Source organism: Etheostoma cragini, chromosome 4 (assembly GCF_013103735.1).
Source record: "Etheostoma cragini isolate CJK2018 chromosome 4, CSU_Ecrag_1.0, whole genome shotgun sequence".
Taxonomy (NCBI): domain Eukaryota; kingdom Metazoa; phylum Chordata; class Actinopteri; order Perciformes; family Percidae; genus Etheostoma; species Etheostoma cragini.
Window position 1 is genome coordinate 7,531,612 of NC_048410.1, and position 71,160 is coordinate 7,602,771.

Here is a 71,160-nt window from a genome sequence, read left to right on the forward strand (position 1 = left end):
TGTGTGTGTGTGTGTGTGTGTGTGTGTGTGTGTGTGTGTGTGTGTGTGTGTGTGTGTGTGTGTGTATGTGTGGAGCAATACAATGAGAGAGTATTATCCATTGAGATAATAAAGCAAGACGGGGACAGATTAGGTGGGAGATTGTGAGAAAAAGAAAATTAGATGGAAAATCCATTTTCCTTGTGTATGAAAATGTTAATATAATATATATATATATCTTGCAATATTTTCTAATTGTCAACTAATATGAAAAGATTAAAACAAACAATAGCCATGTTTCCATAAAATGTAAGCTTCAAAATGTCCTTGAGCAAGACACTGTTCCTTAAGTTGCTTTCAACAGGCAGGCCAGGGCCTTGCATGGCAGCTCGGCCACCATCAGTGTGTGTGAATGGGTAAATAAGAGGCAAATTATAAAGTGCTTTGTCCGGTAAGGAAGAAAGGCGCTTTACAAATGTATTTAAACCTTTGCCTTTAGATAAAGGCAAATACAGTTAACCATTAACAATGGTAACTATAAAAGGATGCATTAACAGAGTAGCTCACGTATAATTTACAATGGTACCCTAAACAAAATCTCAGAGGAAGTGAACAGAAAATGAGTACATACAGGTTGTACATACTGTCTGTCAAAGGTGAGTAACTCATCCAGCCATCTTCTATTCACATTTTCCCTCCCTTCCCTTTTCCTTCTTTGACTCCCTGATATTAGTGTCAGATGAGGGGAGAAAGGAAGATGATGGGCTTCACTTCCTGCAAACACCCTCATCAGTGTGTTGCATCAATTGCATTAGTATCTCCTCCTCACCGATCAATGACTCTCTGTGCCGTCCTGAGTTGTGCTCAACATGCAGGATTTTACCTAACATCATCACTCTCTCTGGCTTTTTATCTCTCAAACTGATGTTTTTATGACGATTCTTATACTGATACATAGCCTGTATTAAATGTGTAATTGTTTTGAAGCTGTAACAAAATTCTGAAAGTCTCCTTTTTCCTTAGATATCCTTATTATTTAGGGAAGAAAAAAAGGACAGAAAACAAGAAATACTGCAATAATTTGACCCGCAATTGTTCTCACATGTTCTATCCATGTCTGTGACAGGGAGGCAGGTGTTAGATTAAATAGAGAAGATGAGCTCAGTGGAAAGACCCATTAGACACCAGCAGCAGGGTCTCAATTGAACAAACAGAAACACTATCGTCTTGGTTTCCCATAGCCGACTGAATGCAATTCTGTCAAAGGAAAAAAGGAATATGCAAACACATGCAAACACATGCAAACGCATGCACACACATACTGGTATGGGGATGTGATCCGTAAATTAGCCTTGCTCAGTTTCTAATGAACCATTTTCACTTTCACTTTTTTCTTTATGCTCCAAAAATGACAGGATATCCCCCTCACCTTCTGGTGCTGGCATGTGTGCTAAAATTCTCAGAGCGACTTCACTCCCCCCTTCCCCTAACTCCTGCAAATTTATTAATATGATTTACATAAAGTTAAAGTTCTCCCGGCAGTCAAGAAGGCCGCTCTAAAATAAGCTGTGGTGGTGACAGAGCCAATGTGTTATGTGTGTTCCAGGCCCGGCGGGCTCCAGGGGCTGCTGGGTAGGGACTGCCGTGGAGGGTCCCTGGAGGTTGCTGGCCTGGAAATGACACAGAGTGAGGGAAGAGCCCCCATACACCAGAATCAGTCATCTCATCTGCAGGGGGAGAGGAGGAAGGACAAAGACGCATCGTCCCACCGCCGGGCACACACGCTCACACTCACACATGCCCTTTCTCACACAAATACACACACAGACAAACACACCAGCATGAAATATTTTTTGTGATTTTTAAATATGGCTTTAAAAAGGATTATGCTAGTTATGATACATCGAGGGAACTTAATCTCTTCAGAGGTGCCCAACACAGCTACAAAAAAAGTCAATTTATAAAGCTTATAAAGCTTTAAGGGCCTATTCCCCTAAATCACAAAAACATGCACAAGCATGTTTCGTGTCTGGTTGTATCTAGCCATGCAGATAGTTTGGGGTTTGCTTTTATTGTCTAATCAATAAAAAAACTGTTTTGGATTTAAGATATTTTTTGCATTTCATTTTGACAAAAGGCAATTTATCACTTGCAAACTCACAACAAAATATGTAGCAAACATAGTAAAAAAAACTAAAACTTCTCCAACACTACTCAAAACAATCACACTGCAATACTGTTAATTATGTATCCAGGTTTTAAGATTTCAGGACTGATTTCTGCTTCCATCCCAAAACAATTAAGGTAAAATTACTTTTGTGGTCCTCACAGCATTGAAAAAATATTTTTTAAGATCTGGCTTGTTCAAGTTAAAGGGAGTAAAAGAGCTGAGAATCATGGTTAAGTTCCTGTCACACTCTGACAGAAAAATTGCAACAAAATCAATCGTAAACATGACCCAATAACCACCACATCTGCCCATGATGGCTGGAAATAGTAGGGTGCGGTGTAGCTTACCTACCACAAGGTCAATATCTGCCCCCACCTGATGACAGCCAACTGATTTCCAACTACTCTGACAGCTTTTTGATGGGATGATTTTTGAGAAACCGCCATCAAAGCTCTGGACGTTTGGGCCAATAGCACACAGGAAATACAATCCAGTGTAAAATGGGACAGTTGAGGTTTAAAAAAAAAAGATAAAGACCAAAGAAATCCCCCTAGAGGGACACACAGCACTCCAGGCTGTCTAAAGGGAGCTGAAACATGGGAAAATCAAGAGCTGTGGAAAGCATTTTGTGACAACCTACCATAAGGCCTTTCTTCTGAGGAAGAATATTTAATGCTAGAAATAACTCGGCATGGCCTGTGTTACTCCTTGCCATTACCCGCCACAGCTGAGAAAGTACCCCAATGCGTCTCCTCCGAGCTGGATGACGATGAAAAGGCAAAATGTCAACACCTAGTTTTCCCTTCAAATATTTAAGAAAACTGTGGCTAAAGGAGAAGTCCTCGGAGAGAGAGAAACACAGAGAGGGTGAATTAGCTGAAACATTCATGTAACATTTTCCCTGATGCTTCATCTTAATTACCGTCGTGCAAGCCATGCAAATCCGATTGGCCGTTTTGTGCCAGGAAATTCATAACCACAGTGCAACATTAATTACTCCGGTAGGATTTGTGCTATATTTGATATGCACGAGGCATTGCAGCCATTAGCAGCCTTGTGTTTCTCAGCCCTGCATGTCAGCGGTAATCAAATCTAAACGTTGACAACAACACAGTCACCAATCAATAAAGGATGGGAGGGATCCTTTCATGGTGGAGTTTTAATCTCTTTTCTCTCATGTTTTGTGTCTTAATCTGTGTCAACATCCTGTTAGCATCTCTCACACACAATTCTATTAATTTCTCTCCAACATTGCTCATTGAATTTCCTAATTTCCAATGCTCATAAAGCCATAAGATTAAGTAGAGTCAAATGCAATTACATCTCACTGTTCAGTTAGAGCAAGTATCTGCTTTATTTGAGGGAGGAATGGGGATATATGATATGTATGCTATACTGGGACTATCACATAAGCTTCCCAGTACTCCTAAAGCATGATCCAGAGAGTCATTTGTAATGAAAGAGTGAGAATGAGAAAACAGAATGAGACAGAGAGAAAACAGACAGAGAATGAAGCAGGGATGGCAGAAAGAGAGAGGTGACTGGCCTTTAACGTCATCAATGGAGCAACACTGACCTCTACTGGCAAACACACCTTTCTTGTCAGTGTTTGTACACGCTTTAACTCCTCACCAGTGGCTTTAAAATTGCGTTCTTAAATCATCCAGCCATATGAGTGAGAGGGAACATAGATCAAACAGGAGTAGAAATAATACCAAAAAAAAACACAAAGCACTTTGCCAATTACTGGCTCAGGTTCTACATTGCTCTTATAAAAATGTAATCAATCACACGCTCCCATGAGGTTCACCCACAATGAAGTCCACAGTTTAACACCCCACCACGGCAACGACAGGTAAAGGTCGACGGGTGGAGAGGTAATGGTGCACTCCTGTTAATAACTTGGCTACAGTGCACACCTTTTAGTGAACTGAGAGATACAGAAAGAAGTGCAGGGTTTTACTCTCATCCACATCCATAAAACTATTCTCTCCCATCAGGACCCCCTTGCACGACTCTATTCTCCTCTAAAAGCTTCAGTTGATTTTCAGATCAGCACTGAGGATGCCACCTCAAGCTGATAGCAGCTGGAGCGTGTTGGGGAGGAGAGAAGGATTGCCCCGGGGGTCCTAAAAGGTCCAGACATGCTAATTAATATCTCTGTCTATACAGCGTGCCACGGACAACAAAGAGCAAGAGCAAGAGTTAACAGAAAAGTGATGACACACACATTGATCTAAAGACATGTAGATATGAGGCCACATTTTACATTCAAATTGACAGGTTATTCATCCAAGCACTCATATGAATGCTTAAACATGACATACAAGTTCCAAACAAACCTGTTTGTGCATTCCCCGCCCCCCCCCCCCCCCCCCCCCACACACACACACACACACTTACTCACACTTATTCCCAGTCTCTGTATGATTTGACTATCCACATATACTGTTTATTCAGCAATAAAAAAAGATCAAGCTCATGAGCAAACAGCTATCAGAGACCATATGACCATTACAAAACCATACACCCTCTGTGTGCGTGCGTGCGTGCGTGCGTGCGTGCGTGCGTGTTTCTGTCTCACATCCTCTGCCTCCGCTAATGATGTACTGGCACACACGTTAGCTGCGTAGCCATTCACAGGGTTGGCATGAGTTAATGGCCCTGGCACCCCAAGCCAGCGATAAAGTGATACATCCAACTGGCTTAGTGGCACACATACAGTCAGAACTGAACAGATGCCACTCATTTCTGCTAGCGAAAATGACCCAGCAATCAGCTGGCTAAACACCTAAAAAAACCTCAGCAACTAGTAATAAAAGTTATGAATATTCTACTGGGTGACAGCAGAGCGTGGAACCTCGCAACAGTGGCGCATTTCTCTCTCCTACTTTCTGTTTGTCCTTTTCTTGCTCTTGCCAGCTTTGGGGCTGATCTTTAGTTAGCTGATATTTTGCTAACCCTTAGACTCTATTTTTGACCTACTCCTCTTCCCTTTGTCTCGTTTTCACTCTCTCATTCTGCCAATAGCTTTGTCTCATCCACTTTTTCTATCACACAATAAACTCATTTTTTTCTGCCCTGCCATCCTCTTGCTGGGCAGCACTGGTGTGCGTGTGTGGGTTTGCCTGTGTACATGGCTGCCTAGTCTGTGCATGTGTGTGTTTGTGTGGCTGCTTGCCGATGCAGTCTGTGACATATTGCGGTAATAAAAAGCTCCTCTGCAGGGACGGCTGTGGCCCACTAATTAAACACCTCCTCCTATGCGACCTTATTGCAGGCGCCAGTAGCCATAGAATCCGACAACATCTTTTGGGCCATGCGTCAAACTGCATCTCCCATCTCTGAATCATAGGAAAAAGGGAAAAGGGGGAGGAACTGAAGAGATGCAAGGTCATTTCCTTAGACAATTATATTGTGCACAAAATTATTTCCTCACTCGGAATTAAGGTAGGCCTATAAGATGCAAGACTTGTTTTCACAGTTCTAAAAAAATAAAGTTGTGCTCATGATTTGTCCACAATGTCCAAAAAAGGATATGGTCCGTTTATGTTCTCCAAGGTAACTGATGATGATGTACCTTCAAAGGGTCAAAGTCAATCCATAAGGTACTAATATGTACTGTTTGTAGGTTTATAAGGTCCATATTAATCAATTAACCCATCAATCAACTTTATTTGTCACACGAAATCGTACAAGGTACAATTACTGTGAAGTGTAATCCCATCAGCTCCTTTAACATGCATGATTCTTAATGAAGCAGTATGTGGTCGTCAGATCCGCACACATAAAAAGAGTACCCCGGTTAAATGGCACTGACCCAGCTAACTCTTGACGAAAGGACACCACAGCTCACAACACCCCGCTGGAAATCGAAGAAGGCACAGAGGCACGCAGGCCATCCAGCCCATCGCCCAAATCCTGCACACTGGCTAGCAGGAATGCCAGCTCATATTGAGCTCCATTCTCCAGCTTTTTGTATGTGATGAAAACTTTACTATGATGTTTACTTTGAAAACTTGAGCCAACTGGCTAACTTGGCCAGGCTAGCAGAGACTGCATGATATTAGGAGGTTAGCAGTGTTGGCAGGAGACACTCTCCCAGGACACTGAATGTCCTGATTTTCACAAGGCGAATATGTGAATATGTATTTTCAATTTACTACTTTCTATCAAGTTTATATAGACTATGCGTTGTGCACAGAGCAGTCATTGTCTCTTGTGTGTAGAATGCGTTATCATTGGCTCCGCATGGGACGTGACGTAGCAAGCACAAGCACCAGTATCTAAGCAATCAGGTAAGCTAAGATAAATTATGTAAGATAAGTTTCCTCTTATGGGAATACTTGAGATGTTCAAAATATTCAGTAGCCTAATATGCACAATCTTACTGCAGAAAATGCCAATTTTGTCTTGTGGGTCTAAAATCTGATGGACATTTTTACTTGTGAGCAAAGCGGTCGGTCAGTCGTCGATATTGTAAATATGTCCAGGTTTTTTATCAGACAAAGGTGGCAACCCTAGTAGCAAAACATGTTATTGTTTGCTAGCTAAAACGTGACTCAGTTAGGCTGTAGCTACACCTAAACAAAACATGTAATTGTTTGCTAGCTATTGTTCAGTTAGTTAGCCTGTAGCTTTTCTTTAACAAGCAGGGCTTAAAATGAACTTTTTTTTGCTCCATAGCAACTCTAGCTAACGTTAGTTGATTTTTAAAGTTACCAGCTTGTCAACATTTTAAGCCACAATTCTGCGGAAAATTACATTTTATTTTATGCTACAATTTACGTGAACAACCAGAACAAGTTAAATTAAACAAGTGAAATTAAGTGTAATTAATTAAATCAAGACTACATTAAATATATCTAACACTATATACTACTATACTACAATCATCATGTGCGTGTGTGTGTGTGAGTGTGTGTGTGTGTGTGTGTGTTTGGGTCAGGCCTGCTAAATGAAGGTGTCCTCTGATTTGGTCCGTTGAGGGGTGAGGGTCAGCGCGACAGACGACTCAGCACCTGTCACCAGCCGATTCCCACTCATCAGTCACCACCTCCATATGCTGCCCATTAAAATCAGACATGTGGGCACTTGGTTGGCAAAGTCCACACACCTAGTGACCCTTTCCACATCTGTTGACAAATCCTTAAACACATGCAGCACGGAGAAGGGGGAAAGGACAGTCAACAGGGGAAAGAGAGTGTGAATGATGATGTGAATGGTCCGTATACTCAAATTACACAGTTAAAAAGGTTAAAGCTGCTGTAAATCATATTTCTTTTTATTAACGAATCCAAACTGGTCTCAAAAATATATACTTTTATTTTTTCAGTATTTCCACAGCTGGGCATCTTAGTTTTTAGCAAACATTACTCAAACAGGAGTACATTTTCTAGGGACTATTTTCCACTGTGGATTAATATGCGCTAGTATTTCTTTCAGCAGAATGTAGTATGAGGGATCAAGTCAACTGTTTTTTGTTTTTGTTTTTTTGTTTTTTGAACACAATGGAGGTGTATGGCATATAGGCTGTATATCACATTTTTGCTACACAGACAAATTAAAAACTCAAGTTTTTTTAAAACTATCCTTATCTGAGATTTCTGCTATCACCCAAAAACATTGTATGCAAATAGAATATTTACATTAGAATATACAGTGGTGCTCACAGCTTTGAAATATTATATTTCAGAAGTGTCAGAGCAGGTGGTGTTTTTTTCCAGACACTGTGTTAAACTCCACATAATCCACAGACCTCACTGTGAGCACTGGGAATACGTACATTAACAAAACACAAAACAACAAGGGCAATTTTTTTCGATTATGTTTTCATCATCTTTGGCTTTGTCCCTTTTTTGGGACTATGTTCAGTATAATTACTATTTATGTTGGTGCATATAATATTTAATACCATTCATTTTAGTTTTTCATGCATCATTCATAAATATTCATAATGTATGATGTATTCTTGTTTGATTTTAAGTGTTGTTTTTTTTAAATTATTTGTGTATGTATCTGTTCTTGTACTTCTGCTGCCACTTGAATTTCCCTGTGTGTGTGTGTGATCACTTACTTTCTACAAAAGATGTAACATATAACACCTGGTGATGGCCTGTTCTTTGGACAATCCATTGTAATAGTGACATTGTCTCCAGAAAAACAGGTTCCTGGGAACATTTATACTGCTCGAGGTATTTGTTATTTTCATTTTGTGTAGACCTAAGCTTTAACTGCTTTGTTTAAAGCAACACCATTAGATCTCAGTTGTAGGGTTTAAAAGGTGCACGCAAGCAGTTTAACCTAAAGTAGCCCTATACAGAAGAATGGCCTGTAGCTGGAGTAGGGCCATGCATACAAGTGAAGGCAGAGAAAGAAAAAGAGAGACATGAAATGGGGGAGCATGAGTTCAAAGATGAAGAGACATTTGCTCTCTATACCAATGACACTGGTGCAAATTTGTGTGTGAGTGTGTATATACTGTACATATGTATTTTTGGTGCAAATCAGTGTGTGTGTGATTGCAAGCCTAATATGCCTGGTTGTGTATGTGTGAAAATGCGAGAGTGTGTGCGAGTGCACTTGAGTGACTGTGCAATGGAAATGCAGAGGGCATTCTCTTCAAACGGATGGCATTCAAAGAGCAGGGAGTTTCAAAAGGAGACAGCACTGAGGGCAGTCAGGTTTGAACTGTGTTTGTGCAAGCAGTCTGCCTTTAAAAAGGAAAAAATTAATTCCTGAAATGCAATCACTGAGTTTTTTTTTGGAGGAGGAGAGAATATTAGGAGAAATAAATTGAAAGCGGTGGAGCCAGAGAGAAAGTGAGTTTACTTACTATACAGAGAGCAGAGAGAGGAAAAAGAGAGAGGAGGGAGTTGTGGGCTGGAAGGCAAGAGGAAGAAAGTCAGAGGGAGAACGAAACAGAGAAAGAGGGGGAACGTTGGCCTGGGGCGCTGCTACGTGCTGCGCCTCCTTTCTCCTCTTTCTTCAGGAGGCTCAGAGAGGAGGAACGAAAAAGCGAGTAGACGATAAAGAACAAAAAAACACTTTCCATCCGTACCAATGGGAGCGCTGAATCTGACTGTGCCCCATATAGCTGCACCAATCTGACCTCTGCGCTGCTGGAGTAATGGCTAGTAAATTAGCATGTCAGTGGCCCAGTGCCCCGTCACGCCGGCTCCCTCACACACATAATAAACACACTCCATCACCTGTTCGGCCCAACCACACCGCCCAAAGAGAGCATATTAATTATAGATGTACGTTAAATTACTTTCATTACCTCCCCTGCTCAGTGGACATGGGAGAGACAGGGATGATAGATGAAAAGGGATTTGCTATACTTCCCCTAGTAGTAAATGCCCCCTCTTTTACTTTCTCAAACGCTTTTATTCTTTATTTTGCACCAATTCCTCCATATTTGTCACTGTTTGTCTCTCTGTCTGTGACACAAACTAGATAGTTTGGAGAAAGTCAGGTTGTAGATTAAGTTGTAGTGGCAGCATGCTAAGCAGTTCCCCAAAACAAGCCCTTTATGGCTGTGGTTGGTAAAGAAATATTCCACTGAAAACCTGTGAGTAAGGCTACAACTGCAGAGATTGTATAGCATGCCGTAATAAATGCCACAAAATGTTATAGTATAGTATGTCCTAAAAAAGTCATAGAACTCACATAATCACACAAAGTCATTTTATAGTATGCCATAACAATTGTAAAAAAAAGTTATGCAAAGTCAACTTAAAGTATGTCATAAAAATAGTATGGTATAAAAAGTCATAAGAAGCCATACTTTAGTATGTCATAAAAAATGTCATAGTAGGGTATGCCATATAAAATGGAATGAAAAGTAATTGTATGGTATGCCATACAAGTCATAAAAAGCCATACTATAGTATGTCATAAAGAATGTCATAATCATAGTTTAATTTATGCCCTAAAAAATGTGGAAAAAGTCATAGTATAGTATTGCCTTCAAAATGTTATATGCCATACAGAGTCATAAGAAGTGACTGTTTAGTGCGTCATAAAAAATGTCATAGACAGGGTATAGTATACCATAAAAAGTCATACAAAGTCATAGTATGGTATGCCCTGAAAATGTAAAAAGTCATTGTAAAGTATGCCATTAAATGTCATACAAAGTCATAATAAAGTATTTCATAGCAATGTTGTAGTAACTCATAGTCATGTCATAATTACGTAAAAAGTAATTGATTAGTATGTCATGACAAGTCATAAGAAGTTGTACTCTAGTTTGTCATAAAAAGTCATAGTGCAGTATGCTACAAAAATGTAGAAAAGTCATAGAGGGTTTTCACGACATGTCATCAGACTTGAAGTCGCCATATTGGAGGTACTTCGCATCACAACAAAGCAGAGGCACTCAAGTAGCTTATCAAGGAAAATGGTTATTTTGCCGTGTTTTAGGTTGTTCCAATAGGTCAAACCGAGAAAAAACATTTGGAATATTATCGAGTTCCAAAAGTTATTCAAAACCAGGGAGAGAAATGTCAGACGACATCAGGGGAAAAGAGGCACTTGTGGTTGGCAAAGCTCAAACTCACTCAGGTAGTGTAGATAGCAAACTGGGGCTCTTTGAAATGAAAAAAAACGATTGAGAGTCTCTTGGCTACACCTTGAGTATCACAATGATGTCATACAGTTAAGGTTAGGTTGAAGGTCATTGCATTACTTACTTTGGCCTTCACAACACAACGGCGGTTAATGACTTGGTACTGTGTCTCCCTCACTCATCCACACACCATCTGGTTATAGGCCTCCAAATCTTTGTAGAATTTAAGGTCTGCAGCTTTGTATGGGTTCGGCAAGAAAAGCAGGTAGGTGACTAGCTGTTTCGGGTTATGCAACTGAAGGAAGAATCCCCGGGTTGTCAGGGATCTAAGAAGAGGGAGCCAACTCGTATGGATCTGCACTGCCCATAAACTATAATTTCTAGAAATATTGCGCTTTTTCTTCCTTATATGCCAAAGTGCACAATACTCCACTGTACTCCGTCAAGTTGTCTAAGTGCCTCCAATATGGCCCCGCATCCGGGTTACTGCCCAGAACGTGACGTCGGTGAAAACCCTCTATAGTATAGTGTGTCATTCAAAATGTCATAAAAAGTCATAGTATAGTATAACAATTCCTGCAGAGTCAAAGTTATGAAAGTGTCGTAAAAGGTTCTAGTATAGTATGTCATAAAACATGATAAAAACTCATACTGTCATAGCATAGTATGCTATAAAAATGTTGTAAAAGGTCGTAGTATAATAGTCATAATGTAGTATGTTATACAAAGGCATAAGGAGTATATTATGTCATGGTCACAGTATAGTATGCCATAAAAAGTTATCAAAGTCCCATCTTGTTATCTCTGCTAGTGGGGCTTAGCACTGTCCAGGACGATTGAGATTTATTTAAAGATAGTTTTTTCCCTATCCCAGAATAGACAGATGGTGCAGCCAGACCATACGTCAGTACTGACACATCGCTGTGGTGAAAATCAAGGACATCTTGTTCCCGTACACAGTTCAGTTGTAATACTACTGTGGTCAATCAGTGGGCTGAATGTGAATTAATGAATGAATGATGTGTTAAAGTTAAAGACTGAATCAACTAGATAACAACGATAGACTTTATTTGTGTCGCACTTTACATTTCAGCAATCTCAAAGTGCTCCAGGGCATATAATAATGCAATTAATTAAAATAAGCTTATAATTAAAAAATAAAAAGATCAAGGTCAATAAGTAGTTAAGAGGAAAACCTATAAAATACATTTGGTAAAAAGCTTTATTGAAAAGATATGTTTTGAAGTTTTGTTTAAAATCTACTGTAGACTGTGGGGCCCTCAGATGTTCAGGGAGGGTGTTCCACAGCCTCGGAGCAGCAGACAAAAAGGCCCTATCACCCATGCTGCAAAGCTTGGTTCTGGGGTCTTGGAGGGTGTTTGTGGTTGCAGACCGAAGGGTCAGGTGGGTGAGGAGTTCCTGTAGATATAGGGGGGCATGTCCGTGGAGGCACTGGTGGGTGCGGAGGGAGACCTTATATTCTATTCTGAGTGGGACAGGGAACCGGTGAAGAGATTCCAGGATGGGGGTGATATGATCCTGCTTGTGTACCCTCATCAGGATCCTAGCAGAGCTGTTCTGGATGTATTGTTGTCTCTTGATGATCTTGCCAGAGATCCAGATGAGGATATTTCGATGTTTCAATGTTTTCTTTATATTTAAGGAAAGTTTTAGTCTGCCTTGTAAATTAAACTAGTGGAAAACAAATATCATCTTCTTTATTGGAACATGTTGTGACATTTCAGATGGCTCTTGAAAAAAACATACTATTTAAGCCTTTTCTGATGAATGTTTGCTCAGATGTTAGTACGAATATTCTCGCATTGCCAGACCCTTTTCCACAACGCAGTTGGGTTTGACATGGACATGTTATAATTAAGATTTGGGAAACCTGGAAATATCACATCTCTATTTCCAGTGTTATCTAGCAAAAACCACCAGTGTATTCCCTGAGCAAATAAAGCATCACATCTGTAGGCGACTTCAAACCTAAAGGCCACTGTGTGTGTGTGAGTGTTTGTGTGTGTGTGTGTGTGTGTGTGTGTGTGTGTGTGTGTGCGTGTGCGTGTGTGTCCTTGCTTCACTGTGTTCTGTAAGTTTGAGCTCACTCCAAGGGAAGCATTACATTGGTAGCCTGTGCTTGCTCAATGCCGAGCCATCTAATCTCTGCAGCTCTTAAACATCCCATTCAATTTCTTCTGTTAATAGATGCCAGTGCTCTTTGAGCCCTCTGGGAACACATTTTCCTCACAGTTTGTCTCTGATACGCTTGTGTAAGACCACTCCAGATTCATCAGGTCAGCCACCTATTGTAAACAACTGAGATCTGATTCGCACAGATCCAAAGGTCAGGAGAAGGGCTGATAATCAACATCCAGACACCAGTCTCTTGTCCACACTGGCTCCATTTATTCTAGTTAGATGCTGATGAACATGTGTTCTATAGCAAATGTTTAGTGAAGAGTGATACCCAATTACAATCATGTACTCCCAAGTTTACCACTCGTTTAACAAGAACTGACAGTGTTGTAGTCAAGACCACCTAAACCAAGATCAAGTCATCACCAAGTCCAGAATGTATAGAGACCAAGACAAGACCAAGACTTTGAGGGGTTAAGACCTAGACCAAGACAGGGCAAGGCCGAGTCAAGACCAAGACCAGACCAAACAACTTAAACATACAATATACATGACTAGCCAATATGTATAGCTAATATTCGTGTGAAGAGATTTCTGGAGAGTTTTGGAAAAGAGGCAGATTGGTAAATAATAATTATATTAATCATAATGTAATATGATTAATATAACTATTATCACTTATACTTAGCATATCTTTCTTTATGCTTCCTTACTGAGTGCAGATACATATTTTAGGTGGTCCCAGCTGTGTCGGTTATTGTTATATTGCAGAATTTACACACTGCTGTGTTTTTTTCTTTTAGATGTTGTTTTATAAATAAACTCTTTATTTTATCTTTAATAGTCAGTTAGTTAGTGTAATTCTATTTCCGTGTCATGCCAAACATTTGGCCCATCCCACATGGGATTATAAGACACCACAAACAAATCAATCGGAGAAACAAATGAATACATGTATATATACACACATATACACATACATACAGTATATAATAAATAAAATGTAATAAACAAAACTGTATTACAGACGATTTGGCTTACATCTCCCAGACAGCCAGAGCTTCTTCTCCTGTCACCCGGGAGTGTGTGTTAAGGGGTGCGGGGAACGGGGGTTAACAGTAACACATTTCAAAGTTATCGGTTGCATTTGAAGCAGGAAGTTTTACATCCAATCAGAGTAATGATCTTAACACATAATTCCGACAATACACAGGCAATTTAGGGACATCCCTAAATCCCTATCATTTGCAGGCATGGGTGCCACTTTGTCATAAGCTACTTTGCAATTAAATAAAATGTTCCAGCAACATCGACACCCATCCTTTAGCAAAGTATTGAAACTGGTTATGGAAGGGCTCTGAACGCCAGAGGGAAGGAAAATGTTCCTACTGAGGATTATTCATCTCAGGAGAGATGTTATAAACCACATAACATTGCAGTAACTATGAAATTACTACATATAAATAAAACAATAAAACAACAGGAAACTACCTAAAAGCATGTTTTTCATAATCCTTTTTTTTTTATTGCTCTGCGGTATTTTTCAACTAGCATTGCCTTGTCACCTGACCACCTACACCCTTTGGAGACCCAAAAGTCTTTTTAACCATTGAGCATAGATTACAACAGGCATGACGTTCAGAGAGAACACACATAGAGGGCAGGCTGTTGGAGGGTCAGCAGGCCAGAAGGGAACAGGAAGTGAGAGGAAATATAACAATGATAAACAGATTTCAGGTCACAGCGCCCATAAACTCGTCTCGGGGGTACCTTTCCACCTTGTCATGTCCAAAGACCTTGCCGAATACTCAGAGAAGGGACAGAAGATAGCACCAGTGTGTGTGTGCGTGTGTGTATGTGTTTGCACATGCATGTCTAATTTATTGGCCAACTGATTTGCTGGTGTGTGTGGGGCTGCATGCAGCTCAGAGCAGTAGCCTGGAACATCCGGGCCTTGCTTCATTAGGTGCTCACGCCCTTAAGGTGCTGACATTTCCAAACTTGTTCCCCAGTCCTGTAATTGTTGTGAAAAATTTGCCATGGCCACAGACATTGAGAAGCTGTGTGGTATATCTTGATTTGACGGCATTCCTCTTGTGCCCGAGTGTCATTTACCTCCCTGCTTGGATGTGGAATGCAAAAACTGTACCCTAAGTGATGAAGGAAAGGAGTCTGGACTATTTATTCACCTAATTTAAAGAACAAAGTTATCTTACACAACACATTTTTGGAATATACAGTATATAAAATAAAACGCAATGAAATAAATGGGATTTTATTTAGGTTAACAATATAGTGTTATCCAAACTATCTAAAAGGTACATTATGCATATATAAGATGCCAGAAGACAAAATACAGTTCTAATAATCAAGTTAATAAACTAAAAATGTCATTTAATTCTCTGGAACACAGAATCCAAAAAGCTGCCATTAAGTATATCTCACCTTTTTGTCACTCACTCCAACAAACACATTCACCCACATGCGCAAATACACTGAGCATCGAATCAAATAACAGTGTATGCAAATCCATTCTCGCCCAGTGAACAAATGTCACTGGTTAATGTCAACACAAAGGTATTACATTTCATCTGTGGAACACACATTGTCGTTTATAAACCAATTGTCGGTTTTATGATGTACAATATGAGTGCAACACATCTCACAATGAGGTTAGGCACATCACAAGAACAATTAAACATTCATAGACCGATTAGTTCATAGACCGTTAGACCGATCACTGTGCAATGAACAGCTAAAAATCACTAAACAAAAATTGTTGGTTTGTGATCATGTGAGAGAAAGAAGTAAAATTTACTGCAAACATTCAACCTATGTTGACATTTCAACATTCCCACTGACTTGTGAATTTTGTACAAACATTCACGGTCTCCACAGGAAGAAGCCTGTTGACTTTAGTGATCCTCTGACTTTTCTGCTCGTGAAATGAAGTTCAAAAAGTTCACTTTACCGGTTAAATAGCTCAACATCTACTTAGGATTGAACCAAAGGTTGGTAGAGACAGTCTTGTTGCCAAGACAATGAATCCTACTGTCTGGAGATTTCCAACTTCTCCTAGATAGCACTACCATGCAGTTGACAATTGTGGTTAGAAGTGAAATTTATCAAAAACCTTTGGATTAATTGCTGTGAAATTTAGTGCAGACATTAAATACCCTTAGCACCACTTGTAACCATGTTGGCAGGCCCTAGACTCTTCATCTAAAGCCATCACCAGAGCTAAATGTTAAAAATATTTGCAGAACTAATTACATACCCCTTGGCATCAGCAGTACTATGTGATTATTAGCAAATGTTAACATGCTAACACACTACACTGAAGATGGGTATGATGGTAAACCTGCTAAACATAAGCACGTTAGCTTCGTCACTGTGAGATTGTTGCGTGCCAATGTTGTGCCCAAGGACAGCTCTTCTTGCTTGTTAAATTACTTAAATGGTTAAACAAAAATGAATGCTGATCGACAGAATAAATGAGTGTGGAAGTGCATTTACAACTGTTTTATGTGCAGTTTCAAATTATGCATAAAACACCTGTATGGAAAAAGTAAATAAAAACACTTTGTGGAAAGATAGTGGAATGATAAAAGCAAAATACAGTAAAGTGAATTGAAAACAGACTGAATAAATAATGGCATACATTAAACATGTGACTTATATATCACGCAGACTTCCACTGAAGAGACTAAAAACAGGGACAGACGAAACATCAAGAGCGATACGGAGACAGTAGCCTTTGTCAAATGGCATAATACAAACAGGAATGCCATATTTCCATCACATTTTATACATGTTTTTTTCAGCTTCAACTTGCGCTCCTTTAATTGGATCATCTTGTTGAACCCTTTTCTTCTGCAGTGATTAACTGGCGCATAAATGGAGAGTTACATTAAATTCCGATTTAATTAGGCGTTTCTGCGTTATCCGGACATGAATCTCTCTGAGCTCCGTTCTTCTCTTTAGCCCGTGGCTCAGTCTGCTCCATCGCTGCTTTCATCTCTTCGTCTGAGGTGCTCTGGTCAGGGTTCTCTGTGTTGTTTTGGTTCTGCTCTCTGTCCTCTGCTGGCTTCTTCCTCTCCAGCATGTAATAGTTGCAGATGTTCATGAAGAAGAGAAAGAGCCCGCCAATCACAATCACCGAGCCGCTCATTAAGAAAAGGTATTTGTATTCACCAAAGATGTCCACCAGTAACCCTGGGTGGAGAAGGGCAGAAGGGTGCACAGAAATTACATTTCAATCCAAGCAAGTGTCAGCTATACCTATTTTATACCACACTATGTCTAAACAAAAACACACTTGGGAAATGTTGTGCACTATGACAAGCAAAAACGCAATATGTCACTGAATAATATCTTCATTCGTCCACTTTACATCTTTGAAGGTGAAGAGCAAGACCAAACTCAGATTTGGCTTCTTATGTCTGTGTCTGTGTGTGTGTGTGTCTGTCTCTGTGTGTGTGTGTGTGTGTAAGGGAGTGAGAGTGAGCACCGACAATTTGAGAAGAGCCCTCTCGGAAATGACAGAGAGCCATTACACCCTTTCTGGCTCTCTGCGCTTCTCTGGGATGCAATTTGGACGGCTGCTACCAAAACGAATCAGAAGAGAGGACCATTCTTAGAGCCATAAATATCGAGCTCAAGTCTGCAGAAAAGTGACAAATGTAGTTTAGATCAGATTTCAGCCTCCAGGTTTTCAGAGTGTTAACCGCACCCAGACACCCCCCTCCCCCCGCAACAGATCTAAGGCCGGGTGTCGTTATCTCTCTATCTCAGCAGGTATGACGGCCTGTCTATCCATCTTATTACAATCCCCTCTTTATACCATTTTTTTTAGCCTTGTTAAAGCAATGAAAGTGCGATGAAATACCTGAATTATTTTGAAAAAGCTGTGAAAAGCATTCTCAAAACCATATGTTCCCACTAGCATCATCCAATTAAAAACAAACAAAAAAAAACACTGTTTTTTGCATTATCACCAAACTCAACAGTGTTTCTGACAACCTGTTTCAGGTTAATCTCCCTCCAAACTTGTATGACTCCATTACTTAACAGCTTCGAAGAAACCTTTAACGCAAGGCAAGTTACAGTATATCATCGAAATCTATTAAAGTACAAGGTCTACCTTGGTAGGTCTCCTTAAGTGCCAATCACCATCTTTACGACAAACAATGATAACAATTGTGTGTGCATGTACCATACTGGGAGGGGTCACTTTGCATTTGGATCTCAGACGGTGTATCACCTGATTGATAGCACTCATCTGGTGTGTGTACGACAATGACCATCACACTCATTAAGACAACCCTTGATTGGCTAAGCGGTAATTAAGTCCATCTGGCATAGTCACCTCTTTCTTTTTTTAAATTTATTCACAGCTTAATTATGGCCCAGGTACAGGACTTCAATGATAGTTTGAACTGAGCATCATTAAACACCCAAAGCAAAAGGCCAATTACACCCACTTACCTCACTTCCTCCTAATTGGATTGACCCGGAGGTTTGGGGGTGCAGTAACAAGGAGCATAGTTAGGGTAGACATAACGATTGTGCCCTCTGGAGGAGAATGTTAGACGTGCAGGGAGGCACTTATTTATCCTATTAAATGAGTGCCTCAGAACAGACAAACTGGGGGGCCTGTATAATTTCACCTCATTAAAACTCAGGTTGGAGGCAAAGGAGAAGTCAGTGTCCCAATATGTACATTTGATAACGTCATGGGCAGCTACAGTACTGCACCAATTCAACGTATTTATGTAGGGTACTAAACAGGCCTCTACAGGAACTTGAAAGTGGACATAGTTTGGCTAAGCACTAGCCTAAATAAGAGCTTTAAACATTTTGATTAATTGTTTGTTTATTATGTGTAAGTTTTTAAAGCACATCACTAACTTAACACCAGCACTATTGTTAGGGATGAACGATATATGGGCAATCATTTCAGTAACATTAATACATCGGCTCAATGAGCAAAACTGGTCTGATGTGAACAACTGATGATTGGGTTTGTCTGTTTAGCTGTCGTGTGTGTGTGTTTGGGTTTTGTTTGGCCATGCAGAGTTTGTGACGCAGTGATGCAACGCAGCACAGGATTTACGTGCTGTAGACAAAGTATTGTCAAAGGTCTGGACGTTTTTCCACAGTGAAAAAAAGACGGGAGTGAAGAATGAAATATTTAAAAGGTCAAAGTAATGCAAGGAAGATGCCATCTCAAATCTTTCAACACCACCAATTTGATCACACATATGAGGAACTGCCATCCAGATGTTCACAAAATCAGGAGCACGCTACTAGCAAGCAGCCTAAAACGAGAAAGAGTGAGGGGGGCAAGTGTGTGGTGGTGAGTGTAAATTTAGCAGCAATGCTATAAGTGAACAAAGCACTACAGTGTGTGTACATTTTCTGTCTGTGATCAAATGCTACAACTCAAGACCCAAGCCAAGTTCCTGTGCCCTGCATGCTACCTGCTGGTTAAAGTGAAGGGGCTCACTGACTTAAGGTGGGCTGGCTTTAGAGTCATCCAAGTATTCTCATTTTAGAGACAAGCCGCTCTTTCGAGTTTTTTGATCGCTCCCTTGCCAACTGAGATAGTCAGAAAAGCTGAACAGGATTTATTGATCTATGATTGTAACTTTTTCACAGCTCTGAGTTAAACTGGACTTTCAGTTAGTTATAAACTTGCTAATAAGTTGTAAAGTTAGCCTAAAACTAACACTGTTAGTTACTTGTGTTTTTCATGGAGGCCCTGTAACTATTTGAGAAACCGTAAATCTATGATTAATGGGCTTTTCAAAATGTTTTGCATATAGACATTATATTGTATATAGGTGTTATTTTATTATTTTATTTTATTTATTTTTCATTGTTTACACATTTTTCAGTATGTCTAAATATCAGAGAAACTCGTTTCATACTGATCACATTGACACTGGTAAATCGTTAATGCCTATGTTAATAATTATTTTGCCAAATTCACACCAGTGCACGCCTGATTATGGTTGAGAAAGTTACTGTGTGCTATTGAAACGGCATTACACATTCATCCCACATAGTTTTAGGTGGACACTGTGCATGTGGTTAATTTAATGGCTTTAAAAAAAAAAAATTGCAAAAAAGGGGGCTTTACTCTCATTGGCCAAGTAGTTTTTTTGGTTTATTTTATCTAGCTCAGATGGGTGAACAATCAACCTCAATTACAGTTTTATTGTAATTAGTAATTTTGATGTTTTTATGTGTGGTGATTTACAAAACAGAAAATCTCAGATGGCAAAAGAACTCACTTCCCATACTCAAGAAAAAGTACAGATACTTGTGTTAAAAATATTTGAAACTTGTTAGTGAGGGTTGATTAGGACTGTATTTAAAGCCGATTCTGGTTTCCAACTTCATCCCAGTTGTGTCTGCTAAAACAGACCGACGAAGACAACTTCTCTCTGTTGATGCTTTATTACAATCAAGCAACAGTATAAACATGGGCGTGGGTAGCATGCCACGGCTGTGTGTGTGTGTGTGTGTGTGTGTGTGTGTGTGGTTCTGCAAAGAAATAAATAACATTGCAAAGGCTACCATACACGATGCATAGAAATCATAAATGCTAGTAAATAACAATAAACCACTAATAATTACATTATCTTAATGCCGTGTAGCTTAACTGTAGCATGTGAGTAATTCACGTAAAATACAAACGTGAGCAAGGGCGTTCAACAATCGGCATTATACTGTATTGCAGCCAGGTGTAACCTAGGTAACAGGTCAAACTTTTTAGACATAAAATGTTCATCATTGTATGTTGTAGCTGGTAAAGGTAGAGCATTTTAATTATTTTACATTTGACAAGGTAGCTTAATCTGATTTTACAGTACCTCAAAATATCAAAATTGTACTTAACTACATTACCGCTATTTCAGTAAATGTTACTGTTACTATCTGAATAACTTGAGGGCTTCAATTAATATATTTAGGACTAATGGGGATTTTTGTTTAAAAATGTCTGAAACTGTTAAAAATGTCTGGAATCTATTAAAATAGTTGCTGATTATGTTTTGCCTGACTATGCAACTAATCATAATTTAGGCTTTAAAATGATCACTGCAAATACATACATAATGGCTCCTAACTTTAAAAATGCAATGACTCTGCGGGTCTGGTACTTCAACCTTTTGTGCAGTTTGTTACACATCATGTGTCCAGCACTGTGAAAATATTTACTTACTACAACAAAGCAGTTACCTCAGCAGAAAGCGTTAATAAATATACATGCCAGAACTGATCTTTCTACTTTGGCAGTTTTGTAGGCCCTGATCAGAACAGCAATATCTCAATTCAAAGTGCTTTCTGTTCTATTGATTGTCACTTCAAATAATTTTCTCCAATGGCTCCTTTAAAAAAAAAGAAGAAAAAAAAGAAAAAGGCAGTTACTGTCATTTGGTTCCATGCTACTGTTTTGATGCTACTGAAGTGCTTTATAGTGGTGTCTTTCAAAAGTGCACTAATCTTGAAAATGTCAAGAAAGCAGAGAGGGTGAGCAATATCCTTCTGGTTACAAGGTTATTTAGACCATGGAGCTAGCTGTTCACACTTCAGTCTAAAGCCCAAGACAGAAGAATGCTCGAGACACAAGTCCGATGAAAGATTTCTTTCTTGTCTTTGTTGGACTGGTAAGAAGACGAATTAAGTAATTCAGCTTGAAGGTTGATGCTGATACAATACAAATAACTAGTCAGTCTGACCCATTATACAGGATAATCCCCCACTAACACCATATATTAAATGGTAGCAACTTAATATTTTCTTTATTATTTATATAATTAAATAAAGACAAGATTTACCCGAAAAGGTATTTTTCTGGTTAAAGTCATCAAAGTAAGGTCACCTCTGGCGCACATGCTTTTAATATCCATGTCAAAAACATCAAATATTATACTAAGTTTCTTTTGAATAGGTCCCATATTGTAAAAAGTAAGATTATCATGTCTTGTGATGTTGAAGCAGGTCCAAGTGCTATATAAATACTTTGAAAGTATAAAAACGCTCAATCCATAGAGAAATGCACAGTCTGTATTCAGGAACCGAGGCCATAAAAGCATGTAAACATGTTCTACAAGAAAACTAAATATGAACCTGAAAAGGAGCATAATAGGCCCTCTTAAAAAGGAGCACAGGGCTACAGCTCTGCCTCTTTGTTTAGGTTTCCAACATATTTTCCATATCACCCACACAAACCTGAGCTTCTTAGTAATGAGTTCTAAATGTTTCGTTATTTGTATAGAGGCCAAATCCAGACTGCTACACAATGCACAGCCCATGACTAAGGCACAGATAAACACACAACGGAGAAATAATTTGTCTTTGTAATTCAGTGTGCTGCATTATTTACAAAGGAGCTTGCACCAAACTGGCTATTTTTTCTGCTGTTACAATGGATTTTTTTCAACAAGTGTGTGTTTGTATATACAGTAGGTGTACATTTACTCCCTCTTTACCCATCAGTTGCACAGATCAGCGTATGGTAATCTAAAGTAAGCTGAAATGAAATACGTACCTAGCTTATCACACTCAACAACGCAGAAAAACAAGGAAAGAGAGATATTGTTTTTTTCTAGTAAGTCAGGCTGCTTCTGTCATGTCTTTTAAATGGATAGTGTATGGTAAGTGTGCACAGTTACCTCCAGCAGGTGGTCCCAGTAGCATGGGGAAGCACTCGATGATGGTGACCAGTCCAACAGCACTGGGGAAGCGTTGATTTCCCATCAGGTCCATCAGGCATTCGAATATTAGGGCGAAAACCATGCCAAAACTCATGCCAAAAAATACTGCGTAGGTCACCAAGAAAGCGTAGCTCTTGCTCAGTGGGCACAGTAGGTGGCACGTTCCGTTGAAAATCATGGCAAAGCTGAAGAAGTACTGTATTCTGGGCCTGACCCACTTGTTGTTGGCTATCAGGCCAGTGCCAGGCCGAACAAACATATCCACAAATCCCGTAATGGAGAGCAGATAGGCTGCAGAGTACTCATCAATGCCTTGGGTAATAGCATAGGCTGATAGGAACACAAAGGGCGCGTAGGCACCAAAGATGAACAACACATTCCCAATGAGGTAAATGATGAAACCTCTATCCTTGAAGAAGCTCCAATCCAAGAACTTCTTAGCATTGTTCATACAGCTTCCTTTTAGCTTTGTATTGCACGTATTTGGCTGTTCCTCCATGTTCTTCTGCAGTGCACAAGTGGATGGTTTACGAGGCAGAATGACAGGCCTCATCAGGGCCCCAGCAACACAACAATTCAGCATCAGACCCCCGAGGATAAGGAGACTTCCTCTCCAGCCAAACTTTTGGAGTAAATATTCGTTGGCTGGGGCCAGTATACACACAAACACCGGACTCCCAGCCATGGACAGTCCGTTAGCTAAAGGACGCCTGGCCAGAAAATACTTGCTGATGATGGTGAGAGACGCATTGAGGTTTAAGGAGAGTCCAAAACCTGTTTAAAAAAAAAAAAAAAAAAAGTCACATTTTAAAAATCCTCAGAGTTTAAAACCTTCCTGGACGTAAACTCTAAAGGGTACTCGCCAAATTAAATCAAGACTGATTTGGTGCTCATTAAGGTACCATCTCATTTCACTTTTGCTGGCAAAAATCTCATTACAGAATGGTGGAATTATTTCAGAAATAATTTCTCCATTGAAGTAGAAATAAATTAGAGCGCCTTGGTAATACATTCCATTTAATAGCACCTTATTTGCCATGAAGATGAAGAGCTACAGGTAGATGGTTAGGATGCTATGCTTTTTCCAATGTCAATGTAATAGTTTTCTCTGGTTCCATAATGAAGCTCAAGGAAAAAGGTAGAACTAAACAGGGGATTTATAAAAATGAAGCTCAAGACATATACAAAGACACACACACACACACACACACACAAAGCTGAAGAAGGTACTGTGTGTGACATCTTATCAGATTTGTGAGGGGTCAAAATAATGTCAACATCTGTGGACATCTTTGGTCATTCAAACACCAAGCATCAAAAAGTGGCATCTTTGTGTAATTGGCAGGGGATTTCTTAATTATAAGAGAGATAGAGAGATGTCGAAAACAAATTAAATACATAAAGAAATAGTGAAATGTTAATGTGTCAAATTAAATGGTATGTTGTTAGAAACTAATTTACAAAATTAACTATTTAAAAATATATCTTGTAACTTCTGACTGATTCGGTTATTTGGTTTAATTTACTCATGTTAAAGAAATACACTGTTTAACCTTATTTCCATGTGTTTACTGTTAGGGGTGGTTATCAATACATGGTATAAAGTCCATCAGCATACCAGAGCCCCCAGAGCACCCTCTGTTCTACTGTCAACTGTCTCTTTTTCAATTCGTTTTTGTTTTTTTCAATTTTGCCTGTTTTCTTAAAATCCTAATCACTGCTAACTCCAAAGAAGCAACTTCTGGTGCAGAAAATCAAACCAACCCGGGCGGAAGTCCACACCTAAAACCTTGTATGATGACAAGCTGACCTGGAATATTCCTGCCTACTTAAAAGATAGTCCCTCCTAAAGGGGCAACAAAGAAAGACAATCAATTAAATCTAAAATCTAGACTAGAAGCTGTATAAACAAAGATAAGTACTTACTAAAAGCAACTCACTGTTTTTCATCTTTTTGCCTGTGTGTGTATTTGTGTATATGTGTGTGTAGGCATATGTCTGCTAGGTGCACCAGGGCACAGGGGAGCAGAGCATGGCACATACATGCCCCCGGGCACCAGACATGGCCTAGCCACTTGCTAGGCCTATTAATCCTTCACAGCAGTCCTTGGCAGGGTAATGAGCCTCGCAGGGTGGCAGGGAGACCCCTTGTGACAAGCATGATGGGAGCCTACGGGAGAGTACAGAGGGCAACGGAAGACCATGCTCTCTGGGATCAGTGACGGTTTCTTAATTACCGCCCTGGTCCCCTTGGTGCTCTAACTACACCCCAGGACCTGGGACAGATGCCCTGGGCCCCAACAATCAGCACGGTAGCCCATTCAAGGGATGCAGATCTGGCAACCCAGATATTCTAAAAGGATATGAAAAGACACAGACTTGCCCGACCCGAGAGTGTCTTAGAAGGGATGGGAATATTAAGCAAAATGGTAAATATGTCTTATGTCAAATAATTAGTTGGTTTATTCAATAGCTAACACATGGGGACCTTTTTACGTTTGTCCATTTTTTGCAGGTGTGGCACATAAATTTCCAAGCTTGGGATCAATAAAGTCTATCTTATCTAATCTATTTTATCATGGTTATGAGCTGTGATCAACTTAATGTCTAAGGATTGCAAAGACTTTTTAGCCAGTTTCTTTTAAGGGCAGCAGTGTCACAATTAAATAAAAAAAAACATATCCAAGTACTGTACCTGCAATTACACCAATGCAAAAGTAAAGCTGAAGGAGGGAGCTCCCAAAAGAAGCGGCTACCATAGAGAACCCGCACATCAGTCCACCCAGGATGACTATTGGCCGGCTTCCAAAGCGATTGACCAACACAGTGCTCACTGGTCCTGCAAGGAGGAGGAAGACAAAAAGAAAGACAGAGAGAGAGAGAAAGAAGTGGTTCAGTATTATTGAATGTTACAGCTCAATATAAACAGTTAGTAGTATGTAATTTACGTGCCAACTGCTAGTGATCAAGGGGTTCCCACAGCAGTTCTTATTCTAGGTCTAAACCAAGGGCAAAAGGAAACTTCAAACTTTTGCGTCCAATGTGACACAACTTGGCAACTCATTATACTCTCCCCACATAATGTAAAATGCTACACTCTGTGATCAATCAGCAATTAAACAGCCTTTTATATGCTGTCACTCTTCCATTCATTTATAACCTTGCCTGAAAAAGTGACATTGCACCTCCAGTCCATCATAATGAAAATTTCTTCTTCTTGGGATAAAGACCAATTGTTTCACTTTACATTTATTTTAATCAATTCATATATTAAAATGGGAAGTGCGTCAATCAAACTAGCGTTTTTTTTCTAATGCAGTGGTAGGAAGTACTTCAGTGTGGATGTACTGGAGTAGTGTGATGATTGAAAACAGCCCAGTGAGCCATAACAGGATTACATGTTTGGCAAACACCTAGGGCCCTATTTTAATAATCTAAGCGCACGGCATGAAGCGCGTGGTACAGGTGTGTTTAAGGCCTGTCCAAATCCACTTTTGCTAGTTTAATTGTTGAAAAAAGGGTCCGTGTGCCAGGCACATGGTTCAAGAGGGTTGTACTTAGTGTTTTGGGGCATAATATGCAATAAAACAATCAGCGTGTCATCTCCCATAACCTTCAACAGCCAGGCAGGTTTGTACCTTGGTGCATTGCTGTTATGATGGCGGATTTGATAAGCAAGAAGAGATTTTCAGGAAAAGTAACTGATCTGCTCGTGCGTGAAGTGAAAGTTTGCGAGCAGATCATTTCATAATACCATTTTACATTGTAATATTTTTAATCTTTTGCATGTTTGTCTGCTGCTGCGTCACTGTGTGTGCGTGTAACAACCATAAATGTGCACGTGCTGTGCAAGAGCCTCGGCACATTTTACTAATGGGCTGTTAAAATGACAACGAAATGATGAGTTATTGACTTTAGACCAGGTTTTTGTTGGACAATGACGCAATCCACTGCTTTAAATTAGCAATATGTCATAAATTCACCTGAAAAACGTTTGTCTTAAACTAGCAAAGACACTTTACTTATATGCCAGGTGCAATCATGACAAGCATTTCTTCAAGAGCATGTTTATCAAGATTGAGGATTAATTTATCAGAACATGAGAAATTATACTAGGAAAGTAAGTGCATATATTTGTATATTGATTATATTAGAATACTGTTACAACCAGTTATGATTTCTATGACCACATTCTTTAAATCATTGTGAATTTCTAAATGTAGATATACATAACTACTTATAAAAGCATAGATCACGTTTGAAAATTTCCAACAAAATATCAAAAGTACTGACATTATATTCATGCAAGGATATAGCATCAAGCCAGCAAGGTTGTCAAACAGAAACCCAAGCAAACAAAAACATTTAAGACCACATTAAAACACAATTGCTTTGCGGTGAACTTCCAAAAACAAACGCACTGTAATTCCAAGATACAGGGCAGCAAATGATTATTGGTTTCATTATCAAGCAAACGTCTCATTCCTTTTTTAAACAATTGTTGGTCTATAAAATGTCAAGAATTGTGAAAAATCAAAACATGTATACAGGTACAATTTCCTGAAGCACAATGTGATGTCTTAGAATTGCTTTTTTTTTTGCATAACATTCCAAAACACAGATTAAGATAAAGATATTCTGTTTACTATCACATAGTATGGAGTAAATCCTCCCAAATACAACCAGAATGTGTTTGGCACCTTTGCCTCAAAAACAACCTAAACAATAATTAAAATGGGTTCGTATTTTAAACTGACTGGGCTAGTGTCCATGCACTGATATCACAACTGATATCTGAAATTTCCCTTTAAAAAAACAACTCCGTAAACGACCGTGTGCCACACGTACAAAGGCTCAGTTGTTGCTGCAGAGGCCGCAGGTTCAACTCCAACCTGCGTCCCTTTGCTGCGCGTCATTCCCTCTCTCTCCCCTTACACATCTTCAGCTGTCCTATAATAAAAAGGCCTAAAAGATATTCAAATCCAGACATTAATAAATGTCCTCGTATGTGCTTATGTCATTAACTGGACTGGAAATGCTGAGCTGTAAAGAATTGTATGGCTGCTGTACCACTTCAACTACAGTACATGCAATAAAATATATATATATATACATCCTGCTGTTTATACAGTTAACCAGGTGCCTGCAGGGGGTCAAAGATAGATCATTTCTCTCAATGAAACTGTGTCACAATAGGGCATTTCCCGCACTGCCACCATTTCTACTTCCATTATAACTTTATCATTCGGACTCCTTGAGTCAGAGGTTCTCTGAAAAGGCTGTCATGTCTCTCCCATGGGGCCCTGGTGTCAGACCCAAGTGTGCTGAACCGTCCTCTGATATATTCCCCCTGTCTCTCTCCTCCACTGGGTGACATTGCTTAAGCCTTGCCAAGGACAATATGATAAAGCCCTGTGCCTGAGTCACAGGAGAGAAGAATATTTCACCAGTTAGGCTTCTCTAAGTTGAGTGCAGGTGAGTCACACACCCTGGTGTCCTGGTGTGTTTTTGTTCAATCTAAGTAGTATAATAATAACAATAATAATAATAATAATAACTTGAATTTGCATACTGCAGGAGGCAGGAGTGGAAGATGGTGCGGATCTCTAAGGAACTCCGCTGTGGAAAAGTTAATTTAGGTTTCTCAGATTGTTTTGCTTGCTGTGACAGGGTAATGTGGCATGTATCCTTTTTGAAATGAGAGAATGTTGCTTAGATTTTAACCACCAAACCAATAGTATGTTGGATTTTTTTTTTTTTTTTAAACGGTACTTTACTTTGTGATCCATGTTGGTGAAACAAAGTGCTTTGTTGTACTTTGTGGTTGAAACAAAGAAATGGGATGCGACTAGAACCATGAGAGGCCAGATATAGTGTGAATCCTGCAACTCAGAGCTGGTATCTGTCAACCAGTCGGAGATCCAGCCAGTGTAAGCTGAAGGAAACACAAAAGCCAGAAGACACAGACGGGTACAAATAGCTTTTTCACACCACTTAACCAGAGTAGAGCTAGGGTGGTCTGATCAGGGTTTAGCCCTCCTTTTGGAAATTCAAACAAAAACAGTCTACGTACACGGGTATATCCCTGGTCAGCCCGGGAGTAATGCATAACAAATTACCCTTACTGCAAGAAATCGAGGGGGGGGGGGGGGCTTTACACGTCATTCAGTGAACAGCTAACATCACATACTCCAGTCCAGCTGTGTACCAGCAGAACTAATGTTTTGTAGCTTCTTGTCATTGTACAGAAGGGGAAGATAAATAAAGCTTACTTTACGACTGTTTTGCAGTCTTTACATTCTAAAGCCCAAATAACTCAAACACTTCTCAAATGATTTTGTGCAGACTGATTTCTCAGCTCTGCATATGTATTGCAGCAGCTGGAAAAGGAAGTAAACTACTCTAGTATTGAACATTTCTCTTTCTTTGATTTAATTAGAAATAAAGGTGCGCTCTGTGACTAATTTTTTTTTAAAGAGCTTTGCGCTTCCTTGCAGCTGCACTGAACTGCATGCTGCATACGTGCCTCACACTCGCTGTCAGCGGAATGTTTGGAAATGTATTGAAGTGCTCCGCTCTGCTGTTGTTGAAGCTGCCTGTAATAATCCTGTACGGCAAACATAGGCGGCGACCTACGACGACTGCACAACAGAGATTCCCCTCTTCGTAAACATTCTGAGAAAGGAACATCATTGTTTGGTTTAACTACTCACAGCTTTGCTTGGCTAAGAAAGGTCCAAAGCCGTTGAGAACCACAGTACAAGAAGTAGTGCCTGGATGCTGACAACTCTGTGCCATTTCAGGCCTGGGTGTATAGTGCTATTGCAAGCCAGACTGTAGTTGCACACATTGAGCAGATAATAGTAATGTTATTATAAGAAAGGGAAAGCATGTTCTGGTATCTAACCATGTTCTCATTACAGCAAATCTCTCTTTTTAGGGTCTTAGAACATTGTACATAAAATTACTTATATACATTCTGAATAAGCATGTGTGTTGAAGAGAAAAAAAATAAAACTACTCATAAATGAAACTGTCTAAGTGTATATAGTTGAATTTAAGTCAGGTGAGCAACACATGCTAACGTCATTCCTCAAATTAGGCAGCTTAAGACTATTTCAGTGGGTGCAGTAACTCACGTGGAACTCATGTGATGTCAGTTTGTTAATGATCTATCTCTTCCAAATGAGCACAACAGTGGTTTTCTTTGTAGAGAAGACAGATGCCAAATAACTAAATGATTGTTTTAATATGCTATATAACTGGATTTTACTTCTCTAGTTTAGGCCATGATGCCATGAAACAAAAAAACACAACACTCGGCGTACATGTCTGCATCCAGCTGACCATTAGCTTTAGTCTTTGTGGTGTGTTCAAGTGCAATGTTCTTAAGGATTTTAAGGAGTCTTTGATCAGCAGACCAATATCAGTGCTGGTTCTTGGAGGTTAAGAGAACACAATAAATGCATTCTCTAGTCCTGTACAGGAGTATTTAATAGAGGCTACAGAACCTGCAATGGGTTGAAGGTACACAACCTCCCTCAATTCCAAACAGATCTGCTGAAACTCTGGATTTGAAGTTATTGTATTTATGGTAACCAGGTGGTTTTCTTGATGAGTAACAAGAAACTGCAATACAGCAATGCCAAAGATATGTTTTAGGTATCTTAGAAAAAGTGTCACAAATTACATAGTTTATCCATGAAATACAACTGCTCCAAATTGTAAAATGCCCTATTAAGTATACATCTTGGTCACATTTCTTTGTTTTTATACTTTGATTCATCAACTTGCATGTAGTTTAAATACATTTTTTTGGTGATTTATTCTATGCTTCCAATGAACTAAAAGTCCGAAAATGTTTACCAGTTGCATAAGGAACAATTCTCCTTTAAACTATTCAGAAAAAGGATAACAGCCTTTTTTCTATTTAGTAAATCTTTTCAAAGTGTCCTCCCCACAAAAAGACCTCATTTATTATGCATTATACTGAACAACTAATGGTTGTATGTTTGGCTGAAAATTGGTTAAACTGAATATCATTGTATTTGTTGGAAATTCTGTTAAAAAAAAAAACAAACACTGATCAATCAAGAGAGGTGAAGTGAGATCCAATCACAAGTGGTCTCTCGCATTTGATGACACATTCTTTTGCCAAGTGTGAACACACATACTTAAAACTATCCACTTGTGATTGGATCACTCAGGACGAATTAGAATACCAGGTGGAAAAGGGGGTCAGCGTGAAACCACTGGAATGAATGTGAACTCCATCACTATAAACTTCACAGGGAGTTACCCACCTTTTTCAAATAGTATTAAGCAAATGATGCGTGAGCGATTTTGTGTTAATTTTGTCACAAGGAAAGCTACTGATAGTTGTGATTAGTGTTCCTTATGAGCAGACAATGAAGGAGCTAGGCTTAGTGATTGAATCAACTCACCGCCTGCATACATGACAGCTAGCATGATAGAGGAAATCCATGCCATATCACTGGAGCCAGCTCCTAAATCCTCTTGGATCTCTTTGAAGTAAATTGAGAGGACTTTGGGCGTAGAGTATGCAAATCCAATGGATATGTGGGCTCCAAACACCACCACCCAGCCCCAACCACCATCCGGGGGTTTGTAGTCCAACTCAGCTGCTGGAGCAGGGGACATGTTCCTGTTAAAAAAAGAGTACAAAACATACATAACATTGGATTATATAATGTATATCAAACTAACAAAATATATGCCATTAATGGACGTGTGTGTGTGTGTGTGTGTGTGTGTGTGTGTGTGTGTGTGTGTGTGTGTGTGTGTGTGCATGCACGCACATATACATTTACATATACACACACACACACAATATAAAAAAGTTTAATGATGTACCGCAGGCATTTATATTTAAACTGTGTGAACTTTGTCAGCAAATGAGTAGCCAAATTTCGAAATAAAAGAACATATAACTTCCAAAACTTGCAGGTATTACATGGACTAATACAATATGCCAATTAACCAAAGTGAGGATGTGAAATATTGGTCTACATAACTTCTATTTGTAAAGACAAGAGTTCAACTGGCCTAAAAAAAAAATGTCATAATTATGAGAAACACAAAATGCTGGTGCTTCATCATTTCATCAAGCTCGGTTATCAACTTAATGTGAATAAACCCGTAGGCCTAATTTATAGCGTCATAAAAAATGACTCACTGCGCCTTTAAATAAGTTTAGTAATTTTAGTATATACAGCCGAATACAGACCGTAGCAACATGTGACAGTGTTTCCTATTTATGAGACTAACAGCATTGAGAAAAGTATAACATGTCTTATAAATGCAATGTAAACAACAGAAATTTTGGTTGTATTTGTTAAGTAATGTTTCTCATCCAGCGCTCGCTGGAATAAACTTAGTTAACGTGGTCACTTAATTGAGACTGGATCACACTTACTAATTTTCCCCCAAACCAGTGCAAACGTCTATAATTGTTATTCCAGATGTGATCGGCTCAAACAACGTTTTTAGTGAAGGAAAGGTTCCTGGTTGAATTTCCACGCGGAGTCAGACGGAAGGAGATGTAACGTTACCATACACGTGGACAATGATCGGAATCAGTGACACAGCGTCACTGCTGTGTAAAGCTGAACCTTTCAAAGCATTAAAGACAGACAAGCTCCTTAACATATTGTACAAAGCCCGAGTGCACGTTACCTTTCACTGAGCGCCTTCGCAGCCCGTTTGTCTCCACAGTAATTACTGAACAAATTTGCAGCCTGCTGCTTTATTTGACATCAGGTCACGTGCTCACTGATAGCTGGGGGGGGGGGGGGGGGGGGGGGGGGGGGGTCCCCTCGCATTTTTGGCGAGTTTCAGAATCTACAATATCTACAAGATCCTTGGGGTGGAGGGTAGACAACTTTCTTCTTCTTCTTCTTTTCTTACAAAAACAGTTGGCCTGTGTCTCAGCATTTCATTCATATCTTGTGAAGAAAAGATCCAAACTTTGAAGAAGCCCACAGGGTTCGTTGAAGAACACAAGTCTTCCATCTAAGCTTAACAGGCACACCCTGCATTAGAAAAGTCCTCTGTTAAAACAACCAGAGAGCTAATAGAGCAATGACCAAACGTCAGGGAGTACTTAAATTAAAAAATCATTAAAACAAATTAAAAAATAACATATTATGGAGAAATGTAATAAACATTCCTAAACATAACAGGAAAACTCATCTAATGCAATATTCACCAGAAATAATGTGCTTAATTCATCCACATCACTCAATTCTGCTGGCTTCCTGCAGTCACTGCATTCACTATTTGGTTTAAATTTCAAGTCACTTGTTCTTTAGTGTTAAAAAAACATGTAGCACTTAGGGCTGTCAGTTTACATAATGACAGGAGTCCCCTAAGGAAAAAGGTCTGGAAAATCTTCTTAGTCTTACAAAATCCTGTGACTAACTAGGGTGTGACACAAATTATGTTGAAATGTTATCAGTGGAGAATACATACACACATTTCACTTTTAATAGTTTTATTTTGAAATTATGTGCAATGTGAATTTCACAGTTAGACCTCAACCACCACTATAACCCGAAACCCAAAACAGACAAACCAGCTAAAGAAAAGCATGAACACAATAGAATAGCACCCATAGGTGATGCATGTAAATGACCAGAGTGAACCATGTATTGCAGCCAACGGCCACTGACTCTTAAACATAGAAAGCAGTTTTTTTTTTAGCTTGTTGTATTACATGACTGGTGTTTAAAACGGGATGTAACGATGCAGTTACTAGATCTGTAATGCTTAGTTTCGTGAGATGTTACAAAGAAATACTACTGTACTACAGGAGGGGGGGGGGGATATCACACGTGCGGGTAATCATTTTTTCTCTCAACAGAGCTGGATTACTCTACCATAACTAAATAGGAAATTACATAAAGAAAAAAAACAGCCACTGGAGACAACAAAAAGAAAATCACATCTATTTTTTCAAGTTATAAAAGAAACTGAAAAGAAGTTTTAAAAAAACTGTGCAAGTACAGCAAACCTATAGTACAGTATATTACACATAACAAACAAAATGTTAATACAGTACTGTGTATCAGTAGAAATCCTGAGAGTTCTCTGTTCCTGGTTCACAAATGGCTATCTGTAGGCATGTGGATGAAGCTCAAACCGGCTCTCACACTCTGGGAGGGCTGTTTTGAGGGCATTGTTCAAGCTGGGTCAATTCAAAATGAGCTCCAAGTCTGACAACAGTGGATCTTCTCTCGGAGAAGTTACATCATATCTTCAAGTCCTTATTGAATGTGACTCTTCTGGTGTTAATTTCCATGTCATGTGATGATTGCTATGTGGTTACCAAAACCTTTTTTTGTAATAGAAGGGTACTCTTCTTTAAGATAAAATGCAAGAGAAATGTGTAGTGCAAAGATGACACAGGAACCTGCATGAGGAAATTGACGGCACTGAAAATGTCCCACTTTTACAAGAACGCCACTCAGTGGTTGTATTAATTCTTCTATACAAGATTGTCAACAAAACAATAAGCAGCACCAACAATTTGTGTCCTCTGTGTGATGGCGTGTGAAGACGGATTGATGGCTCATGGTTAGATGAACTAGCACACAACCCGAGGCACCCTTACTTGTTCACGAGGGTGCTTGGTAAAGTTTGCAGTTAAGGACTGCTGAAGTGGAGAGTGATTCAGTGCAACGCTGAGTAAGACTTTTCAGATATTCTTCATCAGGAGGAACAGTTTTTGATTCTGAGGCCCCTTTTCAAGCCACAGGCACATCGGCATCCCAAATGATCTGCACTAAATTACGCATCACTTCAAGCCTGCACCCATGCAACAGCCACACAATCACTGGAACTACTATGATTTTCACTGGCAGAGACGAGCACACAAAACAATGAATGCACTTTAACCAAGGTAATATAATGTAATATAGCCTAATCACAGTTCCATGACTTATTGCTACCAAAAAACTCTTTTCAATGTCCAGATCAACTATAACAAGACCTTAAATGCTTTATTTGGCATTTAAGAGGAAGGTTCTTTCAACCTTTTTCAAATGATTATTAATCCAATGTCGAAAAACAACCTCAACAGAGCTTGATGCTTAACTGAACTTTTCACACAGTTGCTTAATCAACGCTATGGCCTGAAATGTCCCTTTTCTCCTAATCAAACATATCTGAAGTTTCTGAGGTAAGCCTGTTAGTTGGTCTGAACGTTCCACTTAGTGTTGACACAAAATTGACTCTGTCCTTTTTTCTCCAATGTGGAGAGTGAGTATTCTAGCATTTCTGGCACTCCCCGATGTGCGTTGAGTGCAGATGTGAGTCGTGCCTGCTCAGATTTAAACGGTTTACGGAATAAAGTGTCATACTGAAATTTGTGAAATAATAAACTTCTCATTACAAACAATCATTGAAGATAGGAATATTTCAATAAAGTATTAGCTATCTATGATTATTTGATTTCTAACGTTAGCTCAAAACGCCATTCAACGGACAGCCTTTGTTGTGTTTGATTGCTAGCTTGTAGACAGCAGTGAATGGACTTTGTCATGTAGGTCTATTTTTACTGGATTGACATTACAGAAGTCTCTTGTTAGCATTTTGTATGCTACTTGGCGCAAAGCGACACATCCGCAACTCACATCTTTACTCGTCGCAAAGTGACGCAAAGTGCGACTCGGATCTGCACTTAACTTACATCGGGGAGTGACAATTTCACTTGTTGTCTTCACATGTGACACAAAATGGATGCCAACTCAAAGAGTGGAAGGTATAAGACCCCCATGCAACTGGAATCTCAAGCAAAACTTAAAAATAGCTCAGAAGCCACACTTGTGTATTGTTTGACACACCGACGCATATGAAGAAAGAGGGGGCCTAAATATATCATATAGCTTCAAAAACACTAAGGTAATGTAAATCATAAGCACACTTCAAAACCTTTCTATAAAATAAGATGAAAGACTTGACAAATAATAGTAAAAACACACACAAACACAAAAGCTTCAGAGCCAGCAAACTACTAATGAGCTATAGTACTCATCTTACCCGTATGAATACATAGTTTATATAGTCATTTATATATATATAGATTCTCACTTTATGCTGACACATAGCATCCAAATCTCCAGAGGGCACTTTTATCCTGCCAATACCCTCATTCGCATGCTTATGATTTGTAAAAATCCTTACCTAAATGCATCTAAAACAAAAATAGAACATGGCTCAACAACAAGCAAAAAATAGGATAATTGCACTTATGATTCATTGAACTGTTTTTAAACAAGCCTCTGTGTGGGTAGTTGGTGCTGTCTGGGAAAAAAAATACTGCAATCTTTAAAAGCACCCCCATTTTGATCATATTGAACCAAAGTTTGAACGACTTAAGACTTAGCCCAAAATGGTCCTTGCGGTGCAAACCCAAGGGAACACCAGGCACAAGGCAGGCAGGACACACTACTCCCTCTGCCTTATAGATTGGTTTACAAAAACCAAGCTACCTCAAAGCACTTTCTGTAGACATTGTGGGTAAAGTTTGGCCACGACACATTCAAAATGGCGACCCAAATCCCAGAGGCGGTCAGGTGTCTCATAAACTTTGGTCCATGCGTCTGCTTCATCGTTGTACTGGTAAAGGGAGTTCTTGCGGCTGGTGCGAAACACATGCTCCTCAACCATCACTTGTGTTGCTCGTACAAACAGGTGTAGCTTGCCTTGCAGCAGCATGGCCTTTATATACGGGCTTGTGGCTTGGTCAAAGGGCAGATCTCTCTTGCGGCTCCATGTGCTCTTCTCAATGTCGTAGACCTCCACAGTGAAGGTGCGCTGGTGGTTCCTGCAGATGCCGGCAATGTAGTAGATGCAGTTCTTATACAAGGCAGCCAGACCCTGACTCCGAGGGACAGTCATTGGCGCAAGATGACTCCAATAGTCCTTACGGGGATCGAAACAGAAGAAATATTCACCTGCCGAAAACAAAAAGAAATATTATTATTATTATTATTATTATTATTATTATTATGTTATTATTTAGGTCAACTGCTTTAACATATTTTGTCATATACTGTATGTCTATCATAAATGTCAAATTTTGTACATATTTTTAGAATATTTTAAATTAATGAGAATTATGACATTATCAAATTAACTTCTGCTCGCTGTAGACATTGCTTAGTTTCATATAAGCAGTATTACTACATTACATTTTAGGTACTTGTCATTTTTTTTCTATTGTGTGTTATGATGGATGTCATACTCTTGCTGCTGAATAAATCTACCTACGGGTAAAAAATAAAGTAACCCAAACTTGTTCTCACCTTGGAGGACATAGATGCGATCCTTGTACTCCACAGCAGTGTGAAACTCCATGGCGGCTGGCATAGGACTGACTGCTGTCCAACAGTTGTCCCTGGCATCGTAGCACTCTACTGACTTTAATGCATTTCGCCCATCACCTTCATATACTCTGCCTCCCAATGCATAAAGCTTCCCACAGCAGTGCACAAGCCTGGAGCCTATCCTCGCTCTCAGCAGAGGTGCACGTGGAAGCCATCGGTTGCCTGCGTGTTCGTACTGCCAGAAGTCGCTCTCTGCCCGATGGTCAATGGACACTTCACTGTTGCTCGGCCTGTAACCTCCAGTAATGTAGATGTCATTCTCTGAGGACACCAAGATACCAACCTCCCGGAGATCATTGGGTGGTTTACAGAGCTTGAACACTCTTCCTGTGGCTGTGTCTAGGCAAGGCACTGTCTGCTTCTTCCCTGAGTGTTTGTGAGCTGCGTCAAAGCAGATGACCATCTCAGAAGCAGTCATACCCAGGCGCTGTGGGCAACCATTGGTGCCAGTGAGGCGAGCTTTGGCCTCAGCAGGGTCCTGTGACAGGGATAGGGCACAAGCAAAAGAGGCCGGTATCCGACTGAGGAAGGCCTCATCCAGCAGGGGCAGACGGATGCATTGGGAAAAGACCTCAGCTAGGTGGACCTCACGGCCAGAAAGATCATGCTCCAGCCAGCGGACAATGCTCTCATAGACATGCTCTTCTTTCTCCACGTTGAGGTCATCATTGTTCAAAATGCTGACCAACTGCTCCTTGGTCATCTGAAGGAACTCTTGCTCCCTTGACACACACAAGAACTACCACAAAAACATAACATTTTTTAGATTTTAGGAAGCAAACACACTCGTAACAAAGGAAACACTGTTACGAGGCCAGAATAAAACAAGTCTAAGGTTGTTGTTTTTTTTAATGAAAAGTGGACTATGGTAGCAGCAAGCAAAATCACAATGCAAATGATTTAAAAGAAAGATCCTGTTCTCATGTTAAACTGACCTTCTTACGGATGTAGTCCTGTGAGCGTTCCCTCAGCTCCTGATGTCCATAGGCATCAGCAAACATGAAGACCCCAATACAGTTCTGGGGGTCTAGTCTGCTGATCATGAACTGGGCACACTGGTCCTGCAAGGCAGGAATCTGGAAAATGCTGGCTGCAGTGAACAGGGCCTGGACATTGGACTCAGAAAGCATGACCTTGGATGTGTAGGCATAGTCTAGGACAAGGTGCATGGATTCAGATTCAACCCCAACAATTCTGACCTCACGCTGGCTGCTCTCTGTAAGGCCACTGGTGAACATGGACCTGGTGGTGATGGTACAAAAAAACACAAATGCTATAACTATATTAATCAATTCTCACACAACAACTGCATTATGATTCAAACATGGTAAAACTTGACAAGAACTTTGATCTAAATATTGTTACATTTATCAGTTAACCCGTTATCAAGCTGACTCTTGAACCAAGTTATGTTTTGGGCTTCTTAATTGTGAAAATACAAATATTTTTATGAATCCAACATCACCCACCTAAAATACGGGCTAATTGCTGCAAGGACATTCCGGTGACATGCGAAAGTCTTGCCATGGTCCACTTCTACGACAATGTCTGTGAGCTGTGCTTCATCATATAAGGCTTTGAGCTGCTGAAGGATGTTACAGGCATGAACAGCATCTACTCCGTTGTAGTTGGTGCTCGGTGGTGTCCCATTTTGTACTTGTAACAGCTTCCCTACCTCTGAACAACACAGGACAAAGAGAGACATTAGCGGTGGGCAACATGCCCCTAAATGATATAACGCCATTTTTAGAGTATACTTCACTTTAAACTTTATTTCAGACCCAGAGGGATCCACATCACAACAAAAACACATACAAAACAATCTGGGATAATGCTATTCTTGATGAAATGACAAAATAATGACCAACATTTTATTATTAATTTCAAGAACATAGAAATGCAACAAAATAAGTGTTACACTTGTGGGTCAGCAGAGAAACTAACAGTTTACCATCAAATAATTAGTAAAAACTACAATTTCTGTTCTTCTAGTTTGAAACAGTACCTCAGAGCTAGTTACCGTACTCCTTTAAAAAAAAAAAAAAGTGATATGATGGGGTCATAAAATTCTAACTGGTAAAAAAGTATTCCTGTTGACAAATTCTTGATATAATTCACTTCATATAGGTGTGCAGGCTTATGAAAATCTAAAAATAAACCTGTACTGTGCCATGCAATATACCAGAACACAATATGAAACAAAAGGCAGAGTTTGATATGTTGAAAAGGTGACTTTTACTAGGTATTTAAAATACTGACACAATAGTGATAAACCAAAATTTCTGACAAAAAGAATTAATGTAAATACATATGGAAAAGGTCACTGAGACAGTTTTCTTCTGAGAAAGGTATATTATGTATTCCGGTCTGAAAAATCGTGTATGAGCAAAGAGTATATTTGGTCCAGTTACATTGATCAATGTGGCAACCACAAAAACGTCTCATCTGCGTTACTCGTTCTTTCTTCATCTGATTGTTTATTACTTAGGGCCAAAGTTGTTCATGTTCTCACGGACCGACTGAACATACGAAAAACATGTGAGTCTATTAAATTCTCGTGGTTTACCTATAGCAAAGTAAACGTGTTCCTTGTCAGGCGTGTTGTGCCAAGTTATAACGTTACAAGTGGCTGCCCAACGTCCTGCCTTCCGTACTGTTTCATTAAAGTCTTGTATTTTCAGCTGTTAAGGAACACAAACTTTTCCAACAAATACCTCGTGTTGTATGACGCTAACTCCTTGACAGGACAAAGGCTCGCTATGAGTGAATAGAAAACGACTCTCTCGCAAGGTGGTAGCTAGCTTGATAACATCCCAAACCATTTTGCGACGACTGTGACTGTGTGGTGGGCTAATTGAACTGGAACAATACAAACTAACGTTATTTATTAATGTATGATATTTCGTCGGAATGTTTGATTATCACGACAAACAGCATTGCTCGCGGTTACGTTAGTTGACAAGCAAGCTTAACTTTTAGCAGACAGCTAAGCACCGAGCTAATGTTAGCAAGCTTTCTTTGACACAAAATTGCGAGATATAAATGGTGATACAAACTTAAATGCTTTAAGCACAACAGTTTCACTTTTAGAAAAACATACTAGTATTTAACGCAACGTCTAGTGCATTTCTACTGGTAGCCGCAATTGTAACCACCACATGGCTGTTTCTTGTAATAAACAAGTGTTTACACAATCAGCTGGATAGCAGGCTAACCGGCCGAAAGTTAGCCAGACAGCTAACGTTAGCAGCATAGCGAGGCTAAGGATAACCAACACTTTTGAGGAGTCGTTAGAGCCTGACCTCTTTTAACGAGGATGCAACATGTCACGACTATTTCTATTAGTCTAAAAGACTATACTCAACGAACATACAAACACACAAATTCTAACTTTAAAAGGCGCATTAAAGTCCGATTAGTACACAAAACAAGGAAGATTTTTGCTAACCTCCACTGGCAGCCATTCTCTCCAGTCTATCTCGGGGCAGACTCGAGAAACGTCAGTGAGGGCTCAGCGGGGCCCCGGAAACAAGCAACAACCAATCACAGGAGAATCGCGGATCTCACAGCCAATCGTATTGCTTTCATCTGAAATAGGGAGAAAAAAAAAGTTGTTAGCCGTATGGGCAAATTATTCACAGCAACAGAATTACAGACTTCCCTCGATGTAACTGACCCAAAAAAAGTCAAAGCAGCCCATCTGGAGTGGAACAGGTGGATAAAGAGTAGTCCATAACAGAGAGAAAGCACGCTGAGTGCAGTGACCTGAGCTTTCTAGTACTATAAATATGTTGGAGCATGAAAGGCAGATGTTACTAGGAATCAATTTCCTTTGCATAGACTGTTGTTCTCCCTTTATACACAATCATATCGCTAGACTAAAAAGATCAAACAAAATCAAACTTTCTTAATTAATTGTATTATTGTATCAAGTAGCATCCGGTTCACCAATAGACTGTTACAATCAGTGGTTGCATACAGTCTTTTAATTGGCCCTTGGATCAGTTTCTTGGGTTTTAAATTCAGAGGTACACAGAGGACTCAATGACAGGGGTAATTTTAACCCTTTTTAAACTTGATCCTGGCACCCCTAAAAGAATTAATTGCTGAAAAAAACGTCTGTGTTAATCTATTGTGAGCTAAGGAGTTCTGCTCTAAGAATATCACAACATCGTGAAACAAAACCCCAAATCTAGATGCCTAGATCACTCAAAACTTCAAAAGTTGTTGATACTGCATTTTGGAAATGTCTGCTTCTCCATAGATAAATATCCACTTTCATTTGTAATACCACCTCATCTTTGTAGTAATGGTGCTTTGGCTCAGCATTAAAGTAAGTTTTCTCAGAATTCTTGGTGTCTTTCTAGTTACATAATTCCTTGTTTTCCCTACCATGACTGTCCAAAATGTTAGCACAGTAGAACAACATTTCAAAAAATTACATTGAAAGGGTTAACCAGGCACCCCTAGAGCTCAGAATATTTTTCAAATTATACTCTAACCTAACATAATCAAGAAGCTCTGAATTGTGGTCCTACTAATATTCCCAGATCTAGGCAGATCAGTAGGCCTACATTTCCTCCAAAAGACACTAGCCAATGTAGGTTTGTAGTGACACATTTTGTAGGACACAAGTTTTGAATCTAGGGATTTTGTGTTAGTTTTTAAAACTCAGATGCAAATGGGATTAAACATTCTTTCTTTGCATTGAACACATCTGTTGTACACAGTTAAAGGAGTTTGGGTAAGTTGATTAGATTTTAAATTCACAATGGTAAAAGTCTTCTGCCTCGCTAGTTCCCCTGTTAGGTTATAGTTATGTGGGGCTTTATGTACAGTTAATGTATCAGTGCAGCTGTGGCCATGAAGGCCAAAGATTGAATCAAATACCATACGCGTGTGCCTGATGTTGTAAGTTGCTAATATGTTTCGAGTTGATTTTCTAAAACTGTTGTTTTTACATGTTGTAGCTTAATCATTAACCCCATGCTTTCTGTTTTGGCCTGTACGTTGTTGTGAGTTGAGAGGCTCCCAATTCATCTGGCCTGATGGACACAAATCTATTTTACAGATCTTACCATCTTGTGTTAATAGTCCCATGGCAGTAGCAGTGTTCTGGCATGTGGAACCAGAATCACACTAAAGATAGAATATCTTAAGTGATTAAACTCAAGACCATCTTGCAATGAGATCACACCAGCCACAATGCCAAATCAGGCAAGGGATGTTAAGTCGGGGTGCCATGGCCCTTTCACTACTTTTTAATTTTTATTTTGTATCAATTTATTTTTCAGGGACAATGCAGAGCACATTATTACATACATAATTATAACAGTCAAGGCCACAACAATATGTGTAGATGTGTTGCATAAAAGGTTTCTAGCCAATAGGTTAATTTGCAAACCCAGTCCCTGGTCAGGCCTTTCAAAAAAGATATAATCCAAATGTAATTTTTTTTAAACTACACAGTGTGAGTTACATTGTCATGCAGAAAATACATTGTTTACTGATATATCACATCAACATTTCACAAAGTTGCGATCACATTACACAAAGCAACACATCACGTAACAGCCCAAACTCCAAGCACCGAGCTGCTTGGACCTGCTCACCTATTTCCACCCTGATAGTGAGGCCCTGGGCTGCCAAAGGTTCATCTCCCATACCCAGACCGCTGGATGAACCCTGGCAGCCATGCGCAAACATCCAGGCATCAAGACAACATATTACAACAACACAACTAATTCAGTGGTCACATGTTTGGTGTTCTTTCAGCCAGTATTTCACCTTTCTGTTAAAGGTTTTTAGTTCGGTTTGTGTTTTTATCTCAGTTGGTAAATCATTCCAAAAATGTGTCCCTATCACTAAAAAACATGACTGCCCAAAAGTGGTTTTGCACCCCTCTGCTGTGCAGTTGCCACCCACTGCTCCCCTAGTGGCCACTCACCTTTTATTTGTTTTTGTCACAAAAGGACATTGTACGGCTGGAGTTAGATTATTTACACATTTAAAAGTAAGTTTAAGAAAAGAAAACTTAATAAAGCTATCAAAATTGAGAAGCTTATATAGCTGTACAATCAAAAAGTGGTGACACATTGTTGGTTTCTGATCCATTATTTTCAGTGCTTGTTTGTATAAGGATAAGTTGGGTTTGACTGTCGTCCAGGATGCTTGGCTCCATACAGTAACACAGTAAGATAAGCGAGAGAGTATCATAGCATGAAAAACCAGTAAAGCTGCCTTAACAGGTATATGATGCCTCATCATTTTGAAGCAGTTCAGGTTTGTCTGGACAGTATTACCAAGTTTTTTAATATGTTTATTAAATTTGAGTTGAAAATCCAAAATGACACCTAAAAATTATTCAAATTCCTCAACTTCCTCTATGGCCTCTTGGTCTATTTTGATAGTACACTTGGCCTCCCTCTTATAGAGAAGCACATAGATACGGTCTTTTTGACATTGAGTGTTAGATGGTTATCTTTAAACCACTAGGCTATGCCCTCCATTTCTTTGGTCAAGATCTCTTCTGCTGCACTTGGTGTCCTAGCTGTTGCATAAATTACCGTGTTGTCAGCATACATATTACAATTGGCTGACTCACAGCATGTTGGTAATAATTTATGTATAAACTAAAGAACAGAGGCCCCAAGTTGAACCCCTCTATGATACCCATTGTGGTTTGTAATGACATTGAAATTTCAGTGTTTATTTTAATGCGTTGCTCTCAATGCTCCAGATATGATGCAAACCGGCTGATTACATGTTCAGAGAAGTTGAAGGTGGTGAGTTTATTCAAGAGTATATTGTGGTTCACGGTGTCAAAGCTCTTTTTTAGGTCTATAAACACAGCTCCCACAACATTACCCTTGTCCAACTTCCTCTTGATGTTCTTGGTAAGGTAGCAATTAGCCATTTGTGTAGAGTACCCTGGTCTGAATCCAAACTGTTTGTAGTTGTGTTGCTTTTGAGATGTTCTACTAACTGTTCTATGATAATCTTTTCAAAAATTTCGGAAAGATCATGCAATATTGAGATTGGCTTATAATTGCCTGCTTGATCCTTTGCGTCAGACTTTAAAATTTGAGTATTGATGGCTTGTTTGTTTGTGGAAATTTGCTGATGGAAAGGTTTACCAAGTGGGTTACAGGTTTAACCAGGGCAGAGCACGTCCTTTGCCTTAAACTTATTTAGTTTACTAATGATTTTATGTACTTTTTAATGAGTGACCTCTTCAATTTGAAAAACCTTTGTTGGCTCAGACCTTATAGTCTATGTTAGGGTTGCTGATTTAAAATACTCAGCAAGCTCCTCCACTGCCTGAAAAATGATTGAATTAATTTGCAATGGCTGAATTGTTAGTGCTGGTAACTCCATTTCCTTCCTCCTTTTTTTCAATACAGAGTCTCTTTTTTTCCATTAGCTGGCGAGTGTCACTGTTCACCCTTGGTAAGGAGACTTTTCGTTGTGTACCTTTAAATGTCTTATTGTATGTGAGGTTTTTCATCAAGGAATTACTACAATTTCCTAAATCAGGAGGTAACTGTGCAGCCAAGTTTTGCTCAACACTAAAAAATCTAAATTAGAGTTAGTTAGTGGATGTTGAATCTTATCACATTGAGGCAATATACTCCAAATGTTCAAATGTCCACCCAGAATGCCCTTAGGTTTAGACATAGGTTTTTGAGCGGATGGCAATGTTGTTTTATTTGCTAGGTTATCAGATTGTTTGATGATCGAGTAGATAGCAAGGCATCCATGCCTGAAGAAGTTCAGTCTCAGCATTCCATTCCCATTTACTGACTGGTTGTTATCCTCCGGGGACATCTGTTTGTTTGCACTTAGGTGTCGACCAAGTGGTAGTAGCAGAAGCCGTAAAGCACAGCAAAGCGGTAATGCACAAACATTTCCTTCATCTCCATGATTGTTGTTTGACTGGTTTCTTTGTTATGTCGTTGAACCAGTAATTATATAATTAAATACAATGGCTATTCTGACAATTAGCAGCAGAAATGAGTTAGGAAGGATTGGAGTGGAGCCTGACAAACCACCCAACCCTTCAGCAGCCATCATGCTCCTGGGTTCACTTCTGGCACCATTGCTTAGACTCGCCCATCTTCAAACTTTGCCTTCATTTTTAATCTTAACTACACTCCTGTAAAGTTATGAGACTGCATCTTGCACAGTTATTGGGACAGGGGTGTAAAATGGCAACATGGGAAATGTATTGGCAGATCTCCCATTTTATGGAGGCACTGGCTGGAAAATGGAATTGTTACATTGGGGGATCTGTGTCTCAGTTGGATATTGAAATCCTTTAAGAATGTGGTACAACAATTTGGAATCCCCAGGTCCCAGTTTTTTATTTTTTTTTGCAACTTCACCATCTATATTTTTTGGATCTAGTTCATCTGCCCGAAAGGCATCAGAATGTTTAGATAAGGTGTTGATGAACTTTGGAAAAGGGCATGAGGCTTCAAGGTATTATTCTATGCTTATTCAGAACTTCAGGGATGGAGCCTGGTCCGCCCTCAAGAAGACATTGGAAAGGGATCTGAATATAACAGTGGATTATGGGGAGTGGGAGAGAATTGGTGGCGATATTAAAACTATGTCACACAATATGGGTCCACCTCAGAAGATTGATGATTGATTAAGATTATGCATTGCTTATTTTGGACTCCTTCCAAATTGTTTAGATTTGGATTAGGAGACGCACCAAAGTGTTGGAAATGTGTAAGACAGAGGACGGCAATTACTTCAATTCCTATGGTCCTGTAACAAGGTCCAGGAATTTGGGACAGGGATACATGATAACCTATGTCAGATTGCAGGGACCCAGGTACCATTCAGCCAAAGACTATTTGATCTAGGAGAAAGGTCAATTTTAAACGGGATAGATTAGCACACAAGAAGTTGGGTCCAAACCAGTTTATTGATAGCCAGACAGATTTTTCTGAGCGTATGGGAAAACATAGAGGTATCTTTAATTCAAGAACAGGTTTGTGAGATGGCTAGAGTAGAAGCATTGGAAAAAATGTCAAGATTGGAAAATGGGTACCTTAGCTCTTGGTCCTATAGGATGCAATGTACTGGGGATAGGCATATGCAATGTGCTTACAGTTTTATTATATATACAGTACATGTTTATTTGGTTTAGAGTTTGTTTCTATTACAATTTTATTGCATTGTATTGTATTGGGGATGTGATGTGTCCATTTTGTGAGTTGTATGTTTTGTGTTAAAAATAATACAAAAAATGAAAATGAAAAAATGGGAAATGCTAAATGGTAAATGTCTGATTGTAAAGCTTTTGGTTGCATACCCAAAGGCAATAAAACCAAAAGTTTAAATGTTGGCAAACTTGTTATATCCCCAGCGAGTTTTTGTGTTTTTGTTCAAGAATTATACAATCTCTCATATTAAACATCTTACTCATCATATTGCGGGCTGTGCATTTTAGATCACTCACGATTATGTGTACTTGAAAGGCTCATTACTGTATTTCATGTTTTCAATGTTCAATGAATTGTTTTAGGTGTTTTTTTTCAGCCTGGCATTCTTACCTTTATCTTGGAGAGACACGTAATTTTTTGAGCAGCAGGGACAGTGGATAGAAAAGTGTTTTTCCTTTATTTTTTCATTTATTTAATCCATTTATTATAATACATATTATTTAAAAACATTTTGAACATAAATTATAATGTTTCTTTGTAAGAATTGACTGTTAGACATTTGCCACAGTTAACATTGATAGGCTTAAACAACCCAATGATTATGAAAATGGTAATGACCAATAATCAATTCTTTATTGAATATCTGAAAAAGAAAATTATAATGTTTCCCCCACAAATCACAAATCCTTTTTACATTTTTACAATTCCCTTTAGATTTATAGACTGAAAATAAAAGAAACAAACTAAACTAAATGTATGTAGATAGTAGAAGTACGAAGTAGTATATAATGAAAATACTCAGTAAAAGTACATTACATTAAAAGTTCCTCAAAACTGGGCTTAATTACAGTACTTATAATATAAATTTATTTTTTCCACAAGGTCCCTATGTACTGTATGTATTTAATTATAGATGCTGAGTTTGTGTGTTGTCTAAGATGGGTTGTGTTTTGTACATGTGTCTTTTTGGTATGAATTTTGCGCATCAAGAAATGTAGTAAATAAGCTCTACTGAAAGAGAAAAACCTGGACTTCACTCATTTCTAAACCCTGGCTATGGCCCCGATTTCAAGTGACATCAATTTCTAGTTTAATTCATCACTCGTATTTCGTCAACTTCAACTTCTTTCGGTGCCTTCACCTTTAACTTCACTCAGCACTTACACTTTAACTTCTATCAGTGCTTCCGTTGTGTTCCGAACTGTGATTTCAACTGTTATTCAGTGATTGTATTTGAATTAATTTTAGCCATTTTAAAAGCTTCATTTGAAAATAATCTTTGGAAAACCTTTTCTTTTCTAGTTAGAAATACAGTGCAGTCCATAAGTATTTAGAAAGCAAGATATTTTCTATTGTGTTGGCTCTAAGCACATACTGGATTTGAAATGAAACAAGTTGCATGAAAAACTTGGTTTTGAATTGAGGGTGTTTACATTCACATTAGATAAACTCTTGGAAAGATGGCCTTGTCTAACTATTTTAATTTAGTAGACTATAAATTTGTCGTTTTGAAATGAATTTCAAATACAGTCGCTCGAGTACAAAGCAAATGGATTTGTCATTGTTTAACTTCCAACTTAACTAGTATTGGCACAGCAGAATACTGCCAGCAGCCCCAACGTAACCTGTATCATGAGCATTGTCTATCAGGATCTGTTTGACTTTGATGATGATGTGAAGATGTTATTCAGTGTTATTAATGAGTAATGTTTTCTATGAAGATGTTTCAATCTCTTTAATAAATTGGGATATCTCTCTATGTGTGTGTGTGTGTGTGTGTGTGTGTGTGTGTGTGTGTGTGTGTGTGTGTGTGTGTGTGTGTGTGTGTGTGTGTGTGTGTGTGTGTGTGTGTGTGTGTGTGCCTTTGAAACATCTCAAGAACCATTTATTCAATCTACTTCACACTTGGTTTCCTGGATACCCAATGAAATTGGTGTTTGGAATTTGATACAGTTTGGACAGCATTGGATATGGGAAAAATAATTAAACAGGGAATTAAACTAAATGACTGCACAATAAAGGTTGAGGAAAAAGGGTTGTTTCATTATGCTGGCTCTTCTATGTCATTCACAATAAACATCAAGCTTTGCTCCAATTCACTCATAGCATTTCACTAAGAGGAAACTCAATAAAAATTCATTTTACCGACAATAGATGTCAAACAAAAGCCCTACACTATATGTTATTAAATTGCTGTGAGCTATAAATTCCCCACTTCTAAGCACACAGCAGAAGATAATGTCACAGCAGCATTCCTCCTTCCCGCTCAGACTCACCCTGGGTCCAGTTGTTGAAGTGTGCTGCTAACTTATAACACTAATAACATCACCATCGGCAAAATACCCCGCAAAGCAAATCCATACTTCAACATTAACTGTTAATCCACTAAGCCTGTTTGAAAACACACTTCTGGTTAAGTGTTAAATTCCTTAACAATGTATTAAGAGATGAGACAACATAGACGCTGTCTGTTTCGATATCAACATGTATCGTTGACTAAAAAGACAACACTAAAATGTTATTAAAGAAAAACTGTCATAATTTTCATTGCCTTCCACCTATTATCCCCCACCCCCATGAGGCACATGTCTGTGATTATTCGGTAGCTATTTATTTATTGATAATTGTGATATTTTGTGAATAAATTCTGAATCTGCCATGTTCTCTGTCAGGTAAATGTATGAATGTAAAATGTCTGAAGTGGAAATATACAGTAAGTCAGTAGGCTATACAGTGGGGTTGCCTAAGTGCTTTGAGGTCCTTCTGTTTGTACTTTTGGGGTACAATGGTTCAGGAGAAAACTACAAGAAGCAATACCACAAGCCAAGCAATCGGCCTTTTACAAACAGGCACATTTTGAACGGGCACTGTACAAGTACATAAATTTGACAAAAGGTCTATAAGCATGTAGTCAGAGCCAACACTAGCAGCCGGCATAAGGCCCATTCTTGCAGTGTTTGCTGCATTCAGAGGTAGGTTGTTTAAAACCTTAAGGTAACACCCTTACTGAGGTGCCATTATCAATGTTGTGCAGGCTGGAAATGCACTCTAACGCTGTAAAATGACAGAAGGGGAGACAACGAAAAGTACAACTGCAATCTGAGCAATCGATTTCACTTTTTTTCCAATTTCTTCCCATTCAACCACAGTGCTGCCTGTGAAATTGGGCCTACCTGTTGTTGAATGAGAGAAAAAGGCTTCCTGGATTTGCTGTTATTTGATGCTAGCTCTAGTTTCTGTTTACGCCTCCACAGATGTCCTTGTGTTACATTGAAACTGATCACCTCATATCTGCACTTTCTTCTTCATCCCCATCTTGCACAGAATCTGGTCACAGCAATCTGAACAAAAGATGCATTGTTATAGTGTGCATCCACAATATGATACAGGTTTAGCCCCACAAAATGCAAGAATGGCTGTAACCAATGGAATTAGAAAAAGTGTTCCCAGAGAATATGTGGGAATAGATAGGATCATTTTTTTGCTACTTAATTTAGATCTGAAAATAAAGCCGCTGTTTGGTGTTTTTATTTATAGTAAAATTGTCATTAACGGGTTCTTAGTTAAACAAAGGTCTATATCCATCACTGTTGATATTTCTGTAAAAGTGATTAATTGTAGAGTGTTAAGAATGTTTGTGTTCTGCATAAAACAAAGGGTTTACAGCTGTGCTAAGTGTTCTTATCTTCTCTATAAGGTCTCTCTTTTTTTCAGCCCATCTCTTGAAAAAAGGTGCGGGGGGTTAAATGGTGGAGTCTCAGGTTGGCAACGTTTAAATTGCAGAACAGAAGAAGAAGAGGAGATGAGATGAGATGCATGAGTAAGAGGAAGCAGGGGGTGTAATTGTAGTTTAAATGTGTGTTTTTGTCAGAGATGGAGGTAATGGGTTATTATATGCTTCTGGGGGCCTGTATAAGAATGCCTGCAGATATTGTGAAGAGCCACAGGCTCCCCCACCCCGCCACTCAGAAGAAGACAAATAGGAGCACAATGGGACGCTGCTGTAAATACAGACCTGGAGGTCCTTCTCCATGCTTAGAAGTTCTTGTTATTTTCCTCTGACTTTCTTTCTCACTAACCCAGTGGTGTAGTATCCGTAATACACAGGTATACACAGGTATACGCAGTAAACCCACTAAGAAAGATCCAGGATTTCCATATACCCACCTAAAAATGCCCAATGACACGCAACAACATACTTTCCATTATAATGTTGATATATTTTGAATTGTTGTCTGTGTTTTTCTCCTTCACATAGGCTAAATGAAGGTATTTCCACCATACATTGGTGCATAAAAGTGTATTGGAATACAGGAAATGAAGTTATTGATGCACATTACTTTGCTGGGGAGGACACACAGACCTCACACTATAATATGCCCTCCCCCCCAAAAAGGTAGATTCTGGCTAATATATATATATATATATATGTACATACTGTATATATTGTAGATGTATAAACAGTATACTTATATACTGCATTTGTGTATGTAAACGTGGTACAGTATGCCCACTACAACACATTACGCTATACCACTGCACTAACCCCAACTAAGGAGCCGATGAGCAGATGTTCTGAGTTTCCCCAAAAGCCCCTAATTTCCACACAATCCCACGCTAGCAACTCAAATTGCTGACAAAGTTTTTTGCTAATATTAGTTCTTTAGCTGTGTAACTCCCCATTTGGATGTTAAGGAACAGTTTGACATTTTTGGAAATATACTAATTTGTTTTCTTGCAGAGAATTACATGAGAAAATTGATACCACTCTCGTGTCAGTACACAAAATATGACGCTATAGCCAGCAGCTGGTTATCGTAGCTCAGCATAAACTGGAAACAGGGGAAAACAGCTGGCTCTGTCAAAAGGTACAAAAACGTCAATAGGCTTGCCATACTTTTTGTCAGTGAAATGTAACTTTCTGGAGTCCCGCACATAACCCCCTTTGAAACGGAAAATGTGGTTTTACACTTTGATTTCTGTACAGCATTAACAAACTAAATATTAAATGTGATGTGCTAGTAGGTGGACTTTTACCTTTGGACAGATTCCAGGCTAGCTGTTTCCCCAATTTAGTCGTTCCCTTGTATAGGGTAACTAACTGCTTGCTGTTGCTTCATATGCTGCAGAAATATAGGAGAGTGGTAAAAATCTTTTCATCTAACTCCAGCAAGAAAGCAAATAAAGCTATTTCCCAAAATGTCAAACCATTCGCTTAAACTGTGTGACTCAATTCTGTCCAGTTTTCATCAAACTTAATTTGCACCAAGGAGTTGAAAGGTATGAGATAAAGATTTATATTTACAATTCAATACTCAAACCTAGGATTCCTCAAGACTGAGTCTATTTAAAGAAAGATAAGATTGTACAAATATCTGTTTGGAGCTGCCTGAGTATTATCCAGTCTGTTGCAATCAGAGTGGGTGGTCCTATCTTATGTTGAAACTGTGCTGAAAATGTAAGCGCACTGATAACACTGGACCAGAGCTCATGTTTTGATCTGTCTGCAAAAACCCACAGTGACTAGTAGAGAGCCTAGGTTCACATTGGCTCTAACTTCGGGGACAATTTCAGTTAGCTGCGGCTAGGTGACCGTGCATAGTCTGCCCTTCAAGTTGTAAAAGCAAACAAATAAGGCTGTGCTGCCTCCCACTGTGAGGTCGACTCATTTGTTCCACTTGTCCGGCTGATGGATTTGGTTTTATAAAAGTTGGCTTTTTTTAGCCTGCCGGTAATTAGTTAAGGGAGAAAAAAAGACATGCACTCCACGCATTTTGTCCAATTTGACAAGCCTCCTTTTTCTCCTTCTAAATCGTTCTCCTGTGGTCTTCTTCACAGACCTGTGCATCCCCAGCATGGCTAGGCTCTCTCTGTGTCAGGGTGAGCCAGAGTGGCCGGGGGGCTCAAGACACCCAGCGGGGAGGTTTGGGTCTCTAATAGCAGAATCGGATTAGAGGACTCCCCTGGTGTGTGCTGTCATGCACCCGTGTGTGAATGCTCTGCCTGTCATCAATATAGAGGCGGTGGCGCGGGGAGATCTATCAGCAAATCCGATTGCACGCAGAGAATTCTGAGGTCCCGGCAGAAACGGCTGGAATGGGCTTTTTTCTCCTCTCTCCCACTTTCCTTTTACATTATTTCAGGCCCCAGGAGAGTATTCTCCATCATGTCAATGTAATGTAGCACACAGAGGCAATCATGCAGCCTCTCTGGCCTCAGGGCTGCCTGCTCGGAGGAGAAAATGCAACTTTAGCACTTAATCATCTCACCCATAGCTGCCACACCAGTCTATGGGAAGGTTTTCCACACAATATGAAACCCGATCCCTCATGGTGGGCATTCTGTTGTGTGTCCCCCATGGTTGGGAGCTTTCAGCCCTCCATATCCCCCCTTCCTATTTGAAGATCAGCAAATTCTCTGCCTCAGACCTGTGCTTATATGTCAATTCAGCCCATGCGAAAAAATACCTCAGTTGGGTGCGATGTTACCTGCCGGCACCTGCTGAAACATTTGGATTCATGAATCCCATCTCTTCACTGAGGAGTGCACGGCAATCAGAGTCATTCTAGTGTGATCAATGCCGCGCCACTGAGAAAGACCATGCATGCCAGAGCAGAGTGATGTGGGACTTTATTGATATTGGCCTACATGCATACCAGACATTGCATTTTCGTGTTTCAAGGCCATAGAGTGGAAACAAATATAGTAAAGACATTATGTGTTGCAAGAAAAAAAGAAAAAAGTATGTGTATGTGTGCATGCATAGAAATGAACAGGGAGGTATGTGTCTCTTTGTGTGTGTGTGTGTGTGTGTGTGTGTGTGTGTGTGTGTGTGTGTGTGTGTGTGTGCACGTATGGCTCCAAAGGAAGACATAGGGAGAGGTCAAACTAGTCTGTTCCAAATGGACCTGTCGGAATCAGCCTCGGGGAGGCCTAACTGGTTAGACAAGGGTGATACTTTTTTTACTACAAGCGCCCTTGCTTTACTGTGTGTAGACTGGACAAGCCCATGTATTATTCACTGGTCTCACTGGGTGATAAACGGCAGACTTCCATTTCAAAAGCTGTGGAATATTCACAAGTGATTATCTCTTTTAATCCCATGACCACAGGCCAATTCACTGAATTATTGGGCAAGGCATAACATTGCTGCTTAAACTGCAGGGGCAAGGTTGTTTAACCAGAAGATTTATCCAAAAGCTATTTGTGTGATAAATAAGCTTGGTGATGTTTTAAGGACATATCTAAAAGCAGCACATATAGGATTTATATTAAAGATGAATCACATTTATATCCTGTACACTGTATATTTTCTGGAAACAGTTTTTTACATCTGCACATTCAACATCTGCAAATTCATTAATTTCTCCCTCCGACTGCATGTGATGTACATTATGAAAGCGAAGCATCAGTGTTTGTGGATGGCTTGTTTTTAAGCTGCGCCACCAAAATAAATGTTACGGCGCTATGTTAAATATAAGTATAAAATGTCTATCAATGCTCAACTCCACACTGTCAAGTAATTGGAAGCAGATTTTTTTCAGGTCTGTTGCTACATGTGCCTAAAAGACAAAGTACTTCTTTCTCTGTCGGTTGTCTTTCATTTGATTGATCTATTTATTACATTGAAAGATGGAAATCTTTAAAAACAGCTCACAAATATACAGTCGGGACTGTAGTTGTGAGCTAACTTTACTCAAACAGGAGTAATATGGTGAGGAATATGATTTAACTGGCTTTAGCTACACAGACCGTACTTGTTAGCAGGATTAGTTCATTGTTAGTTTTGGTATTTTCAAGGGATTTGTTGCTAATGTAGAATATCACCAGCCTCCCCATAAGCAAATACCACAGTGTAAACTGCATTGCATAACATTGCATTCAAAGAACATCAGTATTTTGTACATAAAATACTCAAGGTAACTTCTAACTAAAAATTTTAAATAAACTACAAGTAAAAGTTGCTATCTGATAAAATGAAGTCAAGTACAAGCACTTGAAAATTGTACTTCAGTACAGAGGAGCTTGAGTAAATGTGGTTAGTTGCATTCCACCAGAGGTGTCAACACCCTGCGTGGCAAACCATGGCCCTACAATTTACACACACAAGGTTTCTAGATTTTGATATATTTTTCTACAGGAGTTTCCGTTTGAGACTACAACTTGTATTATAGAGACAATTCCCAATTCTTCTCAGCCCTCTCCCTCCATCCTCAGCTCCGCTGCAGTCATATCACAGCAATTTGGAAGAAACTGAATTCTACAGTACAACTACACCACCATCCTTTGTTTTCACCCCACACAGAAACTGGATGTCTGCCACAGAGCTTTCTAGAATACTAATGAGGGTGGTTAGTGTGTCAAAGTTACTGACCTGAGGTGTCAGAATAGAGCACAGTGGTGGTGGGGTTGAGTGCAGCGTCTGCCACAATAAGACTGGAAATGTCAGAGTTTATTACCTCTGACCTGGCTTGCCCTCAGTCGGTTGGTGCTGATCACCAGATTCGAAGGTTCACTGCATCACTCGATTGAATGGCCGTTATCAGTGGTTATCAGCCTCATAGATACGTGTCAGAAGGGGCAACACTATTGCCTCATTTGTCCTATTATGGGGGTTTTTGGGGGATAATCCACAAAACACTACAATCACAGCAGCAAGAGTGAGATGTTTTCCATTATATCTCACTTACTGGAAACATGTCAGTTTTTTTTAGCTCCTTGAAAGGCCTACTGTAGTTTCTCAGGGAGAATTTGAACTGCCTCTGGAAGCAAGGTCTCTTTTTTTCTCCCCAATACTCTTTGCTCGTCCCTTCCTTCACCTGTCCTCTTCTTTGGTCGTTTTTTGTATCATTTTGCCGCTGATTATGTTTCTGTCAGTCTGTATCTCCCATTTTTCTCTGCCTATCGTTTCTCACTTCCTCAACTTTTCCAATTTCATTTAAATTCTGTTCCACCTCCTTCTCTCTCTCCCTCTCTCCCTCTCTCCCTGTCTCTCCACAGGTGGGGAGGCCAGAAAGAAAGTAAAGTAAAGAAAGGGATTAAGCCCCCTTTTCGGCTCCTCATGCCTTTCCATGGACATGGTGAGGTTGGGCTTGTCAGGCAATTAATGTAGCTCTTTGCGGCTATGGAGAGCCTCTCCATTATAAACAAAGCCTATTCATGAGCTGGGAGATAACCCCCGTGCCTTCATTTGTATCAGGAGGAGAGTAATTACTCCACATGCAACTAATCTATCTCTGCATCCACTGATTCTTCTTCTATGTGGCAACGTTTTTAAGGAGGCATCCCCCATTTTTATCTTTAATTCAAATTTCCATGAAACGTTACGGATTACAGAGATAAAATTGTATTAGTGAACGGCAAGTGCGGCAATAGATGTAGATGGTGTGACATACATATTTCCGATTTCACTCAACATAATTAAACAGGACAACGGGTTGTGGATAAAAGTGGTTATATGAAGAGATATGGTAAAGAAAAGTCACAAAAATTAACTTCTTAAAGACAAAAAAAGTTTCAAATTGTAATTAAGACATACAAAGGGGAAAAAACATGCAGAAAGAGCCCTAAAGTGAATTGGGACGTTATAATAGGTTTTACTCTATAGTAATAGGTGACTGCTCAAGTATAAAATTAAAACATATTTAGAGTTACAGTATCAACTGAGAGTTATCGGATCCCTTTTGGAAGCCTTCATATTACATGTTCCCTACCTTCATAACTTGAAAGTGTTTCATTAATTTGTATTTCCGTATAACAGTATATTTGCCAAAAGTGCGTTCTGGCGGACTTAAATTGAACAATTACGGAACGTAATGTTTGCAAGAAGCAGCTATTTAAAAATATCCAAACCTCCAAGAGTAGCTGGTATTCTGTGGAAGAGCAACATTGCCATCTATCACTGAGAAACAGAATTGCCTATACCTGACCAAAAAAAACTAACATTGAGTCTACAAATAAAGATAGTAACAAAACAAATCAGGATTTTGGACAGAATGCAAAACCAATCTGACCAAACCATGCCTGTGGTATCTTGTTGGTCTGTATGCTATAATAGAAAAAAAATTCAATTATAGTCAACAAGAGCAAATGTGAATCATAGTGAATACCAAGCAGGTTTAAAGTGATTGATATCCCCTCAAAATTAGGGTTTTGTGATAAAAAGTACATCCTATGCAAGCCAAACATGATCCCTCTTCTGCTCTGACTGACATGCTGATGGTCTACTTACTGACATTCCTTATGCACATAATGCAGCCAGTTTGGCCCTGGATGGGAATTCTCTGAGATGTTTTCCTCAGGCTTGCGTTCAGGTACTGAATTTGCATGGGATGCGATGATGCTGCCAGATTGTCAAATGATAATCCTGCTTTGCTGCCGGTCTCAAAATTCCCACCGGTGCCTTGTGTAGATGTGATTTAATTTATCCCGACTAATTTAGTGAAGAGTGCAGTTTATTGAGTGGCCTGTCCGTCTGTGTGAGGGTGAGGGTGATTAAACAAGGTTGATGTGGCTTTGCTCTGTTAGGATGGCAGCTGTGACATCAGAGTGTATGTTGCATGACCTTTCTGTTTTTATTAGCACACATGCAAACATGTAAAGTGCATCCATCCACACACAGAGACACCCTCAGTGAATGCCACAGGAGTGTGTCATTATGATTGAGAGAGATGACTTCTTTCTTAAACATAATTTCATGCATAATGTCACAGATCCGGATCGTGTGCAACCCGACTGTTCTCCTCTGAAACCTAATTCCACTTTCAGATTGGTTTATTTCTGAGACACCTCGGCAAATCAAGTCCCTAATTAAACGGAATGAGGCATCGATTCCAACTTCCTTTTCCGTTTGCTCCACAATTTTCAAGTGCTTATAAGGAATGCATGAGGAAACAGAAACACAATCAAAAAAGAAAAACTCCCCATGAAAACAGTATGACTATGGCTATGTTGCATTTGATCACACTACTGACTGCAGCTCACTATCATTTCTGCAATGCTTCAAATCTGCAGTGTAGATAGTTTAATCAGACAGCCTCTCCTGCTCTCCTTTCCCTCCCTCCATCCTTTGCTCTTCAGCTCTAACAGCCCTTGACAGCTAGAGATGAAATAGAAAATTTGATATCAAACACCTACACAAAGGAGGGCTGACCTTTGATCAGCACACCGTTTGATGTTGTGACATGAAATTTGCATCATGGGAGCCCAGGCAGCGGACATAACCGCAAAGGGCTAATGCCAGAGCCCTGTCAGGGAGCTGCGAAGGTCAAGGGCCTATTAGAAAGGAACAAGCCCTCTAATCCAACACAGGGGCCCTGCACTGCATTTGATGTTCAATACAAAGAAATGGAATAGAAAATTAAGCCCTGAGAACAGAGCAATGACAGCAAGAGTATTCATTAGGTATTAGCCCATGAGAGAACAGGGAAGGAAGGGTATTATAGAATTATTATTAGACATGATATTTTGTTTAGAGCAAGACATTCACAACCTCTGCTGGTCAAACAACATGATACTATACCAGGCATCTTGCTGAAAGAACAATCAGCTCATTTGATGCCCAAATTTGTTAAACTATCCAGGACGCATTTTCATTACTGCTAAGCTGCTCTCTCTCAGCTTTGTGGTGGTGAGGGCCGCTTTAAAACATATGGCATGCTCCATCTGAATGTTGTTTATTAATCTGTGGACAGGTGGATCAGTGGAGCTCTGAAGATGCTTAATTATTCAAGCTGGCATGTCATTTTTTATACTTGGTGCTGTTTCAGAAGGCCAAAAATAAACCTGTCACACCTAATGTCCATCTTTCATCTGGCCATCCGCTTACAAGCTCATTACCCACACATTACAGGTGAGGGAGGAAAAGTTACAGGAGAGGACACACACTTTTACACATACATACTTTCTACCTCTCTCACTCGCTCTCTTACACACACAGGTACTTAACAGGTACTGTACAGGCACTATGTCAGACAATTTGATCTCATTTCAGGCCACATCATCATCTTTCCTCTGTCCTGTAATCAATATTGCACTTACATATTTGGTTCCACTTTTAAAGTGCAGTTGTGATGCATTACACAAGACGGTTAATTTATGGTAGTTACTCTTTGACAAATTGGATGCACATTCTTGAAGTGTGTATCATTATTGTTTTAATTAATGGATGCTGTTTATTGATCCCCAGTGGGGAAATTACAATTTACACTCTGTTTTGTTGGTAATCACTACACACAGGCCTGAAATACATGCTAAAGACCTAGAGTGTGAGTGCCTAAGAGGTGACATGGCATCTCTCCAGCTACCAATCCACAGTCCGTACATTGTTCTGTACGGGATCTTTTCAACCCAATTCGCTACGGACGTGATCATAAACCACTAAAATATTCCAGCTCACTTTGCATCATCAAATACATTTCTCAAGTATTTTTAAGTAATCCTGCCATGAGACACAAACAGCTTAACCTGCTGAAAGTACGGGCTGTGAGCCAAAGCCCTTAGCATGCATACTTATCCATGAATATAGTGATAGAGTCTGCCAATTAACAACATTAACCTCAGCAGAGAGCTTTTCAAATGCTGAAAGAAGAATTGAGCTCAGTATTCAAACACAGCACAAACAAAAGTAGCAGCAGATGCATCAGCGCACGGCATAGGGGCTGTTCTCACACAATACATCATAGATCTCTAGAGGGCTGACGGACACATTGAAACGCTACGTGCAGATCGAGAAAGAAGCTCTAGCAGTAACATGGGCGTGTGAAAGACTAACCTCCTTTATACGGGGTCTGCTCTTCTCACTGCTAACAGACTATAAACCCCTCATTCCAATGTTGAGCACCAGAAGTTTGGATGATCTGCCACCCAGGGTTCTGAGGTTTCGTCTGAGACTCTTCGGACACGACTATGACATTGTCCATGTCCCAGGTATCAAATCAAGCAAATCAAGTCCCTAATTAAACGGAATGAGGCATCGATTCCAACTTCCTTTTTCCTTTTGCTCCACAATTTTCAAGTGTTTATGAGGAATGCATGAGGAAACAGAAACATCCTATCAATATGGGCCAACATTTCTAAAGAATGCTTTCAGCACCTTGTTAAATGAATGCCATGTGGAATTAAGGGAGTTCTGAAGGCAAAAGGGGGTCAAACACAGTATTAGAATGGTGTTCCTAATAATCCTATAGGTGAGTGTATGTGGAGTAGCCAGACTCTCCATCCCGCTTTAGAAGATGGTCTGGCAAAGCGAAACTCTGTCGATACAAACGTGAGCTAGTAGGCTACACTACATGTAGTCATTTTAAGTGATTAAGGTTAATGATGCCTAAAACTATCTTCAAAAAAGTCATGGTCCAAAAATGAAATATTTGTAGTAATGCTATTGGTTTTCTTTATTTCTTCAACATTTGCAACAATAAGTCAACGTTGGCCCATTTCATTAAAAAATAGATTTGAACTTTCCATACATACTAACAGGAGCATGCTGACAAATGATAAAGCTAACAGGCTGATGTTTAGCAGGTAATGTTCAAAACATTCTTACTTTAGTATGTTAGCACGTTAACATTTACTAATTACTAAACAACATCTGCTAATTAGAAAGTCATTAGTTTTGCAGGTATTTAGTCACAAACTAACATGTTTAATAAAATATTGACGTCGGCACGGAACTTGATCAAATGTTAAAGGATCAACAAAGCAATTCTCATGAGGCGGGGAATGGATGAATGACCAAATTTTATGGCAATCAATCCAATTGTTGTTGAGGCATTTCACTCACAATCATGAAGAAAAAATGTCAGAGGGTCGCCAAAGTCAATAGGATAGATTGTCTCACATCACTTTACTCTAAAGTGGCCTACCACAAGAGTTTGGATGCCAATGAAATAACAGCGTACATACACACCTTGGTTAAATACCATGTATACCTAACCTGGTACTGTAAACTGGAGCCGCCAGAGGTCACACTATTAAAGATGTCATGCAGACATCATGTTCTATTATTCACAGGTCAAAACATATAATGTGAGGATAATGTCTCATTAGTCTGTGGTTACACCCAGAAAATATTTTGGACAAACTGCTAAAGGATTTTAACTTAATCTATTTTGATTTATTACTGAGTTCCACTGCCACCACAAATACTTCCTAGATAACCTTTGGCATTGTGCTGCTGTCATAATCCCTCAAGTCAAAATCATCAGTCATTCCACCAAAGACAACTATCCACTCCCGATGAATCAAAGGTCAGAGTTTAAGAACCTTTCTCACTTAGAGGCATTCTTTATGAGTCCCAATAATCTCCCAAGAGTGATTATAAAGACCGAATATCGTCCACTGTATTGCATTACCTCACTCACCATATTTCCTGACACAAGTATAAGGTAGTACTTTTTCAGGTCAGACATTTTTAAGACTCAGGAGTTTGCTGGCCTGATCAATAATTTTGTTCTCTCTAATTATCTCACCATTGCACTCATTAATTACACTTTCAAGGCTCATTTCCAGCGTTGGCCACAGATGCCCATTCTGTGGGAGCATCTTGAGATGTGAGGGTGAGAAGAGGTGCGGCAGAGGGGAAAGCAAGGCCTGATTAATACTCAGTCTCTCTGTCTGATGTTGGCTGCCACTTGCAGGGGGTAAAATGCAAGAGCTCTGTCATCTGAGACTTCACCAAGTGGAAAACAAATGAGGTCTTTTGCGGCCAAATCAAGAAGTTCCTCTGATGAGCCAAATTTAGAGAGTACTGCTTCTGCCTTGAAGTAATCCACCAACACCAGAAGTAAGAACTTCCTGCGTAGCTTTTTCTAACTGAAGATATACAACATATGCATTCGGAAATTGAGAGAAGGTTTACTTCAATCAGTGCCTTCTGTGAAGGCTACCCGCTAGATTGGCACAGGATTTTATACGGACATTATTGGTTACCAAACACTGACCAATAACCTTTGGTCTAGGGCGAGGTTGAAATTTGTGGATTTGAGGGCATTATCTCTACAACCTTTGGATAGATTGCCATGAAATTTGGCACAGACAATAATAATAATAATCCTCAGGATAAATTGTAATAACTTTGTTGCAGCGTTTTATTTAGTGCCATTGTCAGGTCAAAAGTTCAATGTGTCTAATACTTTGGTTTATGACCAAATACCTACAAAACCAATGACATTCCCATCAGCCTTAGCTGTAGCCTATTTTGTGTTTAGCGCTAAGTAACAACTATTTGCATGCTAACACGCAAAACTAAGCAAGTGAACATGATTGGACTAATAGGACACCAAAAATGAGCACTCAACCATCTACGAAGGCTAGTTTTTGAACCAGAAGGAAGCAAAGAGAGTAAGTCTGCTCATCTGTGTTCCCTCATTGGCTTACAGCTGAATCCCATCCTCATTCATTGATTCATCACATTGCCACTTTCCTATTCTCTAGATGTAGAGACAAAAACACTGCCAGTCCTGCTTTTTCGTTGGGGAAAAAAAATGATGAAATGAGTATGGCTGCTGGCAAATCCAGAGTGATGTGTGACATTGCTAAATGTGTTCACTACCTTGCCAACCTCTCCATCTGTCCAGGAGGCGGGTTTGCCAGATTGTCTGAATAATTTCAATACACCCAAACAGCTGTCAGCTCCCATCTACGGCATGTTCCCATGACAAAACCTGGATACAGTGGGGGGAGAAGTAAAGAAACTGACATTAAATGTCACAAGATTAGAAAATCTGGTTGTGTAGTTGATATTTTTTTATCAGTGTTGTTAATGTGGGAGTTAGAATACTAACTGTGGGTGACTCCCTTCCCTTGATGACACAGCTTGCCTCTAGAGTCAAGTGCACCATGGGATGCCATACATCTTAGAGGTAAGCGTGCAGTGTCAGCCCCAAAATAGTATTTTTTTGCTGACACTGCTCTGACTCCCTTATCTTGTGCTGATTATCATGTTATAATGGTTAATGATTAGGTGTAAATCCACCAGAGGGGAGACAGAGGTTAGTATTTATTATTCATTCAGCACCCTAATGCCCTCTGCTGAACAACCTAAGCATCAACTGGTCAGAGCTCAGGTCAGAGAGGTCTGGCTCACTGATGCCATCTGCTGTCTGTTCCCCCAATAACTGGTTTTGAATGAAATATGGGCAGAAACTACTCTTTTGTTTCAAAGTATTGTTGGATGTCCTTACACATATTGATTAACAGCTCTGACTGTCCACACACTGTGTCTGCAATTATGTCTGTGAGATGTTTTCAGGTCTCGAAAATGATTTTCTCTAGTTTAAGTTACTTATAATTCAGGATTTCAATAAAAAAGAATAAGTGTTAAAGTAAGTCTTGCTTCCATTAGAAATAAGTGTAAGAAAGGCTATTAAACTGAATTATAAGTGGTTTGGCATGTGGATATAGGGAGGGGCATAGAAGAAATGGAGAGAATAAAAAAAAAATGAAGAGGAAGAAGAGGAGGATGGTTAGGAGAGGAGAACCAGCTGAGGTTTTACATTGAGTCAGGATACAGCTGCAAGCACAGTGGCATGTGAGGAGGCCTAGGCCAGGCCGGGCCTAACATGGAGCAGTTTCACATCTCAGCTGCAGAGAAGTCAGCTGGGAAACAGGAGGCTATTTAAGACACTGGGAGCAGATGATTTTCTGCTTTTGCAGAGCTTTTCCCTACTACCGGTCTGTTGGACACTATCTGTACGTACTGTATGAATCTCTGGATATGCACATATGTTAAAAGACAAGGGCCTGGCTGTGACCATGACAACAGAAAGCAGATGGCTCACTGTCATCCAGCAGTACAGCGCAAACAGGTACAACTCTCCCAAACTGAGAGGTCCAATAAAACCAGACAGCCTTTGGCAAACATTGCTTGTTGTGACTGTTTTGAGATTATCTGAGGAAATATATGTCATATTAAATAGATTTTACATTGCACAAGTGATTATTATTCTGTCGGATTTGGCAGACATTCTGGCTTGGTTCACTTGTCAGACATAGAGGTGCAATCTTCCTCCACAAGGGGGCAAACCCTCTCCAATGTTTACATGTAGGTCCATGCGGACTTGCTGTAACCAGAGTCATGAATACAGTACGCTGCAGTTACTCAAACAACAGATCTGTCTTGTAAGCGTAACAAAAGTGGCAAAATTGTTTGGCCCAAGTATCCAAGTTTGAACCTGGCCTGCAGTTTGAGTGTGTTGTTCAAACAAGGCTTTAATAAAGCAGAGTAACTCTTATTTTCTTCAAAGGCATGCATGCCTTTCCTTTCACCTCGGAAATTAATTTCCGACCCTTATATACAAACTTGGCTGTTTCCTCCCCTTTTCAGATATTTTTTTTCTTGCTCGAGGCAGGAAACGAACACAGGAGGTTTTGTGCTTCGCTCTGGTGGGGGTTGAGACCCCCCACCCCTTCCAGCAACTCAACTTGATGTTGGGAGATGAGACGGGAAACAGGTGTCACCCATGACCTTCAGTGCTCAAACACTACAGGCCTCACAATAAGGGGCACTTCAAGGGGGGGGGGGGGGGGGGGGGGGGGGGGGGGCTGATCTCCTCACAAGCTACTTTACCATTTCTCCTATCATCAATTTCCCTCTCACTGACAAATATTAGGTAACCCCCCCACCCCCCCCCCCTCCCACGTTTGTCATCAAAGATTATTTCCATCAGAGTTGATGTGCGTTCAGGATTGTTTGTTAACATCACTACTGCATAACCCAGTTACACTGCATTTCTCTTGTGTTCACCCCGATCTCACCTCCACTCAGAAAGATGACTCCTCAGACAAAGAAGGGAGCACAAAGTAATAACCTCTAAATCCCAACGACTGGCTTATGTGAAGCCGGAGACGATAGGGAAGTCTGCTGTCGAGAGGGATAGAAGTGAGAGCCGGCGGTGTATGTGTCCTCAGCATGTCTGTCAGCGCTGCTCCTATCACCCACTCTGTTTTCCTTATAAGAAAAAGATTAATTCTGCAGATTATCAAGCTTCAATAAAGTACTTACTGTTAACCACTAGTTGGGAGAAGTTGATGCCTTGTCCAGACGTACACGATGGGCGGTCAAACAAAGGTAAAGGACACAGTAGACACAACAGCTGTATATTTCAACAGAAATTGGCCTTAGAACGTGATTCACAGTTGCGTTTCTGTTTATTTACATTTCGATTGCATCATGGGATATGTCTCTGCATGTACTCCAACAATTAACGTTATTATTAATTAGTTTAAGTAGCTGTTCACAACTCCGTTATTGTAATTCATTAACCAGGACTTAAAAAAAATAAGCTTCTCAAAGCGTTGAGAAAAAGAGTTGAAAAGCGTTACAAACGCATTTAAAAAATGGAACAGAAAAAAAACGTTAAAAAATTATGATTTTTCAAAAGTTTACTAATGGTGCAGCTTTGTATGAGAGGACTTTAAATATGAGAAGATGTTCTGTATTTTTACTGTAGCTACACACACCATGTCTGTTTTAATTACAAAATGTTATTGACGTCCGGGAAAATAGCTGTCAGAACGTTTTCTGTTATTTTCCAGATATATTTTTGTGTGCGTAGCACCATGTAGGGCCAGACACTGTAAGACATTTCTTCAATACGGTCATCCAATTTATAGTTTGCCAATTTTGACTTTTATTGAAGCTAGGAAACCTAAAATCATTTCACCACCATTTTGCCAATTCATTATAGGCTGCTTAGCTAGTGGGATTTCAAAAGTGTGAAGGCTGTTGCCTGTCCAGTTCCTTCTAGAGAGAAGAAGAAAGGAAAGAGAAAGAATAAGAAGATTCTAACATTCCGAAATGTAACGGCCAAATTGAACGTTCCTTTAGGACAAAGCAAGCAAGTAACAAGCAGTAATAAGCAAGTAACATTCTGACAAAAGGAATACAGTCAGAATATGTGGGTCATTTCTGATGAGGGCAATGTCTCCACATGACTTGCCCTCGTGCTTAAAAAGCAAGCCACATCCCATTATCCTAGATGATCACGTCTCACATGAACAAGCAAAACCTAGGGGAAGGGGGAAGGGGTAGTGGTAAGATAGAGAAATGAGATTCAGCCTAAGACACTATATATAAGATATTATTTGACAAAAAACAAACCCTCCTTAAAGGCATTTTGTCTTGATTCCAGTTCCACTTTGCCTGTATTTCACAAGAACAGCTGTATGTCATTGCTTTATGGCCACTATCTCACCACAGACATGACCATAGAAATCCCTAACCATTTGTCTATAGAAGGGCGCCTGTTTATGGACTAATGGTTATCCTGGTTGTGTGTCTATGGCATGAGCCTGACAGCCAACTGTTTGACACTGAAGCCACAGAGACAGATGGCAACCAAATGCCTTTTATTGCCTGCCTTTACCACTTGTGTGTCCCGGTCACATCAGTCGTGAACACTGCAAGTACTACATGACATGAAGCTCTCTCTTTCTCTCGTTATCTCTCTCTCTCTCTCTCTCTCTCTCTCTCTCTCTGTCTACAAAGCTCCCCAGGCTGTCAGCCTATCAGATCAAAATGAATGCAAGCAGTGATTTATGCTTTTCAAACTTAAATCTGCTGCATTCTGATTGCACATCTGTGTCTTCTTGTCTATGTTTAAATCTGTGTGACCATATACTAGAGGTGTTGAACTTAATCAAATAACCGATGCATCGACTTACGGACATGGACGATGCTGCATCGATAATCGACTGGGCTATAATCGATTATTTATCTTTACGATTTATTTTAGACATAACATTTCTGTTTACACAATCTGTTTTGTTTTGCAGATTCAGGAAGTGCCATGTGCTCACTGCTGTAGTTTTATTTATCCAATGTATTCAATATTAGAGCACTGCAGAATGTTTTATTTTTAAAGCTTGAAAAGCTATAAATTAAATAGCCTATATGGTTTTAATAAAAAAAATGGTATTTGACGCATCGTGATGCACTGTGATATTGAATCAAAGACATGATCATTGTAATCGAATCAAATCTGGAGATAAGTGAAGATTCACACCTGTACCATGTACTCTGTGTGTACATGCAGTACGGTAAATATCTGTGTGTGTCTGTGTGTGTGTGTTTGTGTGTGTGTGTGTGTGTTTGTTCTTTAAAGTGTCATATTACTGCACTATGTGCTGACACAGCGCCTAGAGCTACAAGTCACACCTGGTGTGTGAGAGCAGTTCACCAGCTGCTGATGCTTGAGTGTCAGATGCTCACACACACACATACACATTTATTCTGTAAGCACACAACGGTATATTTGTTCATTCCATTCCTTACAAATGTGCGTCGCGTGCATGTATACATACACCCTTGCATTGACACATGCTCCCTCGTGTCACGCATGGCATATAATGCATGAATGCATATTTCTACATTCACATTCTCAACAAAGAATGGCACGCACTGCAATAAGCTTTTGAATGCAGTTCCTCCAGGATCATAATGAACCTGAATGCACTCTATGACAGGCTGTTCTGCCGACTACTCTAAACACAGAAGATTGACATATAGGTATACTTTAATGAATTTGTTATAGATATTGAATATTACAAATTAGAAAATCTGTGAATACATCTAGTACATTGCTATGATGGAAGCCTAACAAATATCGAATGTGTTACTCGCCTCAGTATCTATAATGTTAAATAAAACTGAAATACTGAAAATAGAAATCACCTTTAATTTTATATTTATAGTTTGAAATGTTATTTTTATTTACTTTCTTGCTGAGAGTTAGATGAGAAGATTTATACCTCAGTCCTGTTAAAATAAAGCTGGATTCAGCGGCCAGTTAGCTTAGCTTAGCTTAGCATAAAGACTGGAAACTTATGGAAACAGCTAGCCTGGCTCTGTCCTAAGATAACAAAGTCCCCTTACCAACAGCTCTAAAGGTCAGTAATTAAAACGTTGTATCACTTTTTTTATGCATAGGACTATTTCTTGGCCAAGTGCAGTACCTCCCTTGAGTCTCCGCTGGTTGCCTAGCAACTTTACAGCGTTGACAAAGTGGATTCTTTTTACCTTTGGACAGAAGCAGGCTAGCTGTTTCACCTTGTTTACAGTATTAATGCTAAGCTAACCAGCTGCTGGTAGCTTCATATTTACTAAGATACTTCCCTTGTAGTATCATTTGTATCATTGTAATAATATACAAATCCAGAGGCCTTCTCATTTGGGGAGCATCCCAAGAAATATTTAATTTCCAAGGATGGCAAAGGCATGGCCCTACTTTGGCTCTGATTGGCTTACCCTGGAATTGTTGCCCTAACCCTTAAACATCTTCCTCCTAATGCCTAAACCAAACCAATCCAACTAACAAAGGCAGCAAGTACTTCCTAATCAGAAACAGAGTCAGACAGGCCTTCCCCATCCATGGGAAATGCAAATTTTAGCATCGCAATCTGATCTACCCTTTCCTGTATTCAAAAAATGTGTTCATTTCAAATATTCTCAGATAATGTACCTATTGACTGCAAAAGGTTATTTTTATGGTGTTTGGCAAACGATTGAAAGGCCCAGTATGAAGGCTGTAGGTAGGTCACTTCAACAGTGTCTTTGACTTTGTGAATTATCTACAGCTCAACCCTCATAATTTTTGACTTGGTCATGTTCGTCTGGCTGTTGACTTTGTCCCAGCCGAGAACCAAGTCACAATTGTGAAGGTTTGTCCCCATGCACACAGCTCTTCACTGATAGCACGTTAAGGGAATTCACACATTGTCCTGACCACTTCAAACATGACACGCAAGATCAAAGAGTGTCTAGACTCATAACTACTACAGGTCTGTGATGTCAAAGTAAAGCATTGTTGTCGCCTGACATTTTGTCGAGATAAAAAAGGCACGTCACGATCCTGAATCAAACAGCAAAAAGTGTGTGGCTGAAGTTAAAGATAAGAACTCCAAGTTGAGCTGGCACCAGTTGAACCACCGTTGGGGCTTGAAAGGTGACGCTAGCAGAGCTACTATCACTTTCTTCCTATACTGGCTAATCTAATCATTATTACATTAAAGTCGGACTGAAGGTGAAGCAGTTCAGACGCCAGAAGCACAACAGAGATTAAACTCACATCAGACGAAGCTGGAAACAGAAGGACTATAGAGTGGAAGTGGCACTTTCTCTGCATGTACATGAGAGATTAAAACTATTTGTAGAAGGTATATGCCGTGTATTTGTGTTTTGCATATTTTGAATATACGCTTCATGTTATAATTTCTTACATAGCCTTGTTTTTACAACTGTTGATTTACAGCATAAATAATGCTCAAATAGCAGGCCTGTTTTTCTGCAAAGGAATTTCCGCATGCTCAGTTCTTGTTGACACATTTTTGTTTGTGGTGGGTCAGGGAGGAGAGAGCGTGGCGAGGTGAGAGGCAAGGAAACCATCATACCCTCTTCCGAGATGGACAAGCCCCTATTATCCCCCGTCCTTCCCCCTTCTCCTTCTCTGAGTGGGGGCTCATAATTGGACCTTTGTGCTGTGTGTGAATTCTTCGCCTGCACACACTTTCCCAGACTGTGTCCGGCCACCAAACAGATGGGGTCTGTATGCAGAGGACACACACAAACACACATACACACACACACACACACGCACACATAAACACACAAACACGCACACATAAACACACACACACACACACACACACACTGCCCCAAAACATCCACAGACACACTGAGTCGGTCCATGGGACATGTCACACACACCCATGCAAGACCCTACTAATGCCCCATTAATAAAGAAAAGTAGCACAATACCAAGAGAGGGAGTTAGGGGAGCCCTCAGTCCCTACAAGAGGTCTTGCACCCCTGAATCCCCGGGTCGCACAGAACATTCAATAATGTTTTTGTAACTGGGATATTTGAAGTCATTAAGGGGGGATTCATCATTTTGGGGAAAAGGGGGAGAGAGAAAAGCAATGTTCAAAGGTCTATTGTTTGGCCTTTCCTTGGCTTTGTTCATATTATTGAACATTGTGGTAAGTAGAATGGCTTGGAAGAAAGCAACATATTGCCAAGGCAACCAGAGCCAGTAATTGTCTGATAGTACTTTAGGGCTTGCAGCTGCATGGGCTGTTCTCTGACAGAGCCTTATTTTGGCCATTGGGGATAATGGCAAGGAGAGGGAGTTTGGGGAAGAGTGTGTGTGTGTGTGTGTGTGTGTGTGTGTGTGTGTGTGTGTGTGTGTGTGTGTGTGTGGTGTAATGGGGGCTTCCCACTTTTTCTATCTTCGAGAAGTATCAAAAGTTTCCCTCCTTTTTGTCCTCATCTTTGTCTGCACCTATTTTTTTCATTTTGTCTGTTAGTTCTTTCCACTCACTCACTTTCCCACCTTATCCCTGACTATGTCAACAGGTATGTCACATGCCCTCTTTACTCTTTTCACTCACTCTGTCATTCACTCCCCTAGTGTTTCTCCCCCCACCTCCTGTCAGGTACGTCTGCATGTGACAAGATAACCATGCACTGTACAGCCAATTTGTTCCATAAGTCACCCACTTGTCAGGCTGTCGAATCTGCTTGGTTTGGAGACTCCTATCCGTCAGCAAACACGCCTTGCGATACATATCTCCTGAGCCACGCTGAGCTCATTTTGTTTCAGCACAGTGGCAGGAAAAGCACCACCTTTCATGGTAAATGCCTTTATTGTGATCGTAAAAAAAAAGAAAAAACATTTGTGTCCCAAGACAGATATCAGATAGCAGTAAATTGTTGATTTGTATGACAGAGACAGTTTACAGAGCAGGGCAGAAAAACAAGTATGTTCATAACCGTGTGTGTGCTTAAATGCACATGTTAATGGGTGTCTGTATTCACCTGTCTGTCTGTCTCCAATCATTTATTTCTAATGACAAATAGCTTCCAGCGCCTTGCAAAAAGTATGTACACTTCCTGCCATTTATAAGCAGGACAAATTGGTGCAGAGCACTTTCAGAAGCAAACAACATGATGGATTCTGGCAGGGATTTCCTCCAAATCAATAGTCATGCTTTTTGGATGGAATGTAGCGGGAACATCTGCTGCCCGAGTTCCGTCCAACAGGTGCTGCAGAGCGTCACAGTGTCGTGAGAGAGCCCGCAGTGGAAAGGGCAAGGCCAGGTGCTCCAGAGCCATGTTCATCTGTGGGGGAATCCGCTTTATTAAACCAAGCAGAATTGTAAACTTGATCCAGGACAGAGAAGAGTTTAACACAGGGCCAGCTCACCCACGCGGGCTAACATTGCCTCTCATGAGGCTCTGCACGGATAGGAAAGGGGTAACTCACCATGATTCTTCTAACTCCTTTATAACCTCTGTTGATGCAAATCAAGCAAAAGTTTGTCTTATCTACAGTTTTTATAGGATATGTCGAACGTGGAGGAAAAATACTGAAATATCTGCAGGAAACAAGTTTTGTCTGGCTATTTAGTCTGGATACTAGGAGGAAATTTACAGAGGGAAAACTATTCAGGGGGAAAAATAACTGAAACGACACTTCAACCAGAAGTGTTTGTTTTTCCCATTTTGGCGGTATTGACATAGCTGTTCCTTCGTTCCGGCCTGTCCTGTCCTTTCACAAACACACCCTGCCAACCTTGTCGCTGCAAGCCTTCACCACGGCAACAAGCCCAGTGGAATTGATGATTTTCAACACTTTACTAACTGGGAGTGTGTAGATTGCTGTCAACGGGGACTGCAAGGTGTTACAAAAGACAAAAGACTGTTACACACAAAACAATGATTCAAATCAGGGCTATTATGGATAGTTCTTGAATCAGGCAAAGCACTCCCCAAACCCATTAATTTTCACACAACCCTGCCAATTGCTCCTCTCCAAAACTTGGTTATTCAGACACGCTAAGCAAATCCTTTTTGTTAATTTGGGTTTCGGTGCCAGAAATGTGGTGTGATATTTCACTGAGAGGGGAGAATTGCAAAGTCCAGCTGTTAGGTTTGACAGCTTTAGGGCACAGCTGGTCTCGGTCTCTGTGTGTGTGTGTGTGTGTGTGTGTGTGT

The 71,160-nt window shown here is 39.8% G+C and overlaps 2 protein-coding genes and 1 long non-coding RNA gene across 3 annotated transcripts in view; all 3 read right to left on the reverse strand.

The window, feature by feature from the left end:
* Nucleotides 1-15,119: 15,119 nt before the first annotated feature.
* On the reverse strand, nucleotides 15,120-32,380 carry LOC117943900 (monocarboxylate transporter 2-like). The gene is made up of 5 exons (XM_034870329.1): nucleotides 32,282-32,380; nucleotides 31,030-31,250; nucleotides 25,281-25,424; nucleotides 22,544-23,359; nucleotides 15,120-17,075 (listed from the first exon to the last, which is right to left on the reverse strand). The coding sequence occupies exons 2-5, from the start codon at nucleotides 31,244-31,246 to the stop codon at nucleotides 16,783-16,785; spliced, it is 1,470 nt and encodes a 489-aa protein (XP_034726220.1). The 5' UTR covers nucleotides 31,247-31,250; nucleotides 32,282-32,380; the 3' UTR covers nucleotides 15,120-16,782.
* Nucleotides 32,381-35,443: 3,063 nt separating this feature from the next.
* kbtbd8 (kelch repeat and BTB (POZ) domain containing 8) lies at nucleotides 35,444-40,457 on the reverse strand. Its single transcript, XM_034870075.1, has 5 exons — nucleotides 40,442-40,457; nucleotides 38,463-38,670; nucleotides 37,929-38,235; nucleotides 36,913-37,732; nucleotides 35,444-36,561 (listed from the first exon to the last, which is right to left on the reverse strand). The coding sequence occupies exons 1-5, from the start codon at nucleotides 40,455-40,457 to the stop codon at nucleotides 36,098-36,100; spliced, it is 1,815 nt and encodes a 604-aa protein (XP_034725966.1). The 3' UTR covers nucleotides 35,444-36,097.
* A 29,281-nt stretch (nucleotides 40,458-69,738) lies between these two features.
* Nucleotides 69,739-71,160, reverse strand: part of LOC117943641 — a 19,867-nt gene continuing 18,445 nt past the window's right edge. Inside the window, exon 3 of the long non-coding RNA XR_004656398.1 lies at nucleotides 69,739-69,751. This is a non-coding gene — a long non-coding RNA (uncharacterized LOC117943641). The remainder of the gene's footprint in view (nucleotides 69,752-71,160) is intronic.

Bases quoted from the DNA above. Each gene is read 5' to 3' on its own strand.
- LOC117943900 (XM_034870329.1), bottom strand. From the start codon at position 31,246: ATGTCCCCTGCTCCAGCAGCTGAGTTGGACTACAAACCCCCGGATGGT. The intron at 25,425-31,029 runs GTGAGTTGATTC...TCCTCCTTGCAG, and splicing joins AGCTGTCATGTATGCAGGCG to GACCAGTGAGCACTGTGTTG. The intron at 17,076-22,543 runs GTAACTGTGCAC...TTCTCCACCCAG, and splicing joins ACTGGGACCACCTGCTGGAG to GGTTACTGGTGGACATCTTT.
- kbtbd8 (XM_034870075.1), bottom strand. The intron at 37,733-37,928 runs GTCAGTTTAACA...TTTTTGTGGTAG, and splicing joins AGGACTACATCCGTAAGAAG to TTCTTGTGTGTGTCAAGGGA. The intron at 36,562-36,912 runs GTGAGAACAAGT...TGTTTTCGGCAG, and splicing joins TCGCATCTATGTCCTCCAAG to GTGAATATTTCTTCTGTTTC.